General features: G+C 36.6%; 1 protein-coding gene and 1 long non-coding RNA gene across 2 annotated transcripts; one reads left to right on the top strand and one right to left on the bottom strand.

Annotated features, from left to right (window-relative positions):
- Positions 1 to 41,882: 41,882 nt before the first annotated feature.
- On the bottom strand, positions 41,883 to 60,897 carry PEX2 (peroxisomal biogenesis factor 2). The gene is made up of 3 exons (XM_045560832.1): positions 60,622 to 60,897; positions 45,075 to 45,182; positions 41,883 to 43,150 (listed from the first exon to the last, which is right to left on the bottom strand). Exon 3 carries the CDS (start codon positions 43,131 to 43,133, stop codon positions 42,216 to 42,218), a length of 918 nt encoding a protein of 305 aa, XP_045416788.1. The 5' UTR covers positions 43,134 to 43,150; positions 45,075 to 45,182; positions 60,622 to 60,897; the 3' UTR covers positions 41,883 to 42,215.
- On the top strand, positions 60,849 to 68,983 carry LOC123644620. Its single transcript, XR_006737190.1, has 4 exons — positions 60,849 to 60,967; positions 62,786 to 62,885; positions 67,715 to 67,791; positions 68,825 to 68,983. It is a non-coding gene; the product is annotated as an uncharacterized LOC123644620 (long non-coding RNA).
- The last annotated feature ends 3,106 nt before the right edge of the window (positions 68,984 to 72,089 follow it).

The raw sequence follows: 72,089 nt of genomic DNA, 5'->3' as shown, positions 1-72,089 counted from the left end.
CCTGGTGTCAGAGACGTGGCGACACTGTGAGCAAGCTGACTGTAGATCAGAGTTTTGTGTGTGTTCCCCATGGACTGAGAAAGGGCCCATTGGAAGAGAACAGGCACAAGAACTGTTTTAAAAGATGCCCAGGAGAGGTTCCTGACAGACGTGAGGTATTCACAGCAGCTAGAAACCTGTGGCATGCCATGGATGATTGTAGAAGCTGGAGGGTGCATCTAGCTGTAGGAGGATGTCAAAGGAGCTGCTGTGAGACATTCTGCATGGAAATGATCCTAGGAACCCATGAAAGAAACAGCTTTATGTTAAATGCCTACAGTTAACATGATAGTTAATGCTAGAGATGGAGTATTTTTCCCCAAGATTGAGAGCAAGACAAAGATGTGTACTATCACCATTTCTATTCAACTTTGTATTGGAAGCCCTGCTCAGTGTCAGGAGGCAAGGAAAATAAATAAGGGGCACTTCTAATGGCCCAAACCAGTAAGCAACCCTTATTAATATATCATGAAATTTAGCACTTTCATACATTAAAATACTAAACAATAAAAACAAAAACTATGGGTGCATGCAATAACATGAATCAAATTCAAAAGCATTGTGCCAAATGAAGGGAGCCAGACACTAAAAGCTGTATATTTATATGATTCCACTCATATGACGTTCAGTGAAAGGTAAAACTATAGGGAGAATAATCAGATTAGTTGCAGATGGAGAGATTTGACTAGCAAGAGGCAAAAGGGAACTTTTTGGAGTGATAGAAAAATTCTATGCCTTGACCATGTGGGTAGTTACATGACTGTATAGTATATGGTTGTCAAGAGTCATACTTTCCACTTAAAAGGGTAAGTTTTCTGCAAGAAACTCAACAAATTTGACTTTAAAATTTAATTCTTATGAACAGTTAAGATGTAGGCATAAAAGAAGAAAAAAAAGAAAAGTTAAAAAATTTTTAAAAGTATAGGGAAAAAAGAGAAAAAAAAGAAATTTTTTTTAAAAAAGTTAATTATGCCATGTACTATAATAGAGATATGTAGAATGGGTAAAGAGAACAGGGACAAGGGAAATATAGCCTGCAATAGGATGTGGAATGATTTGAAATAAATACAAGGTCTATATTTATCATTCCACAATAACTCTGAGCTTTAAGTGGTCAAACAATAAAATACTTGAGCTGCTGAGGCTGAAAGGGATGTTGGATGATGTTATATAAATGTATAATTGCACCATGTTCCTGACCATTTGAATATATGTTTCCTGAGAGCAGAAATTTGGTCTCATTTATTACATTATCTCCTGTGCTTAGCATAATGTTTGGAAATTCATAGGGACACCACAAATCTTTCTTGATTTACAGGTTTACCATCCAGTGAGAAATCAGTTTTAAGCTTCCAGACTCTAATCAGAAGGTTACTCTTCTCAAAAGTAAGAGTATAGTTTAAAACACCTAACCTATTTCCACATCAGGGACATACCACAGAGAAAATGGCCAATAATTAAAGGGTGTTTGGATTGGAAAATGGAAATAAATGTCAAGCAAACCAAAAGAGTTATTGGTAATAATTAGTGGCAGGAATTTTGCAGAGGGAATTGCAAAAAATGCATGTCCTTAGTGATTCTATTAATTAAAAGTAACCTAGAGACTGCAAATGGAAACTTAGAAAATCTGGAGATACTAATAACTCTGTACAATGACTCTTCAGACTCCTGTGGAACAAGAACAGTGGGAGATACATAGAACAGTCTCATCCAAATTTGAAGATAAAAAAAGTAAAGGAATGTAGACTGCCCCAGAGGAAACCTTTCTCTTTTTTTAAACTTGTCTGGATAAGGGGTTTTAGTTACTGAGGAAGAATATGAAATTAATATTAGAACTATATTTTATGCCATTCTAGTTTATTTGTATTTAATTAGGCCTCCTTAATCTTATATTAAATTCAACTAACTCTTTTGTTCTTTCTATAAAGTATAAATGACAAGAACCCCAAGTTCAGGTATCAACTGAGCAAAATATAGGGTCTGTAATCCTCCTACCTGAAATTGAACCAGGAATACTACGCAGAATGAGAAAAATAGGAAGGTAGTGCCTCTTTGGGGCTATTGTAATTAGATTTATTTCAAACTAGGAGGATGCATACCTCTGGGATTCTAATCAGGATTCAGGGATCTAGGTTGGACTCTATAATCAACCATTTTCTTGCCAATATTCTTAACTTCCTCGCCAAATATTTCTTCTTATGTAGATGTAACTCAAATCTAGGTTAACATTACGCTTATATTCTAGAAGCGTTCCCAAAGAAATATTATTTATTCTCTCACTTTTTCCCACCCTTCCACAGATTCTTAAAGTCCAAGTACATCAAAATGTTTACTGTCCTTCAATTATATTCACCCCCACATACAGATCTGCACACTTCCTCTGGAAGTCTGCTGATCTTTCAAGTCTGGCTAAGTGCTCATCAGGTGTGTTCTTCCTAATAGGGTGCTTATCACATTGTATAAGTGTATATTTTTCTTCCGCCTCTAACTAGACTGTAAGGTTCTATGGCCAGGGTCCAAGTCTGTAATATTCATCTTCAAAACCCAGAACTGAATACCATGCCTTGTTCATATTAAATATTCTGTAAATATACACTGAAAAAAGTGAATACTCACTTTAATTTTATTTATAGTATTAATAATTTTCCTTAGGGCTATGAAAACAGAATCTTAGTAGAACTAAACAACTTGTAACCTGCTTGAGTTTTCTTAATCAGCACCTACTAGGGTCTGAACTTATTTTTATTTTTGTGCTAGTTAAGTACTAAGTTAAGTAAGGAATAAAGCCAGACAGCGAATACAATACATTCTTGTAGATTTCTTTTAACCTCCCACTAGGAAACTAATAAGATGGAGACAGGGGCAGTGGTAGAAAGGAAAGAATAAGATATCCTCTGAATAATGGCACTACTTAAATATTTCCTTAATAAATGCCACAGGATTTGGGAATTCATTAAAGGGAAGAACACTTTTTTCTATATGTTAACTGCAGTTTCAGCAATAGGAAAGATGATTAAGAGATTCTTTGAATGAAGCTCAACTTTCTCAGCAGCAGCCTAATAGCTATGATTTTTCTAAAAAGGACTTTCCTAATAACCTATAAGCTTTCCTAATCCCTGATTCAGGAGCTGTTTTCTCTCAGCCAATGAAAATAGAATGGTTCTAGAACAAGCCTTAAAGTTCTTAAAATTTAGAATTTCCTTTTAAAAGAAGACAAGTTGGCTAATAAGTATCTTCCTTTGCTGAATATTTTCTTCCTGTTCCCTATTTCTTGCCTATACAAGGCTCCAATTCAAGATAGAAATTTCTGGCAATGTGCATGCGTAATGGTTACCTTAAAATTGTGATGCATTTTAGAGAAGTTAGATTATTTTGTTTAAAAAATGTATTTATAACTAGTATTAGAAGAAATAACATATTTCAGACAAATAGAGTAAATTTTAAAAGTAAATACGTAATACCAGAAAAAATGTAGACCTCAGACTTATGGTTCTTCTCAATATTGGGTAAATATGAATATATTGGGTTACAACAATTCTATAGAATGGCCCACATACGGAGAATGAAGCACAGAGAGGTTAAATTATTGCCTGGATACAAGGGGTGATGCATTCTGTGATTAATTCAGACTTATCACAGATAATTCATCTTAAAATAAAATTTTAAAATGCTTATATACTAATTTAATAAGATCAAAGTGAAGGATAAAACTGATGCAATTATGAAAATGATCCAAGCTTTTATAGAATTTCTACCTAGAACATCTAGACTATTGGGCAAAAGTAATTGCCCTTGGGTTACCTGATAATTTCCTGAGGTCTTAATTTTTGTGTAAATTACATACATCCATTCCTGATACTATCAATATGAATGCACGATGGATACTAGAAATTTACCTAAGAGCATCAAGAACTCATACACTATAACACAGTAACCTAAGGAATTTTTATACACACACATACATATATATTACAAGTGAACTTAATTTCCTTCTATTAAAGGATGGAAAATATTGCTAATTCACAGTTATCATAATTAGGGGAAGATTTTTATGATAAAAGAAGAGCCTCATCAAAGAACAATATGTTAGTCCATTTTATGCTGCCATAAAGGAATATATGTGATGGGGCAATTTATAAAAATAAAAGAGGTTTATTTGGCTCACAGTTCTGCAGACTACATAAGGAGGACCCCAACATCTGCTTCCGGGAAGGGTTTCAGGGAACTTCCTGTCAGGGTAGAAGACAAAGGGGGAGCAGGCATGTCACATGGTGAGAGAGGGCGTAAGAGACGGAGGAGGTGGTACCAATCTCCTTTAAACAACTGGCTCTCACATGAACTAATAAAGCAAGAACTGGCTCATTATTGCAAGGAGGGAACCAAACCATTCTTGAGGGATCTGCCTCCCATGACCCAAACACCTCCCACTAGGTCCCACCCCCAATACTGGCCATCAGATTCCAACATGAGATTTGGAGGGGCTAAACATCCCAACCGTAACAAATAAGAAATTGTTTTAAATTCTCTATCTTCTCTCAAACCAAACTTTTACATCAATTGTCCATGAAAATCAAATCTTAAGTTTGGCACAAGTATCAAAAGATATTTGAACACCATGAGTGATTTTTAATTTTTGAACCTACGCATTTGTTTGTTATATGAATGTGCTATTAAGAAAGCCTTATTCAACAAAGTTTGATTGCATACTATGCACCAGGCCTTAAACTATGTGCCATGTTGCCATGTATACAAAAAGCACCAGTAGCCATAGAATTACTGGGAAAAACAAGAAAATTTATGCAGCACAATCCTTCCTTTATTCATCTAGGGCACTACTTTCAACTTTGGCTGCTCATGAGAATTATCTGGGAGGTACTAAAAGTTTGATGCCCAGACCTCACTAGTTAAATAAGAATCTCTAGAGGTAAGACCCAGCTGGTTTTCCAGTTTCCTAGGTGATTGCAATATGGGACACACCTACCTAGGGAAAATAAGGGATAATGAGATGAAAATTCCACTAATTCAACAAGTGGAATCAATACAAGTGGAAGGAGTAACTAAATAATCTTTTCCTCTAGAAATAGACATTCAATATGCATTCTCTAAAAGTAGTCAGTTCCTGAAAATTCCTTGTATGACCTTGAGCCTTAGCTGGGGCAGCTGTAAAACACTGTGCTGGAATTCAGGGAGCAGAGTCTCTGTGAAGGGTACCTAAGGCTCATCCTCCCAGACAATTCTGCCCTTGTAGACCTCTGGGCCAGTAATAGATGGGGCTAGACTTGAAGATCTCTGAAATGCCTTCAAGATCTTTCTTCCATTTTCTTGAGAAATAGCACCTGGCTCCCTTGCATTGTGCTAATCTCTTTGGCAAACCCTGTTTTCTCTCTTGATTACACTTTTTCACTCCTTATGTGGCCAGACCGAAAGTTTTCCAAATCTTTCCTCTGCCTCTCTTTTGATTGTAAATTCTGTCTTTGAGGCATTTTTTTTTCCCTCTTGTAGCTTAATGTAAACAATTAAAAGTAGCCATGCAGGAGCCTGAATGCTTTGCTGCTTGGAAATTTCTTCTGCTAGATACCCTAGTTCAACAATTTCAAGTGTGGCTTTCAACAAAGCCTCCAGGCATTGACACGGTTCAACCAAGTTTTTTGCCAGTTTATAACAAAGATAATCTTTATTCCAGGTTCCTTAGTTCCACGTGACACCCTGTCAGAATGGCCTTTACAATCCATATTTTTGTGAGCATTCTGCCCATTACCACTTAACCAATCACTAAGGAGTTCCAAACTTTCCACGGTCTTCTTGTCTTCTGTGCCCTCACCAGAATCTAGGCTATTCCTAGCCTGCTCCTCCAAATTATTCCAGCCATTTCCCATTACCCAGTTCCAAAACCACTTCCACATTTTCAGGTATTTATTACCAGCAACACCCCATTCTTGGTACCATTTTTCTGTCTAAGTCTGTTTTCTGTTCATTATGACAGAATACCTGAAACTGGATAATTTATAAAGAAATGAAATTTATTTCTTACAGTTATGGAGGCTGAGAAGTCCAAGGTTGAGGGACCATATGTAGTGAGAACTTTCTTGCTGATGGGGACTCTGCCAAGTCCTGAGGCAGCATAGGCCATCACGTGGTGAGGGAACTGAGCAAACTAGCTTAGGTCTCTCCTCCTCTTTGTATAAAAGCACCAATCCCACTCTAGTGATGACCCATAAATCCATTAACCCATTAATACATGAATCTATGAATGGATTAATCCATTTTTTAATATTAGGGCAGAGCCCTCATGACTCTATCACCTCTTATAGGCCTCACTTCTCAATACTGCCACATTAGGGGTTAAGTTTCAACATGAGTTTCAGAAGTGACATTCAAACCATAGCATGTCCACTATTTTTTCTTCTAGGAGTTTCATAGTTCTGGGTCTTACATTTAGGTCTTTAATATATTTTGACTTCAATATAGTATAAGGTGAGAGACAGGAGTCTAGTTTCATTCTGCTGCATATAGTTATCCAGTTTTCCCAGCACTATTTATCAAAGTGACTGCCCTTTTCTCAATGTATGTTCTTAGTGTCTTTATCAAAGATCAGCTGGCTGTAGATACATGAATTCAATTTTGGGCTCTCTATTCCATTGGTCCATGTGTCTGTTTTTATGCCAGTGCCATGCTGTTTTGGATATTATAGCTTTGTAGTATATCATGAGGTCAGGCAATGTGATATCCCCAGTTTTGTTCTTTTTACTACTTTGCCCGTTTGGGGTCATTTGTGGGTTCATACAAATTTTAGGATTTTTTTTCTATCTCTGTGGAAAATATTATTGGCATTTTGATAGGGATTGCATTGAATCCATAGATCACTTTGGGTAGTATGTTCATTTTAAAAATATTAATTCTAATCCATGATGATAGGATAGCATTCCATTTTTTATACCCTCTTCAATTTCTCTTTATTAGAGTTTTGTAAGTTTCTGGGGGCCGTGTGTGGTACATGGTGGCTCCACAGCTGGAGGAGGTGGATTAGCTGGCAGTGGTTAGTATTGTTTGGGATTGTCTTCAGCCCCTGGGGGGTGGGGCTGTGATCCCCAGAGTCCCATGGTGACTCTGCTGGTAGAGAAGGTGGGGTCACTGGCCACTGTGGGTGCCAGACTTTTGTCTCATTCTAACCTGTAAATGGCATCACTGTCAATTCCAACATTAAGCTTAATGACAGTCATTAAGGTGCCATAAATATTTATGTCAAGTAACTACAACATAAGGGAATATTAAATTCATCAATTACCTTTAAATCATCATCAAAATAATCTTTGATTTTATTCCTGTGACCTATTAGGAGAATTAATTCCAGTTGACCCTTGATCAACACAATTTTGACCTGCATGGGTCCACTTATATGTAGATATTTTCCAATAAGTATATTAAAACATTTATTGGAGATTTGCATCAATTTGAAACAACTCACAGATGAACCACATAACCTAGAAACATCAAAAAAGAATTAAGGAAACAACAGGTATATCATGAATGCATAAATGTATGTTGGTATGCATCTATTTTATCATTTACTACCATAAGATATGTACAAATCTATTATGAAAAGTTAAAATTTATCAAAATTTACATACTCAAACACAGACTGTACATACATGGTACCATTCACAGTCAAGAGAAATGTAAACAAGCATAAAGATGCAGCATTAAATCACAATGGCATAAAATTAAGTGTAGTATATATCATACTACTGTAATAATTTCAGACACTTCCTATTACTGTTATGGTGAGCTCAAATGTTGAAAGCATCTGCTTAAAACACTGTCTGTCTCTAATCATCTCCAAATGAGAAATTTGTCCAGCAAATTACTTATCATAGTCAAAAGGAATCTCTTGTGGTTCTCATGTATTTTTCATTGTGTTGAGTGCAATACGGTAAACCTTGAATATCACCTTGGGGCCCATATCAAAGTGCTACTAGTAATGTTTGAAGTATTCCCAAGGAGCAAAGTCATGCCATCATAAGAAAAGTTGAATTGTTTCATATGTACCATAGATTGAGGTCTTCAGCTCAGTTGCCCACCATTTCAAGATAAATGAATCCAACATAAGGACCATAGTAAAAAGGGAAATAAATTTCATAAAGTCATCACAGTAGCTCCACCTGTAGGCACAAAAACTGCAATTTTTGTGACATGCTTTTTAATCTCATATTGAAAATGCAGCTTTTATGTGGGTGCAGGATTGCTATAAGAAGGGCATACCTATAGACTTTAATACGATTTGAGAAAAAGTGAAATCATTATATAACAACTTTGAAGCAAAGCGAAGGTATAGGATCTAAAACTAGATAATTTGATGCCAGCAAAGGATGGTTTGGTAATTTTAGAAACAGGTTTGGCTTAAAAAATGTCAAGATAACAGAAGGAGCTTCTTCCAACCAAGAGACAGCAGCTGAGTTCTCAGATATCATTAAGAAAATCATTGAGGAGAAAGGATATTTGCCTGAACAGGTTCTTAATGTAGATGAAAGTACTCTATTCTAGGAAAAAAAAAAAAAAGTCCCAAAGGGACACTTTAATAATAAGGAAGACAAGTGAGCACCAGGATTTAAGGCATGAAGAGATAGGGCAATCCTACGTTTTGTGTATATGCAGTTGGGTTTATGATCAGGGACTTGCCTTATCTATAAATCTGCTAACCCCCCAAGCCTTGAAGAAAAAAGATAAACACCAGCTGCCAGTCTTTAGGTTGTACGACAAGAAGGCCTGGACAATGAGAACACTGTTTTTTTAATTGGTTCCATTGATGTTTTGTCCCTGAATTCAGGAATTATCTTGTCAGTAAGACGCTATCTTTTAAAGTTTTTTTGGTATTAGACAATGCCCCTGGCCACCCAGAACCCATGGGTTCAGTACCAAAGGCATCAAAGTGGTCTTCTTACTCCCAAACACATCTCTAATTCAGCCTCAAGCTCAGGGTGTCACAAGGATCTTTAAGGCCTGATACACATGAAACTCTATGGAAAAGATTGTCAACAATATGGAAGAGAACCTCGATAGAACATTATGAAATTCTAGAAGGATTATACCATCGATGATGCCATTATTGTAACAGAAAGCAAAGAAAGCCATCAAGCCCCAAGCAAAAAATTCCTGCTGGAGAAAACTGTGTTCAGATGTTGTTCATGACTTCACAGGATTACAACAGAGTCAATCAAGGAAATCATAAAAGAAATTGTGGATATGGTAAAAAAAAAAAAAAAAAAAAGGTGAGAGAGGAAGGGTTTCAAGATATGGATCTTGGAGAAACTTAAAAGCTAAAAGACACCACACCAGAGGAATTAACAGAAGATGACTTGACGGAGCTGAGTGCTTCTGAACCCATGCCAGACGATGAGAAAGAAAACGTGGAAACAGCAGTGCCAGAAAACAAATTGGCATTGATGATCTGGCAGAATGGTTCCGATTATTGAATTCTGCTTTTGGCTTCTTTAATGACATGGATTCTTCTATGATGTGGGTCCTGAAACTAAAGCAAATGGTGAAAGAATAGGTATCATATAGAAATATTTTTAGAGAAATGAAAAAGCAAAAAGTTAAGTAGAAATCACAATGCATTTCCACAAAGTTACATTGAATGTTCCTGCCTCTCCTGCTGGCCCTTCCACCTCTTCCATCTCCTCTGCCTCTGCCATCCCCGAGATGGCAAGGCCAACCCCTCTTCCTTGTTCTCCGCCTCCGCCTACTCAACCTGATGATGATGAGGATGAAGCCCTTTATGATGATCCACTTCTACTTAATGAAGAGAAATACATTTTATCTTCCTTACGATTTTCTTAGTAGTATTTTCCTTTCTCTAGCTTACTTTGTTGTAATAATACAGTATGTAATACATATAATACACAAAATATGTGTTAATCAACTGCTGGTGTTATTGGTAAGGCTTCTTGTCAACTGCAGACCACTAATAGTTAAGTTTTTGAGGAGTCAAATGTTATATGCAGATTTTCATCTGTGCCAGGGATCAATCAGTGCTTCCGACCCCTGCACTGTTCAAGGGTCAACTGTATATTGAATCCTAACATTAAATCATGGTTATATTCTCTTTTTCACATAGTGCTGAGTTTTTTTGCTATTATTTTGTTGTAGGATTTGCATGTATTTCAGAAAAGGAATGGTTCTATATTTTGTCTGTGTCTTATGTCAGGTTTTGTTGACAGGGTAATTTTTTTATTATTTATATTAATTGGAAATTTCCCCTTTTTTTCTCTATCTTATGAAATAAATTTTAAAAAATAGGATTTACCTTTGTCTTGGAAGTTTTAATAATTTAACTATACAACAGAGTAGATCATGTCCCTTTTGTAGAAAATTCTTTTATAGGATTTTAAATTTCATGTTTATTGATCTAATCAGATTTTTTCTTTTTGAATCAGTTTTGAAACTTAAATTCTCTATGAATTTCATAAATTTTATCAAGATTTTCAAAATTACTGTTATATAATTTTACATAAAACATTTTCATATACTTTAAGAAATCCTCTCTATACCTTTTGTTATATCTTTTCTCATAATGTTTTATATCTGTTCCATTTCAATCTCATTTTGTGTGTGTGTGTATGTGTGTGTCTTATTCTGTCATTGATATGGACCTTGTCAGATGGTTTTTCTTTGTCTTTAAAAAAAACCAAACAAGGTTTTGTATTCATTTATTAATTTTATTATTTTTTTGTTTTATTTCTTATCTATAAGAGTATGTTCCCCTGCAAGTATGTTTCTATGTGACCTAGGATTTGTAGCAAAAGTTGTTAGTTGTCTACCTAAGATTCAGGCTCAACTTTTAAACTAAATAATAGAATTCTATTAATAATATTAATTTGGGCATCAATATGTCTTTTTTGAAAACTGCATTTTCCAGTTTTTTTTGAAGTTAGGTGTGAATATGTCATGAAATCCTGGCCAATGAAATGTTAATGGAAGGTGTGGGTGGGACTTTCAGATAACATTTAAGGGAGTTAGCTTTGCTTTCTTTAACTTCCTTCTGCTGGAATGTGGATGTGATGGCCAGATACCTGGCTGCCATATTGTGACTTTGAGACTATCAATGTCCAAAGGATTGTATGTCAGAGGGATAGCAGAAGGAACTTGAGCCTCTAATATCTTATGAGACCCCCAAACTAGCCTTGGGCTGCTTACCTTTGGATTTTTTTTCCATATGAGAGAGAAAAATACTTGCCACCATCATTCTGTTCTCACCATCATCTGTTCTCACCATAATCTATTCTCAGCCTAAGAGCCATAATTACACTTTTAAAGCAAAAATAAGATTATGATCATTCTTTGTCAGAATCATTATTTGTCTAGACTTCTACATTGTGATTATTCACATTGAATTTTCTGGTTTACTTGATGCTTTTGTTATAATATCTTTTGTAATGCCTTAATTTTTAGACTTTTGGTGTCATTTGGTTTTAGGTATGATTTATAAATTGTTTATCATAAAATTTAACTGTTTCAATTGACTGTTTAATAGTGGCCACTTTTATTGAATACTTAACTATGTATACTGTGCCAATTTTTTTTACAATTTTTTGCTTTACCTTGAAACAGCCATAGATTTTTGTCATAAGTTATCAGGGATACTCTTATCACCATTTTACAGATAAGAGAATTGAGGCTATAAGAGATAAAGCATCTGGTAAAAGGCATGGAAAAGATTTGAATTGAAATATCTCCAAGTCCCAAGATTTGCTCTGCCTTCTTAGAGAGTCCATGACTTGTACACATACATTGTAGAAAGTACTGTTTCATTAGCATTTATGATTATGTTATATGTACCTTTTGCTTTACTCAAGTTTTTCTTTAGTCTCTGTAATTCATCTACTGAGGGGCTAGATAAATCGATATAGTCAGAGATGCTTTGGACAGGCAGGCCTGGCCCATTCTAGACTGGAGAGCTTGGGGTAATCACCTTGTTGTGCTAATGTTTTCTATTTTGTGCAGGAAAAATTGATGGGTCATTTAAGTCTTATGAAGTAGAATATAAGCAAAATATGAGTGGAAGTTTTACTTATTGAGTCAGTAATTTAAGGTCAATATTCATTAACAATTAAATTCATTAACAATTAAAATATCTGCCTTTTTTTACTTCCAGATATGTATCACAGATAATAAAACTAACGTAGTTTATTGATTTTTTTTCCCTTTTATTTAGAACTTCTGGTAATTAAATGATATCCTCATACTCACTTGGTGAGTCCCTAGCCAAAACATTAAAATGTATGTGCCGTGAATTCCCTGACCCTACATGTAGCAACCTGAAAATACAAGAGGAGTACATAAAGGAGATAAAGAACAGATAGAACAGATTCTTGCAGATTGAACTTTTAAAATCCTATTGTTTTTGCAAATAGGCACTTACTCACTAGACACAGATGATTATCCATTTCTGCCAGGGATGTAGTAAGAAACACTGACTTCATTTGTCAGTGATCTGCTGTGGGGACAGAGAACTGTTAACCTTGAAAGAGAATACACACAGTTTACATTCTTACATAAATCTGATTAAGCATTATCAAGGAGAAGAAAAGTTTCAGCCCAACTCAGAAAACAAACAACACGGTACTCTCGATCTTTGGCATAAACAAAATAATTCGCCAAGTGTTACTCAAGTCATTCTGCTTTCGCGATTTCAAATAGGCACCTCCCTTTGCATATAATTTTGCTATTGGAGGAGGGGTCAGAAAAAATAATAAATAGAAGAAATAAGGAAAACACATATTAAGATCAGTGTTTGAAAGCTGTGAAAAGAGATTAGATGGCAGGAGAATATTTTAAGCAGACATTGTTAATTTCAAATAATATTCCCCTAGATTCAGCTTGACCTGTACATAGTGACTCCATAACTAGAAAATTACTATTTACCTAAAAATATGACATAATGGAAGGTGTACAAACTAACCTATTTGAGCTTACAACCATTTTGTTATTGGAAGCATTTTGAATGATCACTGTTCAAAGTTATTTTGGAATGGAATTGACCTAGACTGAGCTTATGACTTCTGGAAAATTAATTTTGCTAGATTTTCTTTATATTTTTATTTTATAGTAGTTTCAAATTTTGGTGACAGCCACATTAAAAATTCATACAAAAATAGCAGAAGATGGCTTTTTGCTCATAAACAAAACAAAGAGAAAGATACTACTATGACCTTATCTTTATTCTCTTATGAATAGAATGAAAAATATCTTTTCTTTTGGAAGTAATTATCCTAAACCATAGCCTAAGAAGTTTTGGGTTAAGTTTAAAAACATCAAATGAATACAAATAACTGCAGATTGAACAGGCAATGTTTGTTCATAGGAAGAAAATAATGACTGTCGAAGAGTCACCAACATTCAATTCAAGCATCGTACACATAAACACATTATCCCTGGATACTGCAGGCCTATAAGTAAGAGATGTTGTCTATCTTTAAGGAACGTGCAGTGGGGGAGACATACAGATTATAAATAAATATAAATAAAAGCAGCAAAAAATTTCAGATTTCTTTGCAGGTGCATCCTCCTCTGGGCCAGCCCTTTCTCCCCCACACAAACTCACACCTTTAAGATTTTTATATATTGATATTTCTCAAGGGTGGGTCCTTGGCTCTTATCTCCTCTCATACTATATATTTTCTAAGGAAACTTTTGCCCCCAAAAATCTCAAATTTGCATTAAATATAGGCTTGTCTTTTGATCATGAGTGTACCATAAGCACAACTTTCCCAAAACTGAAAGGATCTTCCTTCCTAGACCTGGTCTTTTGGTATTCCCCATCTTGATGGACGGCATCACTACTCGTTATGCACAATGCTAAACACTGACATCTCTCTCACCATCGGTTATCAAGCCATCACCAAGTCTAGTTGATTATGAAGTGTTTCTCAAATCTGTCCACCTCTCTTTATCACCACTGACAACACTAGAACCCAAAGTCTCATAACTGGCTGATCAGCATCCGCCTTTGCTACTGTTAGATCATTTCCCGTGTTACAACCTGAAAGTTCTCTTCAAAACTGTCATCTCCCAGCTTAAAACTCATCAGAGCTTTCCCATTTCTCTTAGAATAAAGGTGGAACACGGACACTCCCTCTCACATCATCCAGCCCCCGTTTTCTGTACTCCAGCCTCTCTGGCTTTCAGTCCCTTAAATAAGCCACGGTCCCTCCCACCACAAGGCTTTTGCATTCTCAGCCCTGTTTACCTAAAAGAGTCCTTTTTTTCCTCTTCATCTAACTAATTTCTACTGGTCCTTCATATATGTTTACTTGTCAATTCCTCAGAAAAATCCATCCCACCTACCCAGAACAAACAAGTTATATGTTCTCACAAAACAATGTCCCTTCCTTGGGGAGCCTTTTCTTAGTTCATCTCAGATTATCCTTATATATTAGGGTCATAATTTGATTAATATCTGTGTGCCTCACTAATCTGAGCTCCATGAGAGCAGAAGCTCTCACAGGACATGGCGGAGTGCCTGGTTCATAGTAGGTTCTCAATAAACATTTGCTGAATGAGTGAGTGGATGGCGGGATGATGGAGGGAAAGGTGGATAAGTCAGTAGGGGAGAAATCAAGATAAATTAAAAGTAGAGGTCAGTGTGCAGGTTGATGGGTTCAAAAAATTAAAAGTAGAGGGAAAATCGATTTAATTCTAAAGATAGGATCGTTATAGGTTTCTTGAAGGTGATGTTCTTTGAGCTGAACCTAATAGACTTAGAAATGGGGAAACTTTTCTATTAATAGGTTAATTTTTAAAAAGTAAGAAAATGTAAAAGTTTTTAGATGTTGTCAACATGATAAATTAGATGGCCAGAGTAGGAATCTGTGAGGCAGTATATGACATACTAAGAATTTTATTAGGTAGGCAGCAATAAACCAATGAAGAGTCAGAAGACGGATGTGTCATTATCTGACTTGTGGAAAAGTAAGTTGGATTTGAAGGGTGCATCAAAGAGGAAAGAGTTTGGACAAAGAAAGGGTAGGTGAGAGGCTACTGTATGAAAGGAGATGAATGTCTGAGGTACAGCAGTGGAAGTGGAGTTGGAAAGGAGAAAAGGGGGTAAATAGATTTCCAAGAATGAAGCAATAGTCCCAGCTGACCGTTTGAATGAGGCGAGGGTGGGGGGGGAAGGTGATAAGATTGAAGGGGATTGATTTCTATGTCCTGTGTGACTAGGTAGATGGGATATATATATAAAACTTCCTCTTCCTATGGAGGGATAGGATTAAAAACAATAATTCTGGTGAAATAAGTTCAAGTCGGAAAACAATGAAAATTAGGTAAACCAGTGTAACATTCTTATGGAGATCACTGGCAGGCAGTAATTGTGGTCCTGCCCTTAGATGCTGGTAAAGGAGCCCTTCCCCTAGGACCTGTAATTTAGAGGGCTCTACTCCAGCTCTGGTCTGGATATGTTTTCCCCTGGACTGAGGAATCCACAGGTCCAAGGAGGATGTGTGCTGGAGTCCACTACCCACTAGTACATCAGTTCTGGGTTACTGGGATCTTGCAACCCAGTCCAAATGGTACCGAGTCCATTTCCAGGACTGAGGCAGGCCTCTTCATTGGGTACATCCCCTGATGTGCCTCCCTTAGGCCCAAGAGATGCTCAAACAACAGATGTTTGCAAAGGTGTGGATGCAGCCTGCACTTGAGGCACAGGAGTTCACATGCCTGCACATGTCCACATGGGCCCCACATAGTGTTGGACAGAGGAAAGATGAGGAGAAAGCAGAGGGAACAAGCCAGGGATGGCTATCTCCTTCTGTTTTTTGTTGTTGTTGTTGTTGTTGTTTGTTTGTTTGTTTCATTTTTGTTTTTGTTTTTGTGAGACAGAGTCTTGCTCTGTTGCCCAGGCTAGAATGCAGTGGAGTCATTATAGCTCACTACAACCTTAAACTCTTGGGCTCAAGGGATCCTCCCACCTCAGCCACCTGAGTGGCTGGGACTACAGGTGTACACTACCACACCTGGATAAGCTTTTAAAATTTTTTTTGTAGAGACAGGGTCTTTCTATGCTTCCCAGGCTGTTGTCAAACTCCCAACCTCAAGCAATCCTCCCACCCTGGTCTCCCAATGTGCTAGGATTACAGGCATGAGCCACCATTCAGATGAGCAGTCAGAAAGGTAGAACACTGCTATGGAAGCCAAAGGAGATAGTTTCAAAACTAGCAAGATTATTAATAGTATCTTTTCATAGAAAGGTCAAGCTTGATGAGAATTGAGAATTGACCAATAGATTCTAAATGACCTTTTAAATAATCGTTGCAATGATATTTTATGGGCAGTCATAAGATCTTAAGAGATTAAAAAGGAAATGAGTATAGAAAGTGGAGTTCGTAAGTATGGAGTATTTTCCCGAAAAATTTGGTAGTAAAGGGAATAGAAGAAACTTATGAAAAAGTTTGTAGCAGGTGGGAAATAATCAGATTTGTAGCCAATGCTGTTAAAGACATGGAAGATTCAGGTGAGGGTGTGTAATTGATGAAGTCAGTATCAAGACATGTGGGAAGTTGCAGTGTCCATAAAATAAGTTAAAAAGGGTGACAGAGTTAGCCTAGAAAGGAGAGGCTACCATTATAAGCAAATCTGGAAGGGGAATAGTGGTATAAATAGAGAGAATTTGCACTTGGTGATCTTTATTTTTTTCTGCTATGTATAGAACAGGTTGTTAGTGGGGATACGTGGATCATTTATGAAAAATAGAAAAATTTTGAAATAATCACTGTAGGAAATAAAGAATAGTAAGATAACTAATTAAATAGATTGGTGAGAAAAAGCTAATACATGTACTGGTCATCAGATAAATCTGATTTGGTCATGTGTCTCCTTCTTGACAGCCTCATTCAGAAAGTCAACAAATTCAAAAAGAGAAAATGGATTTTATGATTTGCCCAAATTTATTTATTTAACCATCTAATGTTTATTGTTTTACCTAATTAGGTGACTTAGACAATCATAGAACCCATATTGTAGGAACTAATTACACAGTAGAATCAACACAAAGTCAAGTCATCAAAAAAACTTTGGGTACCTGTGAATGAATTATTGAACATTTACACAGGGGGGATTGACTGTGTAGAAAGGAGGGTGAAGCCAGATTGTAAACTCAGGGAGATCAGGTCAGGAACAACTGGAATGTTTCTCTATAAACTCTGCATTGACTAACACTCAGTCTAGCAGAGGGCAAGTTTCAAATAAATACTTGATCAATAAATTATGGAATGAAGTCGGTCTGATATAAATGAATGAGTCTGGTATAATAAATGAATGATTAGCCTAAACGGAAGTTGGATGTCTGGATCAAAGAGTAGATTTAGTGGTAGTGTAGGACTGACATTGGAAAGCTCAAAAGCCAGGGTCAGAGAAGAAGAATTTAGAATTTAACATTCAAAGAATTCCAAAAATATAAGTGCCAAGGTATGGCTTAGTGAAAATTGAATGGAGGTAAAATATGTTGTATTTGGTCCAGGAACTGTGATATCTGCATACTGGGAGAGTGGTCTTCTGGAATGATGAAGGGCAGGTCTAGAGGAAATCTGGTGCATATTTCAAGAACCACAAACGTGAAGGGGGGTATCCTGAAGTTATGCAAAATCACGATGGTAACAATAGGAAGAGGGTCTATAGGTAAAAAGGAGGGAAGAAAAATTGAATAAAGACGGGCAAGTAAAGATTAGGAGGTGGCAGCGAGAGGGATGGAGGTAGATCTTGTCTGTATCTTCTGGTTCTGAGATATAAATTTGGGGCAGGGATCCACCTCAATTTGAGAGAGTTACTGGGAAAGCTAGATCATCTGAAGGAACCCAGATTCCCAATATGGTGGAGGAGGAGCTGTAGTAGGCAGAATAATGACTCCCCAAATATGTCCAAGCCTTAATCCCCAGAACCTGTAAATACGTTACTTTACAGGGCAAAAGGGACTTGGCAGATTTGATTACATTTAAGGATTTTAGGGTAGGGAAATTATCCTGAATTATCTCGGTGGACCTAATCTAATCACATTGAGGCCTTAAAAGCTGAGAACATTTTCTAGCTGTGGTCAGAGAGAGATGGCAATGTGAGAAGGATCTAATAGCCCATTACTAATTCTGGGACATAGAGGCCATGTGCAAGGACTGGAGAGAAGCTTCTAGGAGCTAAAGGACCCCAGCTGACAGCAAGAAAACAGAGCTCTCAGTCCTGCAACTGCATAAAACTGAATCCTGCCCATAGCTGAATGAACAGGACACAGATTCTCCCTAAAGCCTCCCAATAGGAACACAGCCTGCTCACACTTTGCTTTTAACATGGTGAGACCTATACCCGACTGCTGCCCTAACAACTATAACAAATTTGTGTGGTTTTAAGCCACTAAGTTTGTGGTAATTAATTACAGCAGCAAGAAAAACTAATATAGAGACCACTGTGGGAATAAATTGAGACAATCATTTGCTGATAAAAGACTGGAAATTTTAGGGAAAACATTAAAATATTTAAGGGCATATTGATAGAGGCTTCTCAAATTTCTGAAAAGGCATTGATAATTTATTTTTTTAAATGCCATACTTCTTTCATAAAATTACATGGAGGTACAAGACTCCAAATTATATGTATTAAAATAGAAATTATGTAATATGAAAAATGTGAAACATTGATGAGACAATTAGTCCTTAAAGAAGTTTTACAAACTAAAATTTAAACTGTATTTTTATATTAAAAAACACCACAAAGCCATTGCTTTTGGTAAATAAAAAAACTTTTTTAAAATAACAAAATGGAATTCATTTCCATTGTCATAGGAGATTGACAAAAGAAAAAAAAAAGATTAATTTCTTGGCTTCTAGGCTACTATTTAAATCTAGAAATATTCTAGAAATGACTTAATCTTAGCCCCAGAAAGCGTCCAGCTCATATGGCAGTCTTGAAAACTGCTCAAAAGAAAGAAAGAAGGAGAAAAAAAAAATGAGAACAAAAACAGACAACAAAAACAGCCTCTCTGCACCCTTTGTGATTTCATAGCAAAGATGAGTTCCAATCCGTCTCGTTTTCATTCTAGTCCTACATGCCCCACTGGTCTGGGAAAATTGTTCCTGACAGAGGGATGAAAACAAATGGGAACTTGCCTGCAATTTGCTGATGTGCAGGAGAGCTCTTTCCCAGAATTTCCTTTTGGCAAAAGCAGACTTTTCAATTTACATAAAAGTGACTGTGTTTTTCGTTTTACACTACCCTTTTGATTTACATTTTTCTTTATTGACTCACTTCTTCCTGGCGTGTTAGAAATCACTCCTCAAATTCTAGAATGACTGAGAGTCCTTTTGGCTCTTCTTCAGGCCATGCATCTTCACAACCACACTCTTTCTAATCAAAGGCTGTTCCACTCTCATGACTGGCCCAAAGAATGGGGGTCCTGCTGGAATGGTCTCTGTGGACCTCTCTCTGCATGGGGGGAGTAGAAACTTACTCATAGCACAAGCCCCTGTATGGTATTTTAGTGCCTAAAATATTTTTAAAATAGTATTATTTTTGTTAAAAAAAATCAAATATATTAAAAATGGAGCATTCTAGATAGGAAAATGTCAATGTTTAAGAATTATGAACGAGGATGATTTGGGGAAGACTTACAAACAAAATAAATTCAGTAAGCTTTTGTATATTTAAATGGACAGAGGAATGCAGAAGACAATAATAAAAGGACCATAGATTTTGGAACTAGATATGTTTTGGAACACAAGTTATGTAACATATTAGTTCTGTGACCTTGGACTTAAACTTTCTGTGACTCAGGTTTATTGTTACTATTGTCTCCATCTGTAAAATGGGGATGGCTACACCTATATTACAAGGCAGTTGTAAGGATTAAAACACAATAATTCCTACACATTTGAACAACTGTTTGTAATCCTACATGTTTGTTGAAGGTGGAAACTGTGTCTTCTCATTTTGTTTTTCCCGTGCTAAACACAGCAGCTATGTATAGACATGCAAAACATATACACTGAATGACTGAACAAGAGCAGTGGTGCAAAAATCTAAAATATCTGATAATTGGAATAGTTGTATTCCTAGTAAGGCAGGTTTACATGTGGCTTTGCGTGGAATGAGATTTACATGATTCATGAATAGCCAATATTTGGAATAGCCAATATTTGGAATTCCTTGGGAACGCACAGGTTGAACAGAAGGCCACAATGTCAGTCTCTTTACACTTATTCTTTTTTGGTTTTTTTTCCTTAACACTAGAATCAATGGATCCAGGCTGACATCTATGTAACATTATACTATAATAAGAGCTTATCTTAACATTAAAAGCTGTTTTTTTTGTACATCCAAATATAGTGTGTGTATCTAGTAGGCAGTTAGGCCTATTTTGGGATTTTGATTTTTTTTCTCCATAAAACTGGTGATCTCAGAGTACGAAATAAAAACCTAAAATCCAGAATTGGAATGGTGGCTTCAATTTACACTGTCTAGCTCCTGTGGTTTTTGTAACAGGTTTTAACTTATTTCAAACCTTGTAGTGGAAATATCTTTGAGCTAAACCTTGGAGATTTTTTAATAAATGAAGATAGTAACTCAAAGAATAAGACAGACAACATTACTAGTGATTAGGAAAAAAACTTGTTTTGAAAATAACGTGGGTTATTACTGGTATTATTTTTAATGTACTTGTTCCGACCAATCTGGCTTGCTGTGGGTTGCATTTAACCAAAAATCACTCATAAATATTTCAAGGCCATGTACTTTGAGGATAGTCAATCAAATTGAAATGAAACACTTATTTTAAAATGGCATATTTAAACCTTCTGCTACAAGGGCTTCTTTCAACCTTAGAATGGCATCATACTTTAGTGGAGCAATTGCAGCAGAGGATGAATATGAATCACTTAATTTCATTAATATATTTATATTGCTGCTCATTGTCTGAATCATCAAAATCTGCATGGCTTTTAAGGAGTCTAACATTTTGCTGTTCTTTTGTTTGCAATAGTTTAAGAAATTCATATTTATGTCACTTATGCACTCCTACTATGGGTGGAAAAGGTAATTAAAGATGAGAAGCAAACATTTCCACCCGCATTAGCATAAGCCCAGTGGATTTAAGCAATTTAATGAAGAATTTAGCTTGTGATTCTGTAGCAATAAATATTGTGAAGAAGAGAATCAGATTATATATTTTAAAATAACAGAACAAACATGTTTTTACTTAATTAATTTGATTCATTAGGTATGTTATCATGACTAGCACACTAAAGAAAGTAATTATTAAATATGGAGGCACACACTATTACAATACTGCATTATTTTAATCAAAGTATCTGCTCCAATGATGTAGATGACAACTTGTTAAGGACCAGGGACAAGAAAACTCAAAGGAACTTAGGGGACAGAAAGGGTGGAAAACATAGAAGTATTAACAGGAAAGGCCTAGAGATGATTCAGTGGTTAAGGCTGAGCCAGTCCAAAAGGTGGACAGGACAGGGGGAAAGGGAAGAAAGTAGGTTTAACATAATATTCAAAGAAAATGTGCCTTGAAGTTCAACATACATTGGTTCAAATCTCAGTTCCACTGTTTACTTACAGTATGACATTGGAGACTTATCAATACCGTTTTCTCATTTGCAAAATGTGAGTAATGTTTGCCTCTTATGGTTAGTATAAATACTAAGATAGACAACATGCATAAAACACCCAACACAATACTTAATAAACGACACTTTTTAGTGACCTTGATACAGCATCCACATTTATTTCATGTGTATTCACTATTAGGCATTATCTTTGGACTGGTCCCTACTCTCCAGGAACTTACATTTTAATAAATCAGAGAATATGTACACACATAAAGACAATAGAGTGTGGTGTATGCAGCTTAAGATGAGAGTAGTGAACTCAGCTTGGATAGGCAAGAGGAACCTGCACAGGGAACAGGACACTTAATACTTAGATATTCCATTATTGATTATCCAAGGTAGGCATCTGTCTTAGTCTGCTCAGGAAGCCATAATAAAATATTAATACCACAAACTGAGTGGTGTAAATAACAGAAATTTATTTTCTCACAGTTCTGGAGGCTGGAAGTGTTAGATCAGGATGGTCAGCATGGTTAGATCCTAGTGAATGGTGTTTTTCTGGCTTGCAGATGGCTACCTTTTCCCTGTGTCCTCACATGGTCCATGGTCTTTTCTCCATGAGTGGAGCACAGAGAGCAAAAGAGAGATCTCTTCCTCTCAATAAGGCCACCAATCCTATCAGACTGGGACCTCTCCCTTATGACCACATTTAACCTTAATTACCTCCTGAAATCTCCATCTCCAAATAAAATCACATTGGGAGTTCAGGCTTCAACATATGAATTTTAGGCGGTGGATGCAAGTCAGTCCATAGCAATATCTATTCAGAGCCAGGAACCAAGGCTTTAAGACTGAAGGACAAAGGCTGCAGAATCCACATAGAGAGTCTATGCAAGAGGAAACAGAAGCTTAGATAAGTAGCCCACCAGCAATTCTTCACTGAAACGGAAACTCTTCACAATAAGGTAACATTTTTTTTTTCTCAGAATGGGAAATTTTGCATATTTCCAATATTTTTAGGGCAAAAGGCAGTCTCTGTGTTTGGCTGTCTGGGGTCTTGTGCTCAGTGGGAGCACAAGGCTAGAGAAATGATGATGATATACAAAGGGATGGTAGAGAAACAGGAAGAACTGCTGTCCCATCTACCTTGGATTCTTCCAGTGGGGCCTGATACACTAGCAGGTGTCGGTTTCATTGACTTGATAGGAAAATCCAAATACATAAAAATAAACTTGGGTTTTTGCACCAATTATGACAGAAAGTAGCTTCCTGTCAGAAAAAGAAAATAAAATTTCTACTTACTATTCCAGGAGAGGTAAGTTATTTGTTAAAATATCTAAATTACCGCTTCTACAGAAGCTCATAGACATTGAACTCAATGAAGAGTGGGTTTAAATACAATTCTGTGGCCTAAATTCCAAGTGCACGTCCTGTTCTGTGTGCAAAAGAGGACTGTATTGTGCAGCCTTGCTTAGGGTTAGATGCGGGCGGTCCCTGCAGCCAAGTACTGGCCTATGGGATACGGGCAGAAGTGATACAAGCCAGTTCCAGGCCTGACTCTTAAATCCACCTTGAGTGACCCTCAAGCTGTCTTCACTGCTGCTGGTAGAACCCCGACCTGCAGACCGCACATTCAAGACTGTGAAGTTGTAAAATAGAGAAGGCTCATCTAGCCTGCATTGGCTTTGCACCAGTGACAAGGAAATTTTTATTGTGTTAAAGATATTTAGATATCAAGTATAGGTGAGCTTATCCTGACTGATACATTATCCTTTCCATGTGTGAGGAAATTTATTTTCTTTTTGCTTAATTCCATTTCAATTTTCAAAATAACTCTCTCAATCTACTAATTTGATGAACCCTAGTGGGTCATGATCTGTAGTTTAAAAAACACTCTTCAAAGAATGTTAGAGTTCAGATAAGGCAATGGGATGCTTGCCATTAAAACAGATGGATTAAATAAGATCCTAAAGACTTTGGGGCTATGGTTTACATTAATCACAATTAGATGGTTCCATTTTCTCCTTAGGTAGCTAAAATCTGACCCCAGTCACCTCACTGATTGGTGACAATGGAAACCTACTCTAGAGATTTGTCTCTTTAAAGGAGACAAATACTGTTTTAACAATATAAATATTAATGGTTCACTCCCTAGAAAGGACAAAGAAAATGAGATAACAATTTTAAAATAATCCTGTTTCTTTTCTTCTCGATCCGTGATGTCGCAGACTGCCTTATCCTTTTCATTTTCATGCACTGTTTTCTTCTATCTAGGTTTTCAACCTTTGACTTCATAGCTACGGCTCCCAGGAGCAGTCTGGCTGTGGCGCATCCCCAGGAACTCTTATCTGTCCAGCTGCTCTTCCTCCTTGAGGTTTGAAATCTTCTGAGATAAACTCAAAGCCAGTTAGGTATTGACCTTTCAATTAACTCAAATACTTGAGCTCTCTCTAAGAGAGGTTGTTGTGATTATTTGTTTAGTTTTAAGTAATATGTTGCTCAAGCAAGAGAGTACTGAGCCTAAAGAGAGACAGCAGATCTTTATCTCTTCTGAAAAATGTAGGAAGTCTGGATACCCTGGTGTATCTTAGGTTTGGATCTATCTCAGCCAACCCTTCCATCTCTGGGCTTCAAATTATTTTAAACCATTAGGAGACTTTTTATCTACCTTGTTCTTACTTGAACTGTAAGAAAGGCTTGATGACAAGGAACCAAGAAAGCTTTTTGTTGATAAGAAATTTTATTTAAAATTATTTTCATTAAAACATCTTGATATTTGAAAATAACATAGCAAGAGCAAATTTAAAACAGATTCAGATCTAGCTTCTTCACAGGTTAAAATCCTTTGTTACTTAGTATGGGGGAAAAATGATCAGTAAATGTTTCAGTAAATGTGCTCATGCTCTTATATGAAGATTCCATATTCTGTGGACCTGCAGAGCAAGAATGGAAAAGTCCCTACCGTAAGACAAGTATATAAAATTCACTAAGTACTAGATAATAACCGAAGTGTACACATAATATTAATACTATATTCAAATATGCTTTTGCCATTTGCAACAAGGCAGAGTCTTCTAAGAGTAGAAGTGATACATTATGTCACACATTTAAGAATAGGAACCCAGTGAGAAATTCCATCACGGTAACATTTAAAGTGCCATTTTTAGTGGGTGTACTCTATTCACAATAAATTAATCCTAACTACTAGTTCTTACCTTGATTATGAAAAGCGATTATTATTTAAGGCCACTGACAGTTGACATGAACTAGGAACAAAGATAATAGGTGGCTGTATCATGACAGCTGCTACTGTTTGTGAAGAAGTAGAAAGCATCAGTTATAAAGAAGTAGGAATCATCTGAGGCACAAAACCATGAAAGTCTATGGTGTTTCCATTCAGAGAACAAATGGAGAAAAGAACTAAACGTTCTAGAATGCCATGCCAAATGAATTGGGCATTTTTCTTTTTACTTAAATGGGAAACCATCAAAGAAGCTTTAATGCAGTGCAGAGGCCTGACTAATTTGAAATTTAAATAGCAAGCATCATTATCAGAGGTGGATTTGGCGGCTGGACTGGAAGCAAGGAAGTTGGAGATTTTAACAATCCAAACGAGGGCAGAGAAGTATTATAGAAATGGATAGCAGTGGGTAGAAAGGATATGTAAGACCATGCAAATGCAGAATTACAGGGCTCCTGACCAACTGAATGCAAAAGTGAGGGAGAGAGAAGGGGAAGTCAAGAAAAAATTACAGCTTTTTTTTTTTTCCACTGTGACTAAATAGGTGGTGATACAGCTAAAAGAACAGAGTAAAGAAATGGGTTTAGAAATAATGATAATCAGTTAAGATTTGAAGCTGTTGGGTTAAATTTTCAAGTAAGATAGATCCAATCCATAATGGTCTTTGGAAACCAGGCCAAAAAGTTCAGCTTTGAAAAACTAGTTAGACAAGAGCTATGGAATAGTAAAATCATGGAATAATAAAAGACAAGAGCTATGGAACAGTAAAATCATGGAATAATAAAAATGGCACTAAAGTATAATTTATTGTACATTATAACTTTTAAGCAAAACTAGATTAAGAAAAAGCCATCTTTGAGAAGCTAGTGATGTCGGCATGGTGATAGCAATAGAAAGAATTAGGAAGAGACCAGAGAAGGGAGATTTGAAATCAAATCATGAAAGGTCCCCTGACCTATATGACAACTTTGCCTTAATAGGAAGGAGGTACCTTCTCAGGATAAACTAAATCCCACAGGTGGAAAGCATGGCAAGTGGACCTAATGGGGGTACTTTTTTGAAAATTATAAAAAGACACTTCTCCTATGAAAGGGCTCCTGTGAGCTTTCATCTGCCCCCACCGGAAAGCAGCCTTTTAAAATCAGTTATAAAAAAGAAAAAAAATGATAAAAAGGCACCTGCCTGTTGGGGCTCAATACTTAGCACCTAGAGTAAGGCCTGAATTTCAGCTCCCATTCAGCTCTTTGACCTTGCTGCTGTTTGTAGCATGGGTGTGTGTTTGTTAGTGTCGGAAGTGTTGACTAGACATGAGTAAAGGAAGACAGCCATGCTTTGTTTTACTTCAAGTATATAAAGGACTTTTTTTAAAAGGAAGATTAGACTTTTCCTAATGGCTGTACAGGCCAGAATTTTGAAATGGCAGGTAAATTCTTTAAGTAAATAAAACTGTTCAAAAGCATGGCTGATTTTCTTGGGAAACTCTCAATTCATTTAATAGAAATAATCAAATGGAGTCTGGATAACTAATTGATAAAGATTTTATAGAGGAATTCTTCAAAACACTTCTTTTAAGCCTGTGATTTTTATATTTGTTAAATAAGTGTTATGGCCAGTAAATCCAGGATTACAAATAAGAGCTGACTGTGGAATGGAAGAGACAGAACTTGACTTGGTTCTTCTGAAAGGAATATTCCCTCAAATACAAAGATTTGGGAAAAAAATAGAAAAGCCCCAAACACCTAATTTTTAATATTTGCATATGTGTATAACATTTGCCCCAGTTGACTGTGATTTTACTGTAAGTACCAGATTAGCGTTAGCCTAAAAATTGTTTGAATTGATGGATTACCCTCGACTAAAGAGTTGTGGATAAAATCCTGGTTGGTCTTTGGCTAGATTATGTGCTTGCATTCCTCAGATTTTGTAATGCGGATAATCAGATAGCTAATGTTGTTCTGTGTTTCTGCATTCAATTGCTTTGATTTGACATACTTAACTAGGATATCATTTTTGTTTCAAAACAGAGGTCTTCAATATGATTGACCTTGTAAATAAGTGTCCACGTATAAAATAGCTACATTTAACTGAAGTAAGAAAGTGAGAATAACAAACATCAATATCTTGTTTTCAATTAATGTTAAGTTGGCTAATTTAAGGAAAATAAACTTTTTTTAGTAAAAAAAAGTTTATAGAAATTTTTTTTTTTTTTACAAATACTTAAAAATGGAGAATGCTGAAAGAAAATGGAAAAAAAGAAAAGAGCCCTCTAAGAAGGACAAGGATGTACCTGAGCCAGCAGGCTAGTTACACAGCTAATGTTGCTACTGTCTTTTCAAAGGACAAATAGAAAGTCAGGGAGAAGGCCGGGCGCTGTGGCTCACGCCTGTAATCCTAGCCCTCTGGGAGGCCGAGGTAGGTGGATTGCTCTAGGTCAGGAGTTCGAGACCAGCCTGAGCGAAACCCCGTCTCTACTAAAAATAGAAATAAATTATCTGGACAACTAAAAGTACATATAGGAAAAAAAAAAAATTAGCCAGGCATGGTGGCACATGCCTGTAGTCCCAGCTACTCGGGAGGCTGGGGCAGTAGGATCGCTTAAGCCCAGGAGTTTGAGGTTGCTGTGAGCTAGGCTGACTTACGCCACAGCACTCACTCTAGCCAGGGCAACAAAGTGACACTCTGTCTCAAAAAAAAAAAAAAAAAAGTCAGGGAGATAAAGATCCTGTTTTCTGGTTGAGGAGGTTGCTGAGCATTTTGGAACACATTCTACCTTTCTACTCACAGCCCTCACTGGTGATTAGAAACTGATTCTAACTCATCCAAGTATCTAAGATTTAATGTTTTTAGCAAAGTAACACATTCTACCTTTCTACTCACAGCCCTCACTGGTGATTAGAAACTGATTCTAACTCATCCAAGTATCTAAGATTTAATGTTTTTAGCAAAGTAGAACATTGGGGTCTTGCAATTATGTCTATAAATACCTATTTCTGATGATAATTTCATCAGAACTGTAAGAAAGAGGAAAATAAACATTGGAAAGATCAAAGATCAGTGGTACAGTGAACCAATGAACTCAGTAAAACTCAAATACATCACCGTTTTTTAAAAAAAGATTCTCATTTAATTTATGGGAAATCCATTCATCAATATTCATTTATAGAATGCCTGCCATGTGACAGGCACTTAAGATAAAAACAGTAGCAGCAGCACTGTTTTTAGGCACAACAAAATAATGCCTTTTATTCATCAGTTGTTGTTGGCTTGATCCAACAAGTTAACTAAAACAAAATTTCAAATCAAGTAGCATTTACTAAATGACTAGAAATGTATATCTTTATGGTGCACTATTTTCAAATTTAGGATATTACCATTGCTACTTAATTGAAAGTACTATATGTCAGTATGCAGAAGAAAATTCTAAATGATATTTGCTCAGTCTTATGTGGTAATCTTTCATAGTTTATTGCCATTTGACATGAGCACAGTATAAAATCAGGTTTAATGTTATAAGCGATTATTGTAATAGTTACCTATTGCTGTGCAACAAATTACCACTTGAGGATGGGGTCTTGCTTGCCAGTTCCCAGAGCTGCTGGAAGTATCGAAATGGTGCTGGACTCTTTAAGTACTTATTGTATCAGGAGCTTTGGTACCTTCTACTTAAAGATGAGAAGAAAGCCTTTCTGTCCACTCTGGCCAGGTTTTGTCCCTTGGGCCCCAGAGCAACATTTCATATGCCTGTGTCCAACAGGGATTATCCTCAGAACATCTTTTGTTTTTTAGTATGTGTGTCACACTGTCACTAAACTTTCTTTTCTTCTTACCTTTTTAGTTGGCATGTGCTAATTGTACATATCTATGGGATACAGAGTGTTTTGTACATGTATACAATGTATAGTGATCAAATCAGGGTAATTAGCATATCCACCACCTCAAACATTTATTTTTTTGAGTTGTGAACATTCAAAATCTTCTCTTCTAGTTTTTTAAAAATATACGATAAATTACTGCTAACCATATTAGTGCTATAGAATGCTAGAACTTATTCCTCCCATCCAGCTATAATTTTGTATCCATTAACCAACTTCTCCCTATCTTCCCTTCCTCTCTACCCTTCTCAGTCTCAACTACCCACCATTCTACTCTCTACTTCCATGAGCTAATTTTTTTTTTTTTTTTTTTTTAGTTCTCACATATGAGTGTGAATATGCAGTATTTATCTTTCTGTGCTGGACTTATTTCACATAGCATAATGTCCTCCAGGCTCATCCATGTTGCTGCAAATTTCAAGATTTCATTCTTTTTTTATAGTGGAATAGTATTACATTGTGTATATATACCACATTTTCTTTATCCATTCAGCTGTTGATTTAGGTTGGTTCCCTATCTTGGCTATTGCAAATAGAGCTGCAATAAACATAGGAGTGCTGGTATCTCTTTGACATACTGATTTCTTTTCCTTTGGATAAATACCCAGTAGTAGAAATGCTGGACGTTATAGTGGTTCTAATTTTAGTTTTTTGAGGAATCTCCATACTGTTTCCCATAATGGCTGTGCTAATTTACATTCCCATCAACAGTGTACAAGAGACTACATCTCTTTTATTTTCTGCTGGCAGCCCTCCATCACAGGTTCATTTGATGGTTCATTTTATGTGTCAAGGTGGTGGGTCCACAGGGTGCCCAGGTATTTGATCAAGCATCATCCTAGGTATTTCTGTAAGGGTATTTTGAATGAAATTAACATTTAAATTCATGGACTGGATTAAAGCAGATTTCCTCCACAATGTGGGTAGGCCTCATCCAATCAGTTGAAGACCTGAAGAGAAGAAAAAGAATGGCCTTCCCCTAATAAAAGGGAATTTTCCAGCTGTCCAGCCTTTAGACAGCACTGGCTCTCCTAAGTCACCAGCCTGCTAGCCTACTCTGCAGATTTTGGACTTTTCAGTCTCCATAGTTGTAATGAGCCAATTCCTTATAATAAATCTTTTTCAATATATATTTATGTGTGTGTGTAAGTATATTATATATACACATCCTATTGGTTCTGTTTCTCTGGAGAACCCCGAATACCATACAGGGGTGTACTTATTCCATAAGGGTAGGCAGGGCATATGGCAGGACACTACGCCATCCCCTCTCTCTTCCTTATCTTGGCCCCACAGAATAAGTCCTCTCCCTTCACTTTCAGTCTAAATCAAAACACCTCAAGCAATTTAACACACTTTCCTAAAGTTTATTCCATAAATTCCTCTAAAATGTACATATGTGAATCCAAGGAGTACACATAACCTTGTGATACACATATTTTACATAAATCATTGTCCCCATTTCTGACTCCTTTTCCATGATAGATTCTGAGAAGTGGAAATCTTGGGTCAAAAGCTGAGTTATTTAAAGTTCTTCATTCATAGTGGCAAACTGCTTTAAGTATATTGTTACTGGGCTTTCATCAACAATCAATATTCATATCTGTACAGTGCACTGTTATTCTAATTAGCATTTCTTTGCTGGCCAAGTGGAATACATTTTTATAAGTTCATTAGCCATTACTTCCATTTTGTCTTTTCATGTCTTTGTACTCATTTTTATGGAGGGGTAGGTAGGGTTTAAAAACATTAACTCTTTATCTTTTATATAATTTGGAAATATTTTTCTTATTTTGTGGCTTGCCTTTACATATTTATTTTTTCTTTTTATAAAATAATTATATATTTATTGCAGAAACTCTGAAGAATATAGCACATCACATACAAGAAAATAAAAATTACCCAAATCTCCCAAAGATGGCTATTGTCAACATTTTGCTACAAATTCCACCATACTTTTGTTATGGATTTATATAAACATAAAAACATTTTTGTTTAGAAAAACAGAATGATACTGCACATTCTATTCATAACCAATTTTTACTTTTAACTGAGTGACAGATGATGAAAATACTACCATGTTATTAAATATTCTTTTACACCATGATTTATTTACTTAACCTATTTCCTATCGGATATTTTTGGCTGTTGACAATTTTTACCACAGTAAATAAAGATGAGCATTCTGGTAAATAAATGCAATTACAATTTCATGTGAAAAAGGAGGCATATTTTAAACCTTCTGATACATATAACCAATGTGCTCTCCAAAACAATTTACTCCCCTGGTTTCAGAAGATGCTCAGGCCAGGCGCGGTGGCTCACGCCTATATTCCTAGGACTCTGGGAGGCCAAGGTGGGAGGATCACTTGAGTCCAGGAGTTCGAGACCAGCCTGACCAAGAGGGAGACCCTGACTCTACTAAAAATAGAAAAATCAACCAGGTGTGGTGGTATGTGCCTGTATTCCCAGCTACTCAGGAAGCTGAGGCAGGAGGATTGCTTGAGCCCAGGAGTTTGAGGTTGCTGTGAGCTAGGCTGATGCCATGGCATTCTAGCCCAGGCAACAGAGCAAGACTCTGTCTCAAAAAAAAGAAAAAAAAAATGCTCATTTCTCTATACTTTCAACAATACCTGGTATTATTAAAAACCACACTACCAGAAAAGAACTTTATCAATATGTAGGTTAGAATGAACATCTCTTATGTTTTTCCTTTCCCCTGACATTCGCTCTTCTAGTCATTCAACTAATAATTACTGAGTACCACTATGGACCAGGCACAACGTTGAGTTCCCAGAAAACAGTAATAATTCTTTCCCTTTTTGAATCATTATCTCCATTTCCTGGGTCAAAGAAATTCTTGACATGGGCTTTTCCTCTCAAGTATCCAAGTATCTCAAGAATATATTGTATTTCTCCTTTTTCTCAACTATAATATGGCTACTGAGGACACATTAACCAGTTTCTGCTCTAATATCACTGCTACTCTAAAGGGTAGTTCTATGTGAGCAACCATTTTTTCTGACACTTTGGTGATTCTTGTTGAGATCAGTGTAATGCTGAGGGTAAGGCTGAACAATGAGCCTGTGGGAGAAATTGTAAGATAAAATTGAAGAGTAGTTTGGTATTGTAGAATGAGGATGGATTTTGAGTCTAAAGATCTTAGTTCTCACACTTGCTGTGATACCTTGGGCAAACTACTTAGTTGCCTCTTTTGTAGAGTGTGGTTTATAACACATTCCACAGAATAAAAAGTTCTAACAGTATCAGTCCCTGGGTAGAGCTAAAGATTTTTGGCTCATTTCAGCCAGAACGTGTTTGCTACTTTGTCTATCCCCCTTTCAACAGCCTTTTCTCTAGTTTTGTTACCCTGTCTTTTGAGGCACCCTTAGCCTTTCCTACTGCCGTGGAAAATCTCAATTCAGGATTACCAACCTGTGCTTTCTTCTCTACATGCTACCTTATGTTATGAACCTTTCTTCACCCTGCCTTTGCACAGTCTTGCTCTGACTGGACCGTTTTCCATAGTGATAACTAGTTTTCAGGCAAACTGTGAGCTCCATCAGTGCAGAAAACATGTCTTATATTTAATGTCTTTGCATCTTTGGTGCATACCTGGCACTATGTCTGGCACACTGTAGGTCCTTAGTGCATGATGATTCATCTGAACTTGGATGCTAGGCGCTCATGTGTTAAATCTCAAGAGCTTTTTCTTTCTCATTTTGATGTCCTTTTTAAACCTGAACATATCCTACACACCTTAAGACTGAATTCAAATGTCACTGCTCCTGGGAGGCCTCTACAGGTCCCTGACGGAATAAATCACTCATTTCTCAATATTCTCCAAGCACTTTGTCTATTTACTCTTATCGTCCATCTTCTTCTTTGGTAGACTCTGATCTCTTATTTATCTTTGGATTCCTAACGCCCAACATACTGAAGAAAGTGTTCAATAATCATTTGTCTGAATTGAATGAGGAGGGAGGCTAAGCTTAATTGTTCACATGACCTTAAATTGCAGTTTGTATAAAGGAGAAGCCAGTTTAAAACGAACTTAGAGGACAATAAGTAAAAAGAACCAATGCGTAATAATTGGAGAGTGAGGGGGATGAAGAAATAGCATAGGTTTTGATTGGTGGTTCCATAGTTTATAGATGTATAGAAGGCACCTTTCCCCCTTCTCTGGCTGCCTCTAATCTCTGCCTGGTGCCAACAGGAAACCCACTAGAGGTGGCAGCACATTGCATGGAATGTATCACATCACAGATAATGCTCAGCCCTTATGGATATACTACTTTCTATTGATGATGGACTTCCAGGGGCCATGGCAGACTCAGTGGCAGATATTTACCTCTGAAACACACTTGGAGACCTCTGTATAAGAATGGCCCTGCTGAGACAAATCCATGGGCATTAGTTATGTAACTCATTAAAGGAAATATGTGGGTAACCAGAGCTTCAATGGAATGCAGAGGAGTCAATAAGGACCAGCTTCAGAACTAAATTGGTTATCTTGAAAATCTGTCCCTTCACCCTTGCAATACCTCATAACTTTGTATTACTGGTAAATTTAATTATCATGCTTGCTTTTGTTTCAACTTCTCAATCCAAGGATTGAGGTGTTTTTAAAGAGACTGGACTTTAATTTCCAAAGGCTTTTAGGAGATGTTTAATCTTTTCCTTGTCAGTATTTCTGAGAAATTTTCAATTATCATATATGGCCTTAGACCATCACTGAGTCTGCAAGCTCTCTCCCTTCCCCTCCCCAGTTTATCTTCATCGTATTTTATACTTGATTACTCATTTTCCATTTCTCAACTTTGAAACACTGAACAAAACCAAACTCAAGTATTAGTGAAGGTAATTTACCTAAGAATAACTCTCAGGAGTTCCATTATTAATGGAAAGACCATACTTCCTTAGTTGCCCCCAGCCCTCTGCCTGCCTCCCACTCCGGGGTTGAAAAGAATGGAAATAAACATTATTGAAGAAAATAATTCGGAAAATTATTGGGAACGGATTTGGGAAAAAAATGTTTCTCTTAATATTTCTGCTTTGCCCCTGGGGAATGAATGTTATTGTTTTCAAACATCAAGGAATCTGTTGTTTTTGAATTTTCTACCAGTTATCCATCTATGTGTGGAATAAACATAGGCAAGAAAGAAGACTGATTTCTTAATTTTTTAAAAAATAAAACTGAGGGGACAGCAAATGATATTCAATCCTATTAAAGAGATTAAGTACAGACCTTTAAAAAAGTCCTTACCTTCCGTGCATTGGGATTGTGTACTATGGCTCTACAATTCAGGGGTACTGGAAATTATAGAAAATCTGCAATGAAATTGGTTTTCTGTGGAAAACTGATGAATCACTTACTGCCAATGACTAGAAGGAAAAGCACTTGTTTATGCCCTTATGTAATGAATTTTTATGAGGTGAAGTTTGCTGTTTATAAAAAATATACTTTACGCTGCTGTAGATGTAAAATAATAGAATTCAGAATCCAGAGCAATGCATTACTGCAAAGACAGTCACCAGCAGAACATTATCTGCTTACAAAACACCAAAACAGGGCTATTACTTCTATAATGGAATTAAAAAAAAATCTCATCTAGCCAGTTGGATTCTAGAAGAAAAAGTATTTAAAGAGATATAGCTGAAATTGACAGTTCCAAAATTGCATGTATTTTCAAAGAAAAGTTATTAATTCTCTTATTGTGCTCCTGAATTCCAACTATATTTTTCCTCAAAGCAAGAGTACCACAGAACATTTTAAATTAAAAATGGCACTCCTATGATACACTACAAATTCAAGGAGCTGGCCTCTCTATACCATTGCAGACATACATATACAAATCTCCCTACAATAATACACAATATCTGTGAGGGGCCTGATGATCAAACTCCAAACTCTCTTGCTTTCTTCAAACATTTACAGAGCATCTGTATTGTGCCAGTCTGTTTTGGCTGTAAAAAAAAAAAAAAAGAGAGAGAGAAACATACAGCCTATCTTCACTGAACTCACGATCTTATTTAGCTGGTTGAGATGGTCATCCAGTCAAAACTGGGGAATATTCTGCTACGTCCAAGAAGAGGCACTAAGAAAAAATGCTTGCTATATTGAATGGGGCCCTTTGTTCTCAAACAATTTATTTGCCCTTTATATTTGGTCTGAAGCTAAGTATTTTTAAAGCAATTAATAATTTCCATTAGTGGAAAACAACTATAGTATTTTATAATTTTTGTTGACGAAAAAGGCACTCTTACAAATTGATGTGTAATTTAGAAGAACAGAGGCTATAAGGAGATGGTATTCCCTGAGTACATCGTGAGATGTTTACCAGAGAACCATCCTGGACACCTCAAAGAACAGTAAAACCTCCAGCTCCACTAAGTCAGAATTGTGACTATTTAGATAAAGTCTCAGCTTAAATTCGAGTTTGTATTATCTCTTATTGGCAACCAAACCATAACAATACCTCAGAAATATCAGCATTTTTGTGTCCACATCTGGAAGGAATACAAAATCCTAGGTCAGACTCTGGTGTCTTGATTCTTAGTTGAGGAAATATAGTCATTTCACAGGCTTAGGCAATTGATAATATTTAATATTCATGTCAATTGCTCTGATGTCGTACATTCTAGATATTTTAAAGTAACTAAGCTACATTTATTTATATTTATTTACAAATATTGTACAAATACTTTTACCCTTTTTCGCCTACATACTTCTAAGTGATTTAAAAAATGCACATACTGAAGATATTTAATGAGTAATTTAAGATGCATGAAATAATTCAGACTTTTTCAACAGCTGTGGTTAGCTATAAAGGTAGGCTTTATTTTAATGCAAAAATAGGTACTCTAGCAATTTAGAATCTTATATCCTAAATTCTCTCACATAGTCAAAAGACTTGTTTACTAGCTGTACAGATGTTTTACCTTTGGATTGAACTGAAACAAAATTGGCCATGAGATTTAAAAAAAATAACTTATTTTGGTCTAATTAAAAAGTATTATGTGCTCATTGTAGACAATTTGGGACACATGGAAAAATATAAAGAAAATCAAAATTGAATTACTGAGAGGCATTTATTGTAAGACATATGTGTCTGTTTATCTCATCGTTGAGATCATATTGTACTTAATTTAGCATCCTACTTCTTTCATTTTAATATACTGTGAACACTTTCCCATGTAATTAAAATTATTCATAAATATTTCTGCATAAAGTTCTTTTCCATGGTATTCACATAACATTGTTTTAGTCAATTAAATAGCTATACTATTTTATTTTTCCATATTGTTAAGCATTTATGTTGTTTCACACCTTTATTATAAATAGTGCTACACTACATATCTTTTCAATAAATCTATACCCAGAATTATCATTTCCTTAAGATAGATTCTTGAGTTCAATGGGTATTACAAAAACGTCTACATCCACCTGATTTTATCAGTATTAACTAATTTTGAATATCAGTATTACCCAAGTAAACAGATTTATGTTTTATTGGTTTTGGGGTTTGGCAAAAGCATGAGTTGAACTTGTTAAGTTATTCTACTGCTGATGAGAAGGAAAATGACCTACAAAATACCAGACGTTTGGATCTTGTGGCCTCAGAAGTGACTTGGTTTAACCTTATTTGACTTGGTATAGTTGCTAGAATAACAACTCAATTCAGGATTCAGTGAAGGTCATTATAAGCCTTTTTTTTTTTTTTGACATTTTAAAACTATAAGCTTTTTTTTTTTTAATAGAGAAAATAAGAGACTACCTGAAAAAATATGAAGGAATATTCTGTCTTGTTTCACGATTTACATACTATTTGAAGGAAAAAAAAGACATAAAAGCAAAATACTTGCTATCTTATTTGTGGTGATGAATATAGGTATACACTATATACTATTAGTTGCAGAGAACCATGGATCATCAGGTCTATAGACTATCTGGCCAACTGGTTTGGCTAAAAAGTACGTTTGGAATTTCTCTGTTGCTGGAAATATCTTCTCTTAATACAGTAACACTTCACTTACTGAGTGGTGTTCGGAAAAATAGCTTTTTGTTAAAAGCAAATGTTTCAAGTAAATCAAGATTTTGCCTTTACGTGTCAACATATTTTGAAGGCTTTCTCAAATATACCAATACTAATTTCCCTTCCTTCTTAACCAAGTCATACAGAATATGAGGAAGCTTTTATTGATGATCCAAGGTCATTCTTAAACCACAGTTACTATTCACAGTCCTGAGAGCCTATGTGTTCCTACTCTAAACGTTACCAGATTATAGTCTTTTAAGTTTTTTTCTTTGATACCAAGCTGTCCATTACTGCTTGTTGTTGTAAACAAGTCTACTTTTACCAGTTTTCTTCCTCTCTTTTATGTGTTATTTTTAATCAGCTGGTGAAAGTTTATTAGAATCCCATTTAAAACAGAGCAGCCTCTAACTGAGGACTTGAGGAACTGTCCCATGAATAGAGCTTTGGTGTATGGAACCAATGAAAATCTATAGTTTTCTTCAGGCTTTGTTTACTTTCAGGTTCTTGACCATTTTGGATCGTGATACTGTTAATGTACTACAAACATAATGGAAATAAGAATCATGGATCGATTATACTGTTTGTAATAGCCTTTGATCTGGTTTTCTTACTTTTACTCATACTTCTCCACAAATTATTCAAAGCCAATACCTTAAAAATGTTAATTTTATCATATAACTTTTCTGCTTAAAATCTTCCTGTGGCCTCCCCATACTTCGAATAAATCCTGGTATTTTTGCCCCTTGGCCTGCATGGCCTTACATGACCTGGCCCTGGACCCCTCACCTCACCCACCTCATTTCTCACCTCTCTTTCTCTTGCTCATTGGGATTTCTTGCTGTTCCTCAATCAGGTAAGGCTCTCGTCTCAGAGGTTGGACACCTGCCATTTCTTTATCCTGGCACCCTTTCTCTGCTTGGAATTCTCCTTCATTTCCTTCAGGCCTCTTTTCAAATTTCACCTCCTCAGAGAGCCTTCTTAAGCATGCGATTCAATACAGTATCCTTCGTGACTCTCCATTTCTTTAACCTGCTTTATTTTCTTCAGAGTACTTCTAACATCTAAAATTATTTTATACATGTGTTTATTATCTATCATCCCTCCAAGAATGTAAACTCCAAGAAAGCAGAAGTTTTGCTTTATTCATGAATACATTTCCCGGGTATAGAAGAATGTCTGTAAGGGCTCAACAAATAGTTTTTGAGAGAATGATTTAAGTTACTTAAGTTCCATTACAATCCTAAAAGGAAGACATTATTGAATGCCATTTTATAGGTGAACAAATTGAATCTTAAAGAAGTTAAATAAACTTACCCCAAACCCAAAGTTGATAACTATTGAAAAGCAGGGGAGTTGGAAGGAAAGGAGTAGGACATGTCTTGTGTTAGCTCTGATTAATATCTGAGTAATTTAGATATGATCACTGAAGGTACTTGGGTATTTTAAATATACAAGTAGCAAAACTGATTTGAGAACAAATTGCATGAGAGAGAAAAGAAAAATGTTATTGTAAAAGATTTTATTTTCATATGGAAGAACATTTGTAAACTGATAGTTAGGTACTTGAGGCTCAAGTGGAAACACATCATGTAGCTAAATATGACTCAATTTTCCCAAACCTTGAGCCCTGAGGCTGCTGGGGAGTAGAAACAGTTGCATCAGTGTCAGAGCAACTCTTCTGGCAGTGCCCAGGGAGGCAGGGACTGAATGGGGTCCTTGCAACTATCACAGCAACTTGGCCAACAGGCCTAGTATCTGCAGTGAGGCAGAGTTCTTTAAGAGACATTTTGGTGTATAAGTCAGTCATAAATCCATTGATTATAAATTGAACACTGCCTGCTGTTAGTGTGGTTTCAAGTATCCTGTAAGCAAGAAAAACAAAAAATGGGAAACTATAAAGAAAAAAATTGAAAGACAGTATTAGATGGGGTAACTGCTAAGATACGACACCCAGTTCCTCCTTTAAGGATAGACTTGTTGCCCAGCTGTGGACAGTGTGATGAGCAGACTGCCTCCAGCTGTTAGCTCCTTCAGGGTCTGCTTTAGCTGCAGGGAGCTGCCACGCTTGAGGTCACACCCTTCCCAGAGCAGCCCACATCCAGGGACTGAGAAAAGTGTAGGTAAAAATGGCCTATTTACTTCGGCTGAATCTAGGACATTCCGACAGACAATACTAGCTCTAGAGCTCCCTCTGTGTTGTCCAAGTTTTATCAGGGCTGCACTACAGTACTAGTTTCTTCTCCTGCTTCTCTGCCCTTTCCTTTCACAGTTGTGGATCCCTAGATATATCTTGCACTTCAAATCCCTTTCAACATCTGCTTGTGCAGAGCCCAATCTGTGACATTAAGTTTATTCATTCAGCTAACAAAATGTCTCCATTGCTACACTAGAACTATTACAAAAGGATCTGGTTATCCAGTGACAAAAGTCACAGTCCCTGAACTCACAGGGGTTATCACCTAGGGAGGGTAGCAGATATTATAAATTAAAAATTAGAGGATGTTGGTACTTTGAGATAGGCGTCTGCCAACCTCCTCTTTGCTGGTGAATTAAAAAATTCTTTGCTTCTCCTCCAAAAAAAATTAAAAATTAAAAAAATACGTATTAATACTGGTGCCATTAGGGTTTATGAAAAAAAACTGAACCCTCCTAATACTGACAACTCTATTAGCTAGCATATATGTAAAGTATCATGTTTTCATGTTAAGATTATGACAATATGGGCACCTACTTATGAGTTTACTCTGCTATCAAAATAACAATATAACAAAATTGTTAGTATAACAAAATCTTGTTGACCTTATTTATTTAATCCTTTCAAATCTGCAACCTAAAACAACCAGTCAGTTACTTATGAAAGTCCTTATCAAACTAGATCACTGGTAAAATGAAAGACTGCATGTAGGCTTTCGGTATAAAGAAGGCAAATGTAGACTCTCACTAATAGGGATCTGTTTTTACCTGCCCAGCATCTACCCTTCTTATAAGAGCACCACTGTTTCCTGGGGTGAACAGCCTCTCCTGGGGTCTCCTTTAGGTTCGTGCGGTGTGCATGACTATCATTCACATTTGAGTAATTGACAGCAGCATTTTCCATACCCTAGCCATAGTGACTGCTTTGGGAATGTGCATATAATGCAAGGCAGACCAATAACAGTGAGCTCCTGAACTATTAGCAAGAGGATCTCGTGCCAGTGGGATCAGAAAACTGGCAGAATAAAGGTTCCAGCTTCTGGTGGCCATCATTCTGCTTCAGAATAAAGCCAACTCAGAATAATATTGATAACAGTAATAGAAAGCACTACTACTATATCCTACTTCTTATGTGTCCGGTACTGTTTTAATATCTTTATATATACTAAATATATAATCCTTACAACGTTTACATGTACAGAGATTTAGCGCATTGTCCCAGGTTACACACAAATGAGTGCACAAGTGGGATCTGAATGCCAGTGGAGGCCATGTCCTACATGCCACGAATATTGCTCATCACAAAAATGGGAGCCGAGGGAGAGAGCCTGTTTCAAAGTAAACCATTTGAACACTTACATCCAGAATGTGCCTATAGTACCCACTTAGACTCTGCATTTAATGAAGTCAATAAATTATTTTTCCTTTTGCAAAATCAGTCTGAATTGGTTTTATATCATGGGAACCGAAAGAGTCCTGATTATACTCTAAATTCATCATTGCATTATTTATAATAAAAAGAATCTAAATGCCCTATTACGATAAACAGTTAAATAATTGATAGGAATATATCATACAGCCATTAAAAATATTTTTGAAGAATATTTATACACATGATAAACTGCTATTTTTTTAAAATAACAAAACTGCATATTCATTATACCAACGTTGTTAATAAGAAATGTATGTGCAACAAAATGACTGAAATGAATATACCAGAATATTGTGATCTCTGTTAAAAACAATTATGAGAAACTATTTTTGAAGTTTTTAAGTTTTCTACAATAATGTAGAATTTTTGAAGTTTTCTAAAATACCGTTTCAAAATTAGAGGAGGAAAAATGGGCAAACTTTTAAAGATGTGGAATACTTTTAACTCGCAAATTACAAAATTCCTTGGGTATATTATTCTAAATTAAAACTAAATTAAACTTACAGTCCATTCAATCACAGAATGTAAACTCCTGAAGGTAACTTTCTTTTTCCTGTTTTATTCATTGTTCTATCCCTAGTGGTTACATTAGTACCTTAAGTGCTTATTGAATGAGAGGTGAACAGAAAAATGAACTGGCAATGTATTTCTGCCATATTAAATAATTTTATTTTCCTAGCAAGATGTTTACTACATAAGAACTAGGTTTTTCAAAATATTCTAGTTAAGACTTGAGACAAATCAATGCTCAAGCTAATTCTATACCAGTTTAAGAGTTTTTAAAAAATAATATATTGTTATTGTAATTTTACCTGTGTAATAATCAGTTGAAAGTAAATAGCCTTGATTATCCTACGGCTAACTGTAACTCCATGTGAATTATTTCTAACTTTTCTATATCAAAGTCCAATATATTTTATTTTGTACTTTGGTTTATTGTCAAAGCACAAAAATTGAGAATTGGTATAAAAATAAGTGCTATTATTTTGGTGAAGTAATTTAAACAGTCCAAATATTTTTCCTATTACTGTTATGTAGCAAAAGGTACATTTGTAAGCTTTTAAACGAAAAATGCAAAGAAAAGGAGTGATCTATACAGAATTATCTTGATACGTATTGCTATATTATTACTATGTTACATACCTCAATGTTTCATAAAACTATCAATATATTTGCTGATAATGTAAGTTCTGAATCAAAGGCTAGAGAAAGAGACCTGTATACAGTGTTTTTCATATTGTCCTTAGTTGTCCCAGGCCTCACTTCTGAACTGCCTTAAGCAATTTTTATGTTCTGCACATAAGCAGCCAACTGTGAAGGGGTGTGACAACTGAGGACTGAACCCCTTAAAAATCAGCATAAGAGAAAAGGATAAAATCACAACTGAGGCATGAGATCTTAAGGTTTAAAACAGTGTTTGTCAGATTATGACATTATGTCACCTCTGAAAATAAATACACACTCATCCCATAGTCTCCTAAATCTTTATCTTTAGAGTCCAACCTTTGTCTAGGAAGTCGCAAAATGAAGGATCATTCTTAGTCATCTGATAAAAGGTGTCCATTATTCTTGACATTAAAAATTTAATGCTATGATTTAAAAAACATAATACATTAACATTTACATAATATATTTAGAATGGTGTGGTTTCCAGTGATTAGAATTTAGTCATGCCTGGAAAGGAACAGAAGACAGTGGCTGAAAGCACATGCCTTACAAAGGATACCTAAATGGTACACTTAGGATGACCAATATTAATGACTTAAACATATTTTCCCTTAGAGGAAACAATTTTAGTTTCTAAAGAGCATTCACTTCTGACATTTCAATCCCTGATTTCAGTGGCTGCAGACTGTGTACCTCTGTGCCACACTTAGGACAAGCGAAGTACATGTCAAATAAGAAACTACTCTTAACACAGTAGTAACAGAAGATATGCTGGCATCCTATGGTGTGAGGCATGGTGGGCCATTCTCCACATAGAGCACATTCTTTGCCACTGGTGGCTAATGTATCATCACTATTAGGAGCACCAGTGAGAGGGATACACCATGAAGATAACTTGGCTTTCAACTTCTGGATATTGATAAGTGGTAAGAGAAAAATCAGAAACTCAGCAAAACCATGCCAGAGAAGTTCCCTATTCATATACTCAAAGCCAACTTCACGTATATTTTGAGGCTTACAAAATACAGAACGAATGCCTAGGAGACGTTCTGTCAAAGTTGCAAACTTTCCTCTTTGAAGGAAAATCAAAAAATTAATCAAATCACCTAATTTCAAAAGTCCAACCACAAAATTCACACACTGCTTGACTTTCCCAAATGATGCTAAACGATGGTTTCGAAACAAATCATAGCATCGCTCTTCTAACCACCTCCCACCAATTGTACAAACAGCATACCAGATCTTTTGATTTTTACTCGGTGGCTGATATCTCAGGTTAGAGGAAAAATCGTTTTTGTACCGAATATTCAAAACTGACTGTCCCACAGTGGCATTTTTGGAGTAGATGGTGAATCTCCACAAGAAAAGCCACAAGAATGCTTTCACCTCTGGTTCAAAGCAGGTTAATAGGCCTGGCTTAAATCCATGAAAGCACTGAGTAAACTGGGACCAAACCAGCTGCTCCAGGGCCTTATTTAGTTCAAGTGCATCCAACTGACTTATTCTTAGCACTCTGTTTGTACTCTTCGTATTGTCTTTTCTGGGAGCCATGTCTTCTCTGAAGGTTTCTAGGAAAAAATACAATTAAGGAATATCATCAAACAGTTGCAATCTTTGTACTACCTCCTCAACTTACACTGTGAAAATTGTGATACACAGATTACACAGGACACATAAGAAAATGGGCCTTTCAGTAGTCTGTAAATAGTACAGTGAACAACTGCTTCTTACTTGGAACTTCTTTCTCTCTCTCCTCTTTTTCCTTCCTTTCTCCCCCCACTTTTTCTTTTCTATTTGTTTTTCTTTTTTTATTCTTGGCCCTCCTCATAAAAGGAATAACAACTAAACAAATAAACATTAAAAAACACGCAAATCCCCATTACCCTATTTCCACAAAAATACTATTAAGTAACATTCCTTGATCAAATATTCTAGCAAGGAGATATTAAAATCCTGAAGCTAACAGTAATGAGGCCGAATAATAACATGACTAATGGAGAAATATATGAACCTAATAAATATAATGAACAATATAGAACATTGCAGTAGATGGTTAAGTCAAGACCTCAGTTTAATTTCCAGCACTTCTATTGACTCCAAAGGTATATTTTTCAACAAGTCACTTAATCTTTCTCAAATAAATTTTATATTTATAAAGGAAGTTACAAAGAAAAATAAATGAACAATATACATTTATTATTCTATCACACTATTGCAGAAAATAAATACTACTAAATATTAGCATGAAGCAACAAGAATGCAGAAATGCCATCATTAAGCTACTAAAAATGTACATATCATACAGTACTCCAGGAAAAAAAAACTATGATATAAAAATTTGTCCTACAATAATTTCATAAATATACTAAGGAAGCAAACAGCTGCTTAAGGAAAAAATTTTAAATGAAACATAACAAGCTGATTAATGGTTAGCTAGGTATGACCAATATACATTTATTAAATGCTTATTATATGCAAGGTCATGCAGTTAAAGCACCCAGTCATTGCTATAGTTGACTATACAGACCAGTTTAGATACTTTAACTGTTATTAATGAACAGGCAAAGCCAACCTATGGCCAAATATCGTGCTTAAATTTTTGTTTCTAAAATGGGCCTTCTGTATGATCTCAGTTATATGTGGAATCTAAAAAAGTTGAACTCACAGAAGCAGGGACTACAACAGTGGTTGCTATGGGATGTGGATGTAGTAGAAGTAGAGAGATATTAGTCAAAGGGTACAAATTTCAGGTATAAGTTCTGGGGAGCTAATGTATAGCATGGTGAGTACAGTTAACTTTTTATTTGGAATTTGCTAACAGAGTAGATCTTAGGTGTCCTGACCCCTCCACTAGCCGCTCCCCCGACCACACACATACAGGGTAAGTAACTATGGGTGGTGATCAATGTGTTAGTTAATTTGGTTGTGGCAGTCATTTCACCATGTATACATAATGGGCCCTCAAAACCACACCAAGTTTGATCATCATCTCTAGACCTTCGAAAGGCACAACACACTAACAGAGCGAGGCATGGATCCTGCTCACTGCCACCAGCTGGCCAGGTGATCTTGGCAAGTCCTTTCACCTGATCTCTACCTTGGCTCTTCACTTACAAAACAAAGAGCTAGAGAGAAAATGACCTTCAAATTTCTTTCAAATTCTATTACTTCAAGATTTTTACTAAAAAGATGTTAAACGTAATGTGCTACAAGGTAAAAGGACTGAAAAGTGCATCCTAAAATAAACTTGTACTTCTTGAAATTGGGAATATCTTTTGAAAATAGAAGATGTTTTCAAGAGGGAAGTTTTAAAATTACCCATGGATCCTAGATGACTCAGTGGCAGAGGGCTACATGTTCATCACTTTCAAGTAGAGGAAATGAAAATGCCCACGGAGTCAGGTTATTTACTACTATTTTCCTCTCAAACCAAATATATGACGGGAATGCTTCTCACCCATAAATGTCAGCCACCTTCTGGGGAGATCTTACCTTTTTCCCCCTTCCTGCTGCTTCCCTAAGACTTGACGGTCTACGGCTATGGCAGTGGGAATTTTTACTGCAAGTTCTGTGAAATCTTTGCCTCATATTTGTCAGGAGCTACAGAAAAGAAAGAAGAGGGTTAGAAAGAAAGTTCCCTTTTCTCACTACTAATCTAATCCATTGCCAAGGACTGTTGTTTCTTTGTTCAAAATATTTTTCTACTTCATTTACCACTCTCTATCCCCCCACAAGTCTCTTCCTAAATTCTGGCTGCTCTCCTTTCTCCCCAAGACTGTATCTAATTGGTCTATCTACCTTTTGCCTCCTTCAGTGCATCCCCACACTGCAGTCATTCTAAAACACAAACCTCCCCAAACCTATTCCCAGCTTGCTTTCCTTCTTAAAACATCATTATTTAGTCATAAAGTGCCACCTTCTTTTGTTCACCAGTGGACTTTACTATCTGTTCCCTTAGCATGAAACATCATGTTCTCATTCTTTAACTGAAAAACTCATACTAAATTTTTAAATACTGGCTCAGACAACACTTCCTCCTGACTCTCCAAATTTGGTTAGCTGTCCCTCTTCTAGTTGTTCCCTGAGCATTCTATGTTTTTCTGAGTTGCTCTCTATGTACTGTATATAAACTACTTTTTAATTGTCTATTTCCTCCACTAGAGGATAAGCACTGTTGTAAAGATCATTTGAGTCTTATTACTGTTGACTCATAGCAACTATCGCAGTTTCTGGTACACAGAAGGCATTCCACAAGTACTAAATGAATGGATAAATGAACAGGATGAAAGTGTGAGATGTGTGAAGGTTAGAAAATTTAAATTCCCATCCATTAACTTGTAAAACTATTTCAAATTACCATATCCAGAATACTGAGTGTTACTTATTTCAACATGTTTGTTGTGCATCTGTTATTTACCAATCAATGTGTTAGAGCCAGGGATATAATGGTACAAGAGACACAGTCTCAACACTTGTGGAGCCTATAATCTACTGGGGAAGAAGGGGGAGGAAAGTAAGGGTGTGCTATATGAAATAAATGGGCAATTGCAATAAGATGTGATAAGTGATATGCAAGGGGAAATTCAGGGCACTGTGCTTACAAGTATGCTTCACAAGGTCAGAGAAGGCTTCCAGGGAGAGGCACTATTCTAAGCAGCCACCTGATGGATTAGCAGTGTTATCCTGATAAAGAAAGGTAAAAATATTCCAAGTTGAGGGAGGTAGCATGTGCCAAGGGCTGGAGGTGCCCAGACAAGAAATAAGGCTAGAAAGGAAAGCAGGAAACAGATCACAAAGGCCCTAAAAGGCAAGTTGAGGAAGCTATGTTTTATCAAGAAGGGAATGGGGAGCCACTTAACAGTTGTAAACAAAGAACTAATCAGATTTGCATTTTAGACTGCTTGTTCTGGCCATCCCGAGTTAGAGGCTGAGAGAAAGACTGGAGGAATAGACACCAGTTAAGAGGTTGTTAAAATGATCTAGTGAGATTAGAAAAGTATCAGTGGGCACGGAGAGAAAAAGGTATCTTTGAAAGCTACGAGGTGGTAGAATTGATATTACTTGATGAGAAATAAGGCTAGAATAACTGACTTAAGTAATAGAGTGATAGTGATATAGTTCTCTGAAACAGGAAATACATGAGGCAATATAGGTTTGAAGAAAAAAAAATACATGTAATTTTAGAGATTTGAGGCTCCTATGAGACATCTAAGTGGAAAAGTTCAGTAGGCAGTTATATGAACATGGGAGAGAAAATGTGGGAGAGATGTTAGAAGTCTGATGCCCCTCTAATAAGACTTATTAATCTGTTTTAAATACACTTTATCTACTTAAATGCTAAAATCAGGAAGGCAGTAATTTAAACAAGATAGGTAGATCCTGTCTATAACACATTCAACTTTCTTTGTAACAACATAATCTTATTCTCATAGTTTTCTATTGATAGATACATAGATATATGTATCTTTATCATAGATAAGATACATATCATACATATATCTATGTATCTTTAGGGTTTCAATCATTCTATGCTGTGGTCTTCAGCATCACAGTCCTGTGGTCTCACTGTTCCTCTAACCTTAGCAGTTTTCAAACTGAAGAGTTTATCAGAATCACTTAAAAACACAGGCATACCTCAGAGGTATTGCGGATTAGGTTCCACATCATTGCAATAAAGTAAATGTTGTAACAAAGTGAGTCACACAAATATTGCTCCCAGTGCATAAGAAAATTATGTTTATATTATACTGTAGTACATTAAGTGTGCAACAGCATTATGTCTAAAAATGTACATACTTGAATTAAAAATACTTTATTGCTAAAAATGCTAATGATCACATGAGCCTTCAGTGAGTAATCTTTTTGCTGGTGGAGAGTCTTGACTCAATGTTGATGGCCACTGACTCATCAGGGTCATGGTTGCTGAAGGCTGGGGTAGCTGTGGCAATTTCTTAAAATAAGACAATGAGGTCTGCCACATTCATTGACTACTCCTCTCATAAAAGATTTTTCTGTAGCATATGATGCTGCTGGATAGCATTTTACCCACAGAACTACTTTCAAAATTGAGAGTCAATCCTCTCAAACCCTGCCACTACTTTAACAACTAAGTTTATGTAATATTCTAAATCAGTTGTTGTGATTTCAACAATTATCACAGCATCTTTACCAGGAGAAGATTTCATCTTAAGAAACCACTTTACTTGCTCATCCACAAGCAATCTTCATCTATTCAAGTTTTACCATGATATTGTAGCAATTCAGTCAAATCTTCAAGGTCCACTTTTAATTCCATTAATAGTTCTCTTGTTATTTCTACCATGTCTGCAGTTAGTTCTTCCACTGAAGTTCTGAATACCTCAAAGTCATCTATGAGGGCTAGAATCAACTTCTCCCAAAAATCTGTTCGTGTTGATATTTTGACCTGTTCCTATGGATCACCAATATTCTTAATGTCATCTAGAATGGTGAATCCTTATGCTAGCAGGCATGAAAACATGGATCTCTTTGTAAATCTCAATCTGAGCTCTTGGTTGACTAGATATATTGTCAATGAGCAGTAATATTTTGAAAGGAATCTTTTTTTTTCTGAGATCTCAACAATGGGCTTAAAATATTCAGTAAATCATTCTGTAAACATATGTGCTGACATCTAGGCTTTGTTTTTCCCTTTGTAAAGCAAAGGCAGAGTATATTTAGCACAATTCTTAAGGGCTCTAGGATGTTCTGAATGGTAAATGACCACTGGCTTCAACCTAAAGACACCAGCTGTATTAGCCCCTAACAGGAGAGTCAGCTTGTTCCTTGAAACTTTGAACCCAGGCATTTACTTCTTCTGTTTCACTATGAAAGCCCTAGATGGCATCTTTTTCCAATAGAAGGCTCTTTTGTCTACACTGACAAACTGTTATTTAGTTTATCAATTATCTTAGCTAGAGCTTCTGAATAACCCACTGCAGCTTCTACATTAGCACTTACTGTTTCACCTTGCACTTATACATTACAGAGATGGCTTCTTTCCTTAAACCTTACAAAGCAACCTCTGCTAACTTCAAACATTTCTTCTGGAGTTTCTTCGTCTCTCTCTGCCTTCACGGAATTGAAGAGTATTAAGGGCTTGCTCTGTATTAGGCCTTGGCTTAAGGGAATCCTGTGGCTAGTAGTTTGATCTTCTATCCAGACTACTAAAACTTTCTACACATGAGCAACAGGCTGTTTTCACTTTCTTATCATTCATGTGTTCACTGGAGTAACAATTTTCTTCAAGAACTTTTCCTTTGCATTCACAATCTGGCTCTCTGTTTGGCACAAGAGGTCTAGCTTTTGGCCTATCTTGGCTTTGAACATACCTTCCTAAGCTTAATCATTTCCAGATTCTGATTTAAAGTGAGAGATGTGTGAGTCTTCCTTTCACTTGAATACTTTCAGAGGCCACTGTAGAGTTATTAATTGGCCTAATTTCAATATTGTTGTTTCTCAGGAATAGGGAGGCCCAAGGAGAGGAAGAGAGACAAGAGAATGGCCGGTTGGTGGAGCAGTCAGAATACAAACAATATGTACTGATTAAGTTTGCTGTCTTATATGGGTGCAGTTTTTCGCACTCCAAAACAGTTGCAATACTAACATGAAAGATCACTACACACAGATTATCATTAAAAATATAATAATAATAATAAAAAAAGTTTAAAATACTGCAAGAATTACCAAAATGTCACACAGAGACATGAAGTGAGCACACACTCTTGGAAAAATTGTACTGATAGAATTGTTTGACTCATGGTTGAAATAAACCTTCAATTTGTTAAAAACAAATAAACAAACAAACAAAAACAGTATTTGTGAAGCTCAATAAAGGGAAGCACAATAAAATAAGGTGTGCCTATACTTATCAGGTTGCTGGGCCTAATCTCCAGAATCTGATTCAGTAGGTATGGAGTGGGACCCAAAAACGTACATTTCTAACAAACTCCCTAATGATGTTGAAAACTACTAGGCCACTCTACTGCAAAGCAAAAGTCATCATTTATTTTTGCATATCACCCATATAGCTCGATGCTACATGCCAGCCCTGCAAACCATTTCTGGTTAGTTCTCATCCCTATATCTACAGAGGCTATTACAAATCTTTCACTGACTCGAGGTTTGTCTTTCATTTATTAAGTAGTCTTTGTGAAATTTGAGACCATTCATTCATTCCACAAATTCTATGAGTATCAGTATATTCTAGCCATACTAGGTGCTTGACATGCAGAGAAGACATGTCCTGGCTCTCATTTAAGAATTCCAACCAAAGTCTAGAAAAAGAGGCAGGCAAATAAACAGACAACCAGGACAATAACAAGGGTGTATAGATAGTATTGAAAGTTCTCAAATGCAACACATAAAATTTTAAAACTATCTCAACAGAAAAGAATTTCAAATTTTCACACACACAAATCAATGAATAAGATTTTTTCTGCAGTTAACAGATTTTTTCTAATTAACTTAACCATTTATGTAATTTAAAAAAAATCCCTAAAACATTAAACCTCAAATCTACCCCGAATCTGCAAAATTATTTTCCCACACTTACCAAATCACCTTTTTCTTACTTCATTATTACCCCTGGGATAAAGTACAAAGTTCTTAGACCTAATCTAGCCCAAGCCTGTCTCCGTCTCTGCAACTGTATAACCCACTATTCCCTAATGAATCCTTTAATTACAGACCATCTTTCAGTCCTGCCTCTGTGCCTTTTCTCATGTACCTAAAACACTTGCTTACCAGCTATTTCCACTGCCCTAAGCTATCTGCCTTCACATTCCAACTCTACTTCAACATTCTCTCTGAAAACTTAACTATTCCCAGTTCCCACTGAGTATTACCATTTTTAACCCTAACAGTTAACTGTCTGTGCCACTGGAGCCCTCAATCATGTGTGCTATAATTCCAGTCACGTAAGTACACTTTCTTTTCCTAACTTCAATATAAGCCAGTAGAGGGAAAAGGGAAAGTGCTTACACTTATTTCTCAAAGACCTGCCACATACAAAATGACTTTGATACCTAACTTAGTTTTCCTCAGGCCAAGTTCTACCATCACTCCGGATGTGTGGGAATATGGTATATGTAACTCTTCTACTGTTATAGTATCTCCAACTCTGCATCTTCCACAGATTTCATATGCTGTCGTCAGCAAAATAAGGGAAACTCTCTGATTGTCAAATTGCTTTTGAAAAGCTCTAACCATACTGGATACCAATGTAAAGCCAACACTATCAATATCCTTCCTATTCCTTCCCCTAGTATTGGACTGGATGAATTGTTATTTTTTTAGTTGAGTACCAGATAAAATATTTGGCTTGCCTTAGAGGTTCAGTTATGCCAATATATGTATCTTTAAATACTAGAGTCACAACAGTTCCAGATTGTGGCTAATGAATCTTACTAATTTTATAGTTCTAGAATTTATCACAAAGATAGGCTCATAGTAGCTACTAAATAAATGTTTGTAGAACTTACATGCAATGCATTGGTACTAGCTGAATATCATGTGAGAGCATTTAGATGAACTGGATAGTGAGAAAGGGTATGCATCATATAATGAAATTTTGGTCAACAACAGACCGCACATCCGATGGTGGTCCCTTAAGATTATAATGGTACTGAAAAATTCCTATTACTGAGTGACTTTGTATCCCTTGTAATGTCGTGCAATTAATTTTTAATAAATTTAAGGTAGCCTAAGTGTACAGTGCTTAAGTCTGTGTACAGTAAAGGCCTCCACATTCACTCATCACTCACTCTGACTCATGCAGAGCAACTTCCAGTCTTGCGAGCTCCACTGATGGCAAGTGCCCTATACAGGTGTACAATTTTAAACCTTTTATGCCATATTTTTACTGTACCTTTTCTATGTTTAGATATATTTAGATCACAAATACCATTGTGTTACAGTTGCCCACAATATCAAGTACAGGAACATGTTGTACAGGTTTGTAGCCTAGGAGCAACAGGCTATACCATATGGCCTAGGTGTGTAGTAAGTTATACCATCTAGGTTTGTTTAAGTACACTCTGATGTTCACACAAGGACAAAAATCACCTAACTATGCTATTCTCAGAATGCATACATGACTGTATCTTTTCCTCAAGTTCCTTAGTGATATTTAGTGAGAAACGGTCAGAGAGAGTGGTTTCTCAGAATGATCAGCTATTTCAAATCCCCATCTAGAGGAATCAGACTTGAAAACATTTTGTAAAAATAGGAATTTTTAATGACTGCCAGAAAAGGAGACTTAACACAGTCTTTAACCGATCCAATATTTAACAATACTTATTATCAAAAATTCTCTCTTATTCCTTCTGTTATAGTTTAATATTTTTTTCTTTTCTCTTTTTCTCCCCAGGCCTGGCCTCAGTGTAGATTAGGAACAGCTGGGCTTGCTCTCCTCCATACATAATACTCTTTAATAGACCAAAAGACTACAATTAAACTGCTCTTCAGCCTTTGCTCCTCCAGATGAATAATTTGTTTCTCCATTTTTTTGTTTTAGGCTTTATTTTCCAACATTTTAATCATTTTTGTGATTTCTTTTAGTTGTAAACATAGAACAGACACTGTCCACTACACATCATAGTTATTAAAGTGGAATACCTCTCCTATGTTCTACATTCTTCTTCAGGCAACTGTGACAGAGTGGAAAAAGCAGACTTAAAATCAAACAGGCCTGGGCTCAAGTTCCGGCTCTGTCACTTACCTGCTATGTCATCTTAAAAAATTCATTAGCCTCAGACTCTTCTTCTAAAACCTGGAAATAACAGCTACCTCACAAAGTTGTTGAGATTAAACCAGATATTGTTATGAAAGTGGTTTGGAAACTGTAAAGTATTATTATTACATTATTGCTGCTTTGGCTAGGGATATGCATAAAAAGAAAAAGACTCCAAGTTGATTTTGGCAAATTTCATTTCAAAAGACTGAAATCTTCATTATTACTCATACTAATGCCTCAATCAACCTGTATCAAAAGGAATTTTTTCCAGGAAATACTGACTACACCATTAATTGTGGCAGTTAAAAGGTGAACATGATGTTATCATTATGTGTGCATGTGGGAGGGGCTCCGTAGGAGAGGGCAGAGGCAAGGCTGAGTGGAACTCACTGTACCCTTAACTTGTATCACGTCAGAAAGGAGATGATACAGCGGGGATTCTGAGAGAATGGAGATGGGTTCCAGCATGACCTGCCCCCGTGATTATTTAACCCCTAACAGCTTGGTTGTGCCTGTTATCTTTTGAAGTAAAGAAACTTTAGGAATGCACACTGATAATATCTGACTCGAGGGTGCTTTGCTGCACAGGGCACAGTACAGGAAGTCTAAGACAGGCATTCAAACTTGGGTTCACCACCAGCAAACTACATTTAGTTCCTCCTCTTCCCCACTCCCAACTTCTCCTCCTGGCAGGTACAATTATTCTAGAATACTGGCCTTAGAGAAGGGTAGACTAGGAGTAGAAGAAACTGATGAAATCAAAATAACCAGAAGTTCAATTAGTCAGTTAAGGAACATTCTCCCCTCCACTGCAGTACAGTAAGATTGTTATGATAGGTATGAAGCACAGAAAAATGTCATAAATGCCTTTAAATCACATGAAACTATTCTCAATACAAAGTAAGCAGTTTGTGTTTTAGTGAATTCTAATTCTCTGACAAATAGTTACTCAATGTAACCAATATTTATTGAGAATGCCTACCAAATACCAGGCATTCTTCTAGGTACCAGGAATTCAACTGAAATATTTAACTGTCAGTTAACGTCCTTTTATTCAAGTGTATTTAAAGAAATAGGGTGTTACCGTAATCAGGACTGGCCATTGATGTATGGAAGCACAGAACAGATCCCAAAATGTGAAAACACTATAAGGGATCACAATACTTCCCAGGCAGAAAAGAGGATAACAGTATTTAGGGCAAGGGAACAGGTTGTGCAAAAAGTACAGAAATGTGCAAGCTCCTGGCCATGGTCTACCTGGGACACTATGGGGATGCATTTCAGCATCCTTGGTTATTAAACCCCCATCAGTGTGTTTGCATCTGTTATCTGGAAACAGACAGACAAGCCATCTGCTGCGGCTAGAGCAGAGCAGGCTTGCAGGAGAGACTGGTTGAAGCGGCAACACTGTAAAAAGAACCTGTGTTAAGGAAATTGTGTTGATTCTGTAGGCATGAATAATCACTGAAGAGAAGACATATAACAATACATACATTTTAAAAGATTAATCTGATGGCCGAGTTCAATAAAACTGAAGAGAAGGAAAACTGCCATTTTGGGAGACCAGTTAGGATTCCTCCAACAATTCAGGGGCCTAACTAAGATGCTAACAACGTTCCGGAAAATTCAAAGTAATTTAACTTATTAAGAACTGTGGAAATCAAAAGGGAGATTATATTATCCTCACATTTTCTGATAAAAAATCCCCAATGCTTTTTGGTAAACCAGTACTTTCCTAACTTCTGTTAAACTTAATTGCCAATACCCATGCCCAACAATTGGTCAGTATATTTCTACTTTACTTTCAAGAATTTAAGTAAGCTTTAACAATCTCTGTATTATTAGTTCTTACAGATTAGTATTTAGTTTCATAAATGTAGGCTCAATTTGGAATAGTTAAAAAAACACAAGCTAATGTTCTTTAAAAAAAAAGTTGGGATTGTTTTGAATTGAAACAAACACCACTAAATTTAATTCAAATTGATTTTTCCAAAATGCCAAAAACGGACAATGCTGCTTTTTCCTATTCTACCTTTTAATACATAATCCTACCACCCCTCACTTCCCAAACTCTACTAACTTTAAGATTCTAAAAGGCTAACCCGGGGGAAACATTTATTGGCCATACAAAGAGACATATAAAAATAAGTAATTAAAAATACAACTGGCACTAAATAATCTTAGTGTTTAGTGAAGGATTCTACTAGGTTAAAGACATGTGAAAAAGACGCTTAAGGCAAAATCAAGACCAGATAAAAAGTATAACATCTACTAGGGTTACTGTGATTAACTTGTCACATAAATATGTTTAAGACAAAATGATCTCGCACTAAAAACTATTAAAAAGGTCTCCTGCTGACATTTTATCACTAAACATGTCACACTGCTTTTCTTTCACAGAAAAAAAAAAAACCCTGAAAATTCATTTACTAAGAGCAGCAACATATAACCTTATCCCTTAAATAACTCATGCTTTCCTTTTGTTTTTCATTCCCCAAAATAAAACCTTTGTCACCTATATCACGTTCCAAAACCAAAACAAATGACTGTATCTCACTGAGGAAGGAGGAATTTTTCAGGATGTACTTTAGAGCTTTTATTGAGTATAGTACAAATTATGAATGAATATATTTTCTTTAAAAACATGTTATTGACAGAAATCTATCAATAATAATGTGGGTATTGTCAAGGCTTGTCAATATTAATGTAATTATGATTAAGGGGATAACATGGATTTTAGCTATAATACCAAGTAACATCTCCTCCATCGCTGCTATCAATATACACATTATTATTGACCTGTTCCGAGACTCTCAGTACTAGATGTATTACCATTAGGCATATTTGTCAATGCACACTGCCTACAAAAATTCTACATTTAAATTTACAGTCCTGTAAACTTTGTCAGCAGAAACATGTGATTCCCAAGTAATCTCTAAGCAAGCACATTCACTTACACACTCCCTGCCAGCCTATCCTTTTTCAGCTCCATAAAAATCAACTAATTTTTAGAATGACAATGTCACTGCCACATTAAGTGTTCTAATAATCAAAGTGAATCAGACCATATATTTATTTTTTCCCTTTTTAAAAATGTTAAACTAACATTTCATGTTATGAGGTTATATGAATAAAATTCTATGACTGAAGATCTTAAGTTTTGAACCTACATCCTACTATTTTAATTCCTTTGTGTAGTCGGATAGATTTACTGTCCATTGTATTGAAATCAATACTAATAAATGGGACATGCACCACAGATGGATTTAACAGGACACCGATTCCCAGAACACATTTCAAACATGGGCAAAAGAGAAAAAGCTATGGCTGAAACCTATTAGAACGCTGTGACCTCTGGCACCATGAATAGGCCTAGAATCAACAATTGTAAGTTCAAATCCCACTTCTGCCACAGACTTGCTAAGTGACTTGTCACTACTCTTTTATTCCTCTCTTTCATCATATATAAAATAAGTTTCAATAGTTTAAAGACATCTCATGTGATAAATCCCAATCATACCCATTTGGGTATGTCCAAAATATAGGAAATTTTAAAATTGTGTTATGGACACTAGACTTCTGAATTATTCTTAACTTCAATGGAATCCTCATCAAAATCCAAATAGGATTTTTCTTTTTGGGGTGCTAGTGGGTACATGACAAAACATTTCTAAAATACATCTGAAAGATAAACTTCAAAGTAGGACAAATTTCTTAAAAAGATGAACAGTGATAAGTAACTCGTCCTAGCAAAAAGGGATTTTTTTTTTTTTTTCATTTCAAGAGAGGAGGGGCCAGGTACAGTTCATGCCTGTAATCCTAGCACTCTGGGAGGCTGAGGCAGGTGGATTGCTTGAGCTCCAGAGTTCAAGACCAGCCTAAGCAAGAGCGAGACCCTAAAAGTAGAAAAATTAGCTGGGTGTTCTGGTGTGTACCTGTAGTCCTAGCTACTTGGGAGGCTGAGGCAAGAGGATCCCTTGAGTCCAATAGTTTGAGGTTGCAGTGAGCTAAGATGACACCATAGTACTCTATCCAGGACAATAAAGCAAGACTCACTCTCAAAAAAAAAGAAAAAAAAAAAAAAGAGGAGAGAATTCAACATAAATCAAATACAACAATTTCAAGACTATACTTATTCTTACACAATTAATTGAGTGCCTTACTAATCTCATTTACAGTATATTTACTCAGATATCTAAAACTAACACAAAATACTTTCCTTAAATCTTAAAAAATAATTTCCAATACCTTAACCTAGCTTTACAAATATATTTTTAAGAGAACAGTATAGCACTCATACTTTTTTTTTCTTTAGAAAGCTGACACCTCTGAATCTTCAAGAGAGAAGGCATATTGTGAAAATAAAGAGACGTTTGAGTGAATACTGGGAAAAGAAGTTACACTGCCTTTAATTATTTCTGTAGCCCAGGTTCACTAACAGACTATGAGACTCCAAACAATTCATTTTACCTAACTATACTCTTCACTGGCTAACATTTCTTTTTTTTTTTTTTTTAAAGCAAATGTAAAATGTCAACCTCAACTAGAATCCTTATAGGAACCATTTTAGGAAACCTTGAATGGAGCAGGAAAAAAATAAGTAACAGCTATTTCTAACTACAGAAATGGTAATATTGCGCATGAGTTTGGAAAAGGCTGCTAGAGAACACATGAAACAGAGACAGTTTTCATAGAGAGTAATACGGAAACATTAAGGAAGACAAATCCAAGGAATTTCTTAGTCTACAACCATAGTAAATACATACTACTTACCAGTTATTGAGTGCTCACCAGTAACTATTATAGCTAATTGCCATGTACAAAACTAAATATCAGATCATTTTCAATCCTTACAATATTAATAGTTTTTTTTTTTTATTATTATTCCTGTTCTAAAACAAAGAAACTGGGGCACAGAGAGATTAGCTGACTCGTATAAAATCACATGGCTTGAAGTGGCAGAGCCATGCCCTGAACTTGTGTCCTATACTGATAAGATGGTGATGGGCCTAAAAATTAAACATAAACACTTTAGGATGGTACCACAGGACATGCAGATGGAGCTATTTTTAACAGGCTAAGTACTAAGAGTACAGGCATAAACTTTAGCAAAAATTCAAATCCAGGGATGAACAAGCAAGAGCCACATGAAAACATACGAAGCAACTAGATCTTTAAATACTCTATAAATTTAGAAAAGGGCTTTAGAATCTAGTTGCTTAAGAAGAGAATTCAAAATGACTTGAAAATTATTGGAACACACAATTTCGTATTTTATGGCACAAGAGAATGTGCTAATTTCCCCAAAGGAACAAAGAGGCATTAGCAATGGAATAGGAGGAAATACCATGTGCTACATATTACATGCAAGGCACTATATATTTTCTTTACCTTTTTTAAATCTCATTTAATCCTCACAACACAGTAAGTACAGTATTATCATCTCCATTTTAAGAAGACAAAAATTAAGGCTTGAGAAAATTAATGACCTAACTAAGCTGGCAATTAGTAAATTTCTGGTAAGAAAAATTGCAGAACACACAAAATAAAGTTAGTAGAATGGATATTTGGTAAATTTGGATACAGTTTAATCCTGCAGAACTCAAGATAAATGTTTATCCCCTTCAAGATCATTCAGAAGACCAGACTGCCAGTCAAGTTCTCAGGACTGCAGATGGGAAAAGAAATTAAAGGCATGTAGTAAAGTTGCTCTTGTGGCCTGGGATGCATCTCATCTACATTCCCTCTCCCTGTCTCTATACATGTGGTTAAAGGACAATCCAAAGGGACTGTATGTTAAATCTGAACAAACAGAATATGTGGGTGAAAAGATGAAGTGTGAACATTCATTTATTATGATCACATATTACATATAAGGTAGAGGCAATGCCAACTCATCCATCTAACACTAAAAGGGAGTGGTTAGGCATGATCAAAACAGAGTTACTCTAGAGTGCTCAACTTTTGTTCAAATAGTAAGAAGAAAGAAAACTCGTGTGGAATTTTATCTCACTTTACTGACAGGCAGGTAAGAAGGGAGAGCTCTGATAAAAAGAAAATATATTGAATAGAGTAAAAAGCAATATAGAAAAGTGTATTTTTGTTGTATTCATGGAAATATGTTCGGAAGAAGATTAATAATAGCCCACACTGGGAAGGGCAGAGGATACTAGATATCCTCCTCCTGGTCTCCACTTCCACGGAAAGAAACCACAGGGCTTAGCTTAAAAGAGCAGTGCGAAGATTATAGACAAGGGCCAAATGGTGCAATTCAGGGCTTTTCTCCGGATATTTCCTGTACATTCCAAAGGATTGGAAGAAGGACAGGGAATATTTGGAAACCGCTCTCACTTCACAAGAAAGAAATAAAGGTAAAATTCAATTTGCTTCTAAGCTGTCCAACCTAGATCATCATGAGGAAAAAAATGAAGTGACTCAGAGTAAAACTTTTGGCCAGAAATAAAGATTGTGCATATGCATACATTTTCTTTGTGCTATAAGAACCTGCACACGTGGATGGTGTGCAAAAGGGAAAGAAACTTTAAAATTACTTGATGCTGTGAGGAAAACATGGGGCTAGGACTCAGAACTTTACTAGCAACGTGGAAATGGGCAAGCCAGCTAATATCTTTAAGGTTCAGCTACTGAATATGTAAAACGGAAAGTACTTGCCCTCCTCATGGCAAGGATTATTACGAACATTAAATATAAGCAAACCTTTTATGGCTAAAATAAAAGGATACGGAGAAGAGAGCAAAATAACAAATTATGATTCTGATCATAAACAAAAAATAAATTTCAAACTTGTATCAATAAAACAAATAAGATTAAATATAGACATGTTTTGTAACTTTCAGAATAAATTAACTGTGAATATAACTTTAAAAATCTGTAATAATCATATAAATGCATATTAAATATAAATAATCATTCTAAGGAACAGAATTTTAATGCTAGAAGGAAAGGAAGATCTAGTCTAAGATATGAACTTAAATCTTAACAGGAACCCTGCTATTCAAGCAGAACACATAAATAGCTGGTCTCCTTAGAACACAGCAGAGAGTCAGCTTGTTTTGTCTCTCCCCTGCAGGGCTCCAGAAAATTTCTACAAGTTCTTCTCTGGAACAGTTTTAAAACTACAGATTGAGTGCTACCACTAATTCCTAAAAATGAGGAGAATAAGGCCAAGGAGATAAGTTGGTCAAAATAAAACCAGAGTCAGGACTAGAACCCAACTCTCTTGATTTAGTCTAGTCTCAGATGTTCTGCTACTTTTCTTAATTTAAGAAAAAAGATTTTGTAAATAATTCTCTCTTTCAAATCTCTTTTTCCCTTAAGATCATTCAACTCTAATCCTTCTGGATACATGTAATTGATAATACGGGCAAGATCAGAGAAGTTAAAAGAAAAAACGAGAAAAAGAAAAGTCAGCCACCCCATCATTCTGTTCAGCTTAAATGGTAACACAGGAGAAGTTGTTTAGACTACAAACCGTGGTGTGCAGGGAGCCTCAGTGTCCTTAATTGCTTGCAACTAAATTTAAGGGGCACCACAGAATACATAAAGTGTTAGAATAGAATTGAACGTTCAACAATTTGTCTCATTTTGTGCAAAGGCCTTTCACTAAATGTTGGATGTTTGGAAAACGGTACTTAATAAACAAACACACGATTTTTAAGGACCCAGAAGAAAAATGTTAATGATTCTCACGTTCTCAGATTTCTTATCCGAAGTCAATGTGGAACACAATTAACTTATCACAACCAATTTTTAAGGAAAAAACTCCGTATCTCTTCCCCCATAAGAAAACCAAAGAGCTTTTAAATGAATGCGCGTTCCATAACGTTGGAAACTTAGGCATACTGAATATTTTTTGGACCGAATACAGCACTTTACGTGAACTTTCAAATATTAAGTAAAGCCTGGATCCCGAATGATTCCTAATACAGCCGTTTATAAGGGGTAAATCACTTCATGACCGCAAAGTGCGAGAAAATAAATTCAGTTTGTCTTCAGAGAGTCCCTGCGTGGAATGCAGAGCAAATCTAGCTGTGTGTTCGTTAATTTTCAATGGCGCTATCCGAAGACTATTTTTAGGAGTTTAAGCTTGCCTCCTTGCCTTTCCCGAGAAAGAGACTTTGATCTGCCTCTCCCAGGAAGGCGAGAAGCCAACAGACAGGGAAACTCGAGCAAAGGCCGACAATCACAAGGTCATGGAACTCCACGACCTCCCGGCCACAAGCAAGACCTCACGTTTGCACTCGGCTCTTGAGGGCAGACACTGACCTTAGGAGTCTGCGAAACGCCCACGCTCCACGTAACTTTTTCTGAAACATTCCCTGGAAAGCTTGGCTTTTCCTAGCAGAAGCCGAGCTACCCGGCTTTCCGGAACTCGCGGGCTTCCGGAGCGACGCAGGACCCGGAAGTGGCTGAAAAAAACTGGGGAAATTTCACCAACGAGAACTACGCTTTAGCGCTCTGCGGAAGGCCCGGGAGGGCCCAGCAACAGCGAACGCCCACGAGCCGAAGGACCGAAGGGCCGAAGAGCCGAAGAGGACACCCTCGCGCGGTGATTGGTCGGCTGGCCGCTCGGAGGAAATCCGTCTCTGATTGGCAGGAGAGTCACGAACCGGTCAGCCCTGGGTCAGGGGCCGCTAGAGGAGAGGCTGCGGTGTCAAGGGGCCGAGGGGAAGCGGGGGCTCTCGAGGGGCAGGGCTTTTTCTACCGGAGCACGCCACAGTGGGCTGCCGGACAAGCGCCGCCGGGTGGCAGTGGGACGTCTCCGCACCTCTGGGGCTCCTCGTTCGCCTTCTGGGGAAGGCCGGCTGCAGGATGGCCTGGTGGGGAGGGAGCCCTCGGGCGGGACGGCGGCGTGGAGCCTGGGGCCGCTGTGCGGGGCGTGGAGACTTGCCTCCGCCAGGGCCAGCGTGCGCTGGTGCAAAGCCTACTGACCTCTGCATGCTCCGGAAGGCGGGTAGCTGGTCCAGTCAGTCGTCCGCCCTGCAAAGCCGCCTCCCAGAGGCCCCGTAGAGCTGGCTAGATGCGCTCTCACCTTCCAGGCAGCGCGCGCCTGGCCGCAGGCTTCCCGCCCCAGAGGCGCGTCGAGTCTTCCCGGTAACTCTTCGGAACGCGGGCGGCCAGGTCGCCCACTCCTGCGGAATGGAGTCAGAATTTCCGGGAAGAGCGCCCCCCAGGCAATTGAGAATGGCCACTGTCTTCTCACTGTGTGGTGTGAATACCAATGTCTGTCCAGCGGGTTGGTTTTCAGGTCTGAATGAAGTCAGGTAGTTCAAGACTCCTGAACATAGTAGGTTTTAAAGTTTTTAGTTCTTGCCTCCACTCTAGACTCCACCACCCCACCACCCCATCCCCGTGCCAAGAACACTTCGTCCTACAGCAGCTCTATTGTTAGATTTTGGAAAGCTTATCCTGTGGAAGTATGAGAGAATTTTTTTGCCTTGTATTTTTATTACAGAAATTGCCTTGTGGAACAGAGTTGTTAAGCTCATAATATGAAACATTATGGTTAATATAAAAGAAAATTTATTGATGAATTCTAATACTGTCCAAAGTCGTTTTTACGTTAAAGATGTACAGTTTAACATGCACCTGGAATGTTTCCTTCTGTACGTTAAAGAGATCTTGGGAAAAAATGGACCTAAGGAGGAGCAGAAGGATGTTATCTTTTTTTTTTTTTTTTTTTTTTTCAGACAGGATCTCGCTCTGTTGCCCGGGCTAGAGCGCAGTGGCGTCAGTCTAGCTCACAGCAACCTCAAACTCCTGGGCTCAAGCAACCCTCCTGCCTCAGCCTCCTGAGTAGCTGGGACTACAGGCATGTGCCACCATGCCCGGCTAATTTTTTCTATATATTTTTAGTTGTCCAGCTAATTTCTTTCTATTTTTTTTTTTTTTTAGTAGAGACGGGGTCTCGCTCTTGCTCAGGCTGGTCTCGGACTCCTGACCTTGAGACCTTTAGCAATCCTCCTGCCTCAGCCTCCCAGAGTGCTAGGATTACAGGCGTGAGCCACCACACCTGTTCCACACTCACTATTGAATGGAAAACACAAGGAATGCTAAATTGATAAATGCTAAACACAAGGAACACCCAGCAGAGGATGTTATCTTGTTTAGTGAAAGAAAATCCTTCCCACCATGTGAAGCAACAGCACAAAGGATATAGAGTAGGAGCTACAAATTGATAGGGCATGTAATTCTCGTAGGAACAGGAGGAGATTTTTCTAGAGCTGTATCTGTCCAATAAAGTAGCCACCGGCCATTTGAAATGTAGCTAGTCTTGAATTGAGGTCTGCTCTAAATGTAAAACATGCACCAGATTTCTAAGGCATGGTATGAAAAAAAAGAATAAAATATTTCATTGATTTTATATCGATTACATGTTTAAATGAGAATGTTTTGGAAAATTTAAAATTACGTGTTGTTCCCATTATAGTTCCATTGGATACTGCTGTTCTAGAGAGTAAGAAAATCTCTGAAGAGCAAAACTTTCATTTAGCAATTGTGAAAGAAGGCAGCCATCTTGCGCTTCTCAGGTAACCTACAGACGTAGTGTGCTTCACTTAATTTTTATGGGAGGGGGAAAAAGGACCCCCCCCCCAAAAAAAGACCAATGTAGAGGACATTTTCAGAAAGCAAGTTCTAACTTGTGGAGCCTTATGTCTGTCACATGAACATCACAGTATTGAAAATAATAAAGGTACCAAGTTATCAAGAAATATGAATTATGTTTGACAAACCTGATTGAGAATACAGGGAAACAGTTGTAACATTTAAGATTCTGTCAAATATGTTTAAAATAAATTCTGTATTTTAATGATCAATTTCTAGATACAGTATGCTTCTTTGGTTTTCCAGTGATCTAGTGAGTTGAGGTTTCAGGGAAGTTTTATTTCCAGTTTTTTTTTAATACTTGCTTTACAATATATTTATTTTTCATTCATTTATTTAACAAAAGCTTGCTGGGGGTCAGGAGTATTGCTAGGCAGTGTTGATAAAACGTGAAGACAGAAGACAGACATGGCCCTTGCTTTCTGGGAGCTAATGCGTATCAAGTCAGAGACAGTGAGTAAGTAGATATTAATAATAAGCAAGGCAAGTGTATTTTGCCTTTCAGTAAATGCTTACCTCTGTAAATTCAACACACTGGGTGTTTTAAATCTAGAATTTATATATTCCTGCTGACATGTTAAAAGTCTTTGTTAGGACTTAGCTGTGGGCTTAAGAAATATTAACAAAAAAATCAGTTAATTCATTCATAACTATGAGAACCTAAAGGAGAAAAATTAAAATCAAATATTTCTTTACTTTTAAACATAAAGAAAAGATGAAAAAAAATTTATAGTAGCATTTTATATCCTCTTTTAGCCTTTTAGCAATTTTTAGTTTCTAAGAATTTAATAATAGAAATGTAAAGAAGACATTGATTTATGCCCCTAATATAGTTTAAAATTGCTGACTTTACGAAGTTAAATTTATTTGAGTGTATTACATAGTACTTAAATCAATATATTTGAGTCTTTTAGGAAAAAGTTAAACATAGGTCTTATGTTATTTTACTACTGCTGCTGTAACAAATTATCACCAAGGTAGCAGCTCAAAACACCAATTTATTATCTTACAGTCTGTAGGTCATAAGTCCAACATGGGTCTCAACAGTCTAAAATCAAGGTGTCCACAGGCCTGTGTTCCTTTCCGGAAGCTTAAGGGAAGAATCTGGTTTTTTGTCCATTCAGGTTTTTGGCCAAATTATACAATGCTGTTACAGAATTGACGTCTCTGTTTTCTTGCTGGCTGTTAGCTGAGGGATGTTCCCAGCTTCTAGAGGCCACCCATGTTTCTTGGTTGTGGCCCTCTTCCTCCACCTTCAAAACCAGCAATGGTGGATCGAGACCCTCTCATCCTTCTAATCTCTCCTTCCTCTTCTTCCGTTGTTCTGTCTCCAAGTATAGCCTTTTAAGAACTTATTTGATTAGGTTGAATCAGTCTATCTCAAGGTCCATATTTTAATTACATCTGCAAAGTTCCAAGGATTAGGGCATGGACATCTTTAGGAGCCCTTATTCTGCCTACCACAGGTCTCAGTTGGGGCCATGCAGTATATTCAGTATTTCTTACCAGTATTCTCAATACTGTATGTTTGAATAATATGACTGTTGCTAATGACAGATAAATTTTATTGAATGTTCCAGGCACTATTCTGAGCCCTTTTACTGCATTCACACGTTAAACTTCAGAACTACCCCTAGAGCAAATACTATTACTCCCACTTACAGATAGGATACAGAAAGCAGAGTAACTTACAGCCATTACATGGTGCAGTGAGGTTTGGAACCTAGATGGTCTGGTTCCAGAGCCTGTGCATGCTCTGAACCTCAACTTAATAAAGATAATTTCTGAATATATGAATTTACTAAACACATGTTAGTGATGTAATGGCTATGAATTTAGGATCTGGCATCACATCACATTGTCTGGATTCAAATTCTGCCCAGTAGTTACTGGGTGACTCTGGACAAGTTACTTTACTCCATCAATAATAAACTGAACTAATATTATTAACACTTGAGGATTAAATGCATACTATATGTAAGATTCTTAGAATAGTGCTCCCAAACAGTCATGCAGCACTTAACAAAAGAGATGGATTCTGAGAAATGCATTAGATGATTTCACTATTATGTGAACATCACAGAGTGTACTTACACAAACCTAAATTTTGCGTAGGCTCTACTACACATCTATCTAGGCTATATAGTAGAGCCTATTGCTCCTAGGCTATAAACCTGTACAGCATGTTACTGTACTGAATAGTGTAGGCAATGGTAACACAATGGTATTTGTGTATCTAAACATGTCTAAACAGAAAAGGTGCAGTAAAAATGCAATATTTTAAACTTATGGGACCACCACTGAATACACAGTTCATCATTGTGTTGGTATGTGGTACATAACTGTAGTAAGCTATTGCTAGGTATAATTATTGGTGACAATTCAACTTTTAAAAACAGTATTTATTATAAAGGGAAATGTTTCCTTTAGTTATATTCACATTCTGTTTGGGAAATAAAAACTAAAAGTTTAAATTTAGACTTTTATTTTTTTTTTGAGACAGAGTCTCACTCTGTTACCCAGGCTAGAGTGAGTGCCGTGGCGTCAGCCTAGCTCACAGCAACCTCAAACTCCTGGGCTCAAACAATCCTACTGCCTCAGCCTCCCGAGTAGCTGGGACTACAGGCATGTGCCACCATGCCCGGCTAATTTTTTCTATATATATTTTTTAGTTGTCCAGATAATTTATTTCTATCTTTAGTAGAGATGGGGTCTCATTCAGGCTGGTCTCGAACTCCTGACCTCGAGCAATCCACCCGCCTCGGCCTCCCAGAGTGCTAGGATTACAGGCGTGAGCCACTGCGCCCAGCCTAGACTTTCCTTTTAATACACCACCAAATGCTATCTTCTTTCTCAGCCTCTGATTTCTCCTCACTCCAGTCTAGCCTCTATCTTTCTAGCAGTGAGTGTTAACCTTCAGTGTTATTTGATCATGCACTTTAAAAACTTTTTCAGGACTCTAGTTGTCCCAACTTAATGTCCAAACTTTCTAGAAAGGCACCAGGACTTTTGACACACTCCAAATATTCTCTCCTGCCATCCCTCTGCCTACTATTTACACAGCCATCAATTCAAACATCTCATTGTTCTCATTTGCTGTTATTATTCCTTGAGGGAGGCCCATGTATATTTGCGAAGGGCAGTGGCATGTCCTGGGTCCCTGGCTATCATGTCTTCAATTACCACTCCAAAACTCTCCCTCTCTTCTATTAATAATAATCTTTGCTGCCATTCCCTTAATTCAATCCCTTGTTATCCCTGCACTTTGAGTCATCTCGTAACAAATTGTTGGCCTCCAGCCTAACTGCCCTTCAGGCTTGTTCTCTTCCCTGCTTGTTAGAATGATCTTTCTTTCTTTCTTTTTTTTTCTGAAACAGAGTCTCACTCTGTCACCCTGGGTAGAGTGCAATGATGTCATTGTAGCTCACAGCAACCTCAAACTCCTGGACTCAAGCAATTCGCTTGCCTCAGCCTCCTCAGTAGCTGGGACTGCAGATGCGCATGCGACACCCCCAGCTAATTTTTCTATTTTTAGTAGAGATGGTGTCTCACTCTTGTTCAGGCTGGTCTTGAACTCCTGAGCTCAAGCAATTCTCCCAGCTTGGCCTCCCAGATTGTTAAGATTACAGGCGTGAGCCACTGCACCCAGCCTAGAATGATCTTTCTAAGACACAAAACTCCACATGCACTCTCCTTCAAACCTTTCAAACCAACCTCTGCCAGTTCCTGAGTAATAATATTATTGCTTTTCTGTGCTTCTTGGCACCAGTTACATGCTTCTACTGTAGCATTTAAGGTATCCCGCAATTGTTTATTTAAATACTTGTCTTCCCTTCTAAATCATGAGGTCATTGAAAATAGGGTCATAAGAGATGGTTTTGTTTGAATGAATTTATATTATATTGTTTTGTCATAATAAAAATTATTACATTATTTTGTCAATATCTATCTGTTGTCACTAATCTGTGAACTCTTTAAGGGGAGGCTCATTGTTGTATTTATTTCTCCTTTCCTCTGTGCCTATGGCATGGGAGGTACTTGGTAAATAATTGTTGAAGGAATGAATTGGGAAAAATAATCCAGAATATATACAATTTTCTAGTCCCCTTAAGTCTAAAAAATGGCAAGCAATTTATTGTGGATATATATGATTATTATATATAATTCAGTTATGATTTTAGAAGGAGCATAACTGGTGGTTAAAAGCATGGACTCTGGAGCCAGAGTGCCTGAGTTTGAATTCTGGCTCTACCACTCACAAACTATGCATTCTTGGGAAAGCTCATTAACCCTGTGTCTGTTCTTTTTCCATAGAAGAGGGATGATAATAGTAAGGTAACAGAACTAAGTGAGTAATATTTATAAAATGTCTATAGCTTTAGACAGTATAACAGGGTTTACCACATAGTAAATGTTCTACAAGCATTTGTTAAATAAAAATGTAATAGTTTATATCCTCATTGCTTTTGATGATACGTAATGATCTTGTAATACAATGATTAAAAAAATAGCCCTTGGTTTTGTAATGGTGTTTTTGAACTATAGATTTTGTACTCTACATGATTTTTAATATCTTACATTATACAATGATCATATGTATTCCTTAAATATTTAGAGAGTGCTTGTGTGTGATCCCTGTCATGAGAAACTTATATATCTTATCTGTTTATTATTTTTCTATTGTTATTGTAACAAATTACCACAAACTTAATTGCTTAAAACAACATTAATTTATTTTCTTATTGTTCCATAGGTCAGAAGTCCAATGTTGATCTCGCCAGCCTAAGATCAAGTTATCAGCAGGGCTGTGTTCTTTTCTGGAGACTCTAGGTTAGAGTCTATTTTCTTGCCTTTTCCATCTTCTAGAGGCTATCTGCAGTCATTTGCTCGTGGCCCCCTTCTCCATCTTCAAAGCCAGCAATGTTGCATTTCTCTAATCATTCTGCTATAGTCACATGTCCTTCTCTGACTATAGCCAAGAATTGTTCTCTGCTTTTAAAGATTCTTGTGATAAGATTCGGCCCACTGGATGGTTCATGTCAATCTACCCATTACAAGGTCCTTAATTACATCTGGAAAGTCGCTTTTGCCATGTAAAGTTATTTATTCACAAGTTCTGGGGGTTGGTGTATGGAAGTCTTTGCGGGACCATTATTCTGCCTGCCCCACTCCTGCAATGTAAATAAGTCACTACTGAAAGGTACATAGGTTATACCTTCTGAAAATGAAGGTAATATTAGCTAAATCATTAACAATAGTATCAGTATCATTTATTCCTCCCATGGTTGATGAGAGCCAAGTCTGCTTAGCAGAGTGCTAAAGTACTGCAAGCCTCGCTGACGAATGTCTTTGTCTCCAAAGACTTTTATTCTAGGAAGGAGGGGAGAATAAACTCATATTTGTTCAATGTCTGCTATGGGCAAGGTACTCTACAATAAGCTTCAGATACAGTAATCTCCTTTAATTTCTACAATAGCTTTATGAGGTGTGGTGGGCAGCCTTCTAAGATGACCCTCAATGATGATCCCTACCACATAGTATTCATCACATCCTTGCATAATCTCCACCTTTGAATGTGAACTTGACCTAGTGACTCTTCCAATGAAGACAGTCTGTATACATACATAATGAGTGCGATGCGCACCATCTAGGGGATGGACACGTTTGAAGCTCTGACTGGGGGGGTGGGTAAGGGAAATATACGTAACCTAAACTTTTGTACCCCCACAATATGCTGAAATAATAATAAAAAAAGAAAAAATAGTAATAGGAGACCATTTCTGAGGTTAGGTTCCAAAAAACTCTGACCTTTTTCTTGCTTATACTCTCTCTCTTGCCTTATTACTTGCTTACGTTGGTGAAGCAAGCTGCAGTGTGGCAAATTGCCGTAGAGAGAGGTACATGTCAAAAAACTGAGGATGGAGTCTGGCTAACATCCAGAAGGGAACAGAGGCCCATAAACCAACAGCTAACAGCTTGTGAGGAACTGAATCCTGCCACAACCAGAGCGTGAATTCTGAAGCGAATCCTTCCCAAGTTTAGCCTTGAAATGGCTGAAGCTCAGTGGATACCTTGATTGCAGCTTCATGAGAGATCCTGAGCCAGAGGACCCTGTAAGTCATACTCTGATTTCTGACCATAGTACTTGAGAGATGGTAAATGTTTTTCAAAGTCACTGAGTTTGGGATAATTTGTTATGTAGACATAGATAGCTAATACTAAGGTAAATGCTATTTATTATGGACATGACTTATTTTTTAATTTTTTATTGATACATACTGTACATATTTATGGGGTATGTGTGATAATTTGATACATGCATATGATGTGTAACAATCAAATCAGGGTAATTAGGATATCCATTATCTTAAACATTTATCATTTCTTTGTTTTGGAAACATTCCTAATCTTTTCTTGTAGCTATTTTGAAATATACAATAAATTATTGTTAGCTATTGGCACCCTAGTATGCTATCAAACACTAGAACTTATTCCCTCTAACTGTACATGTGAGTGAGAACATGTGATATTTGTTCTGTGCCTGTGCCAGTTAACATAATGTCCTCCGGTTCCACTCATGTTACTGTAAATGAAAGTGTTTCATTCTTTTTTATATATATCTCACATTTTATTTATCCATTCATTCATGGATGGATACTTAGGTTGATTCCATCTCTTGGCTATTTTGAATAGTATTACAATAAACATGAGAGTGCAGATATCTCTTTGATATACTGATTTTCTTTCTTTTGGATTCAGTGGTAATGTTGGATCATATGTATATTTAATTTTTCAAAGAAATTTCATATTATTTCCACAGTGGCTGTACTAATTTACATTCTCACCAACAGTATACTAGCATTTCCCTTTTTCCACATCCTCACCAGCATCTGTTATTTTTTGTCTTTTTGATGTTAGGCATTCTAAGTGGGATGAGATGAAATCTCATTGTGGTTTTGATTTGCATTTCCCTGATGATTAGTGATGTTCAGTAGTTTTTCATATACCTGTTGGCCATTTGTTTGTCTTCTTTTGTGAAATGTCTATTCAGATCATTTGCCCATTTTTTAATCAGATTATTTGGTATTTTGCTATTGACTTGTTTGAGTTTCTTATATGTTCTGATTATTAATCCCTTGTTCAATCGACAGTTTGCAAATATTTTTTCCCATTCTGTAGGTTATCTCTTTACTTTGTTGATTGTTTCCTTTGCTGTGCAGAAGCTTTATTTTAGTACAGATAAGAAAACAAAAACTTGAAAAGATTACGCACACAGTTACTAGTGGAAGCCATTTCCACTACAAATAATGATAATAATAATAATAAAATTAGTGTATTGGTAGTAGTTTATGTTTATTGAGTCCTTCCTAGGTATTAGGCACCTTCTAAGCATTTTATATATATCATCTTAGATTATTACAAAAACTTTATAAGATGGATACTATAAGGATCTCATTTGATAAATGATGAAATTGGAGCTAAGAAAGGTTAAAGGACATGCCTCAAATCCATAGTTAGTCAAAATATTGGCAGGATTTGAACCCAGGTTGTATAACTTTTGAGTTCTCCCTCTTAACCACTATTATGAATTGCTCCCTAAAAGATCCACGCTATGAGTCAAAAACTGGTGGTGTAGCAGGAGGAAATGGAAGGCCTGTAACTGTTGTGAGGCAGATGAGGTTATTCCTGACCAGGTTTATCAGGAAATGTTTGGGTGCTAGGAAGCCATCTGACCAGGCTTTTCAAGGTTGGGTAGAATTTAGGCTTGTGGCTGTTAGAGGAAAGAGCATGCTGGCTGAGCAACAACAGGTAGAGAAGCATGAGACACAGATGGGAAAACGCCAGCTCACAGTATCTAGAGCTGGCGCAGGATGAGGAAAAGTGGGGGATCAGTTTAGAAAGGTAGTTTGGGGCCTGGTTATAGTTATGTAAAAAATATAAATATATTTTTAGAAAAAAATTGATTTCTCTAGTTTTTTGGCTAGTCATTTAAATCAACTATATCTTTATTATAGAGATAATATTCTTCTAAATTTGAAACAGAGCATCAGTTGTATAGATTGTATGAAAATATGAAGTTTAATTTCAGTGCAGTGCAGAAGAAAATTATGAATGTAAACTAAATATTTTGTGTGGTTTAACTTGTTAGCACATTCAAAGATATGTTCAGTTTGTATTAGTTTCAGTAAAGTGCATGTATTGTTCCATATCAAAAATTTGCAGGCCTTTTTTGTCTTATAAAAACAATATTATTGGTGGTTACATTCAAAGCACATTAAGTATTTTACTAAAAACATAACATATAGAAATAAAGAAAAAAATTGTTATAATTGTGTTTTTAGTTCCCTGGGAGTGGGCTTTAAAAACAGAACTATTTTTTTCTCAAAACATCATTCAAATTCACTAAATGGAAATTTAATTTTATAAGATGTACTGTTCAAATTTGCTTATAGTGTGAGCTTTCAATTTAGACAATTTATCATTATTTGGAGAAGAATTTTTCCTCTTAAGCCAGATTGAGTTTTCTTTCTAGGGAATAAATGCATCCAGGAGAAATGTTTCCACAGCTCATACCTAGCCAAAAGCAGTGGCCATGAAGGAACAGATAGCTCATTGAATAATGACAAAAGGAAAATATGTAATCCCTTTTCCCTTAGTCTCTCTTTGTCCTTGACATATCTTAAAATTCTCCTGTACATATATTAAATCAGTTTACATTTCAGTTCTTAAATTTAGGTATTGAACTTCTGTTTTACAACAGTGCAAAGCAGGAGATTGCAAATATAAAATATATGCAGAGGCCTGACTTTGATTTGTCTCTGACAGTGGTGTGACCTTTGGAAGGTCTCTTAACTGTCATGGGCCTCAGTTTCTTAATCTCTCATCTGTTTGACATTGTCCTCTAAGATTTCTTTTTGTTTTAATGGATTGGGATTCTACCGGCCAATTTTTTATGGCTGTATTTTCAACCCAATTCTGCACTTAAACATGTGGGCCTCTGTCTGCATGTATCATTTGAAGTCATCTTTTCCGTGTCTGCCGGTTTTCTGCAATAACATAATTACATTCATAAGAGAGGCTAAGTCCTAGATTCTTAGCCTAGCCCCAGTTTGGCTCCTCTTCTTGCT

The sequence above is a fragment of the Lemur catta genome, chromosome 9 (assembly GCF_020740605.2).
Source record: "Lemur catta isolate mLemCat1 chromosome 9, mLemCat1.pri, whole genome shotgun sequence".
NCBI classification, from domain to species: domain Eukaryota; kingdom Metazoa; phylum Chordata; class Mammalia; order Primates; family Lemuridae; genus Lemur; species Lemur catta.
The sequence above is the reverse complement of the archived record's forward strand: the minus strand, read 5'-3'. Positions and strand labels throughout refer to the sequence as shown.

Bases quoted from the DNA above. Each gene is read 5' to 3' on its own strand.
- PEX2 (XM_045560832.1), bottom strand. From the start codon at position 43,133: ATGGCTCCCAGAAAAGACAATACGAAGAGTACAAACAGAGTGCTAAGA.